This window comes from Hypomesus transpacificus, chromosome 16 (genome assembly GCF_021917145.1).
Source record: "Hypomesus transpacificus isolate Combined female chromosome 16, fHypTra1, whole genome shotgun sequence".
Classification (NCBI taxonomy): domain Eukaryota; kingdom Metazoa; phylum Chordata; class Actinopteri; order Osmeriformes; family Osmeridae; genus Hypomesus; species Hypomesus transpacificus.
The window spans coordinates 4,778,185-4,850,273 of record NC_061075.1 but is presented as its reverse complement, the minus strand read 5'-3'; the positions used below and the strand labels follow the sequence as shown (position 1 = coordinate 4,850,273).

At 40.7% G+C, this 72,089-nt stretch overlaps 3 protein-coding genes and 4 non-coding genes across 10 annotated transcripts; 6 read left to right on the top strand and 1 right to left on the bottom strand.

Moving 5' to 3' along the window:
- The first annotated feature begins 39,214 nt into the window (after positions 1–39,214).
- nppc (natriuretic peptide C) lies at positions 39,215–42,508 on the top strand. 4 transcript variants are annotated; one of them, XM_047036977.1, is made up of 3 exons: positions 39,215–39,422; positions 40,546–40,844; positions 42,053–42,508. In XM_047036977.1, the coding sequence occupies exons 1-2, from the start codon at positions 39,330–39,332 to the stop codon at positions 40,822–40,824; spliced, it is 372 nt and encodes a 123-aa protein (XP_046892933.1). In that variant the 5' UTR covers positions 39,215–39,329; the 3' UTR covers positions 40,825–40,844; positions 42,053–42,508. The 4 variants fall into 4 exon arrangements, with proteins under 4 accessions (XP_046892933.1, XP_046892931.1, XP_046892932.1 ...); XM_047036975.1 differs by having other exon boundaries at positions 42,049–42,508; XM_047036976.1 differs by having other exon boundaries at positions 40,546–40,848.
- An 11,968-nt stretch (positions 42,509–54,476) lies between these two features.
- On the top strand, positions 54,477–61,368 carry ncl (nucleolin). The gene is made up of 16 exons (XM_047037094.1): positions 54,477–54,606; positions 55,637–55,735; positions 55,880–56,006; positions 56,107–56,232; positions 56,562–56,678; positions 56,860–57,006; positions 57,479–57,559; positions 57,750–57,879; positions 58,184–58,320; positions 58,426–58,552; positions 58,694–58,833; positions 59,168–59,300; positions 59,607–59,752; positions 59,866–59,992; positions 60,286–60,569; positions 60,782–61,368. The coding sequence occupies exons 1-16, from the start codon at positions 54,589–54,591 to the stop codon at positions 60,847–60,849; spliced, it is 2,007 nt and encodes a 668-aa protein (XP_046893050.1). The 5' UTR covers positions 54,477–54,588; the 3' UTR covers positions 60,850–61,368.
- On the top strand, positions 56,303–56,440 carry LOC124478917. Its single transcript, XR_006957327.1, has one exon. It is a non-coding gene; the product is annotated as a small nucleolar RNA SNORA57 (small nucleolar RNA).
- On the top strand, positions 57,087–57,224 carry LOC124478919. The gene has a single exon (XR_006957329.1). It is a non-coding gene; the product is annotated as a small nucleolar RNA SNORA57 (small nucleolar RNA).
- Positions 57,981–58,118, top strand: LOC124478916. Its single transcript, XR_006957326.1, has one exon. It is a non-coding gene; the product is annotated as a small nucleolar RNA SNORA57 (small nucleolar RNA).
- Positions 60,036–60,164, top strand: LOC124478914. Its single transcript, XR_006957324.1, has one exon. It is a non-coding gene; the product is annotated as a small nucleolar RNA SNORA75 (small nucleolar RNA).
- A 4,603-nt stretch (positions 61,369–65,971) lies between the features above and the next one.
- b3gnt7 (UDP-GlcNAc:betaGal beta-1,3-N-acetylglucosaminyltransferase 7) lies at positions 65,972–69,934 on the bottom strand. The gene is made up of 2 exons (XM_047036902.1): positions 69,691–69,934; positions 65,972–68,280 (listed from the first exon to the last, which is right to left on the bottom strand). Exons 1-2 carry the CDS (start codon positions 69,696–69,698, stop codon positions 67,044–67,046), a joined length of 1,245 nt encoding a protein of 414 aa, XP_046892858.1. The 5' UTR covers positions 69,699–69,934; the 3' UTR covers positions 65,972–67,043.
- Between the last annotated feature and the right edge of the window lie 2,155 nt (positions 69,935–72,089).

Below are 72,089 nucleotides of genomic sequence, written 5' to 3'. Positions count from 1 at the left end.
AAACCCAGCTGATTTTACATTCACTGAAATATTAGTTCATCTGAACCTTTTTTTTCTCTCCCCCTTCTTCTCTTTTCTCCTCCCTTTCAATGAAAAATCAAATATAAACACTAGCTGGAGTCTGTATTTTTTCACTTGTGTATGACTCGGGGTAACATTTCCTTCTCTTGAAAGATCAAAGGCCCAAATATGGCTTGTAGGATGCCATATAAACCTTAACTGCTATACATTCCCTGGTAAAGGAGGCCGGAGAATTTGTGAAACAGCCATTGATCTTATAGCACTGACCCATGTTAATTTTTCCTCATCTGTTGTGATTGGTACTATTAGGAGTGCCAAGTCTGCCATGACTGAGGGTTAATCCACTGATTGCTTTATCCTAATGTAGTTTTCCCACAGTCTGTGGGCTCGCTTGGGAGCTTTGTTTCACTGTGTCAACGAAAATGCTATTAGGCGTAACACAAATTAGGAAAACATGCACATTCAAATATATCTATAAAAAAATATGAAACATTATAAATTCATTCTTTCCATTTGCACCCCACTCTCCAGTGTAAGAAAGCCAGGGAAGCAGACCACGGCTTAAGTGGAAGGGTATCGTATAGCGGTGCTGTCTGCTTCCTAAATGAGCTTGGTCTGTTTGCATGTTGCTCAGCTACAGAACAGGAGTGGCTAAATAGTTCTGTGCAGGACAGTTGGAATATGATTACATTCTCTCACTAAGAAAAAGAAACATTTTACAAATGCAGATCCAGTTTTGTGGAAAATGTGCAACGGCAGTCTCCATATCATATTCTAAGAATACATTTATGAAGCCCTGAAAATGTGACCACAGAACATTTTCTATTGCTTTGTAATGGAAGTTTTTTTGTCATATTGAGTGAAGGTTGTGGGGTTTACATTGTCACTTTATCCCCTTAAAACAGTAATAATATTATATTAAACTACAAAAAAACGTATTTATGTAATGTAAAGACTTGGATTGATATCAGACCATCTGTCATCCAAAATAACAGAAGCTTTATTAATGTGTTAATTTATGTATTGTATTAGTCTGAGATAAAGAGTAATTTGAATGTTGAAAGGTGAGTTGGAAGTCTTATTGATTATACAATAAAAACATTTAATTCACTTTGGGCACCAGTCCACCAGCCTATTTAACACCTGAGAAACGCATATACAATGCAACATTAGGATTACATTTTTCCAGGAGACATATTGTGTCATATATTCAAGAAAATATGCAAGTTAAGGACAGGGGATTTAGAATAATTTGGCTTCTCAACTACGAGTCCAACTTACAAAAACCTTTGGTCTTGTAAATCCTTTCCCTCTACTGATCCAATCCCAAACTCTACCAATTCACAGTTTGTTCTTACAGTATTACTCCAACATCTGCATGCCTAAGCTTAGCAGCATCTCAGTTAGAATGACACATTTCTAAGTTTGTTATTCTGTTACGATTCTTTTTCTTTCGTGTAGGGGACCACCTTCATGACAAAAATACATTAAATAGATAAGACACTACTTCAATGGAAATTTGTGAAGTCCTATTGGAATTAGAACATGTTCACCAGTCCCAAAAAGGACCAGCACTGAAGTCATTTTGAGGGAAGTGATCTCTATCATACAGGTAGATCCCTCCTTTCTCTCTCCTCCATTTCCCTTCCTCTCTCTCTCGTTCTCTAAAGTGATTGCCAGCTGTATGAATTCAGACTCTGCTATGGTTACAACCGGAATAAAGCTCAGTGTTAAAATCATTATGGCGCTGCTGATGAGGTACTTGACGTTACTGAGACTCAGAGAGACTCCAGGTGCTGTTCCCTTGGAAATGTTTCATTATGGATGCATCTCATTCTGTAATTTCATTTATTTGACGTTGCGTTTCCCAGAAAAATCTTCGAAATTGTTTGAGCATCACACTCTGGGCTACTTTATTCTTTTGCCGTTTTGAGTTCAATTACAGTCCACCAGGAGGATAAGCTATAATAAAGATGATTACTGGGTCATTAAAGTTGTTACTTTCAGGTTTCTTGAACAGTTTAGTCATACACTTGAAGCTATCTTTCTCCCTATTTGAATCTAATTACTACCACCATGAGTGGAATCAAATTTCACTTATTTCTTTTTATGGTAATTACTATCACGCATCATGTTTCTTCCTGCCAGTCCCAGTACTTAATCCTCAAATGTAAGAACAGCAGTATGGATGATTCATCCAGAGAACAACCAGTGGCACAAATCAAACTCATAAAGATTTGATAATAAAACAGAGGGAATTCCCCCCGATTGAAGGGCATGTAGCTCCAAAACTAGAGACGGCAGTCCAACCCCAATCTTACTTGACCTCCCGGTAGAAGGTGGATTCTCTTTGAGCAGGGCAGCCTTAATGGCGCCCGTCTACGGTGATCTCGTTACGTGCCATTGCAACCCCCTCTACCACCGGCAGCCAAAACAGTTTTGTGCCCCCCATAGCCGTCAGGCCATGACATCAGCATTGCTGAAGGTCATGCAAAACAAAGTGTGTCTGCCTGTGTGTGTGTGTGTGTGTTTGTTGCGCTGACTCAGGCTGACATCATGCCGCTCTTGCATCCGCCCGATCACAACCATCTCATTGCCTCCTCCTCCCCTTCAACCTGATTGCTTTCTTCTCGGGCTCTGGGGGCCCCATATGTCAACAATCATCGGCCCTTCAAGCCCCAGACCGGCCCATTGTTCACCAATTGGCTCCACCTGCCAGCAATCTTGCACACATTGCCACAGCAGTATTGGTTCAGCATCAGGTCCATCGTCCTTTGTCTCCCCCCCCCCCCGAACCCAACCACCCCCCCACCTCCAGTGATTCTAATCCCTTGTTTCTTGTAAGGGTGTAGGTGCTTGGTACATGTCATGGGTGCTGCCCTCCCCAGTACTGCCCTGGGTAGCTCTAACGGTAGTGGACTCGGATAAGAGCCTCTTATGAAGCAGGCCGGGACCTACGGGCTCAGGTCAGATATTTGAGATTAGATTCAACTTTATTGTCATTGCATAGAGTACAGTACTGAGGCAACAAAATGCAGTTTAGCATTTAACCAGAAGTGGAAAAACAGCAAAAAGTGCAGAGCATGGCATGTGTAAAGTGTAAAAGTCATATGGTCAGACCTCTTGAGGTTGTAGGTTGTAGGGCATGTTTTTTTTATTTGAGTTTGGCACCACTGACAAATGTTGACATCGTCTATGGATGGAGGTCCGAATCTTTTCGATTTTAAAAGGTAGAATCAAGATTAAAAGCTGTGTGGATGTGTTGGAGATTCTTGAATGTATTCTCTGCATCCAGATGGTCACCACTTAATATCAATTTACACCACTCATGCTAAGAAACGTAATTTATACAGGTGTTTCAATCTGAAGTTTTCCAAATATGGCAAAATATGAAAACTGAAAGGGTTACAGCTTTTCCTCTCTGAAAGTTTGTTTTATGCTTAGAAATTATTGCAAGGCATTTGGCATACCAGGAGTGAGTACGACGCTCACGCAAGGAAATATTTTGTCCCTGCCTCAAACTCACAGGTATTGGAGCGGATATACCCCTTGGATACAGAGAAACCAATCTCCATGTATTCACCAGCTTGTTGAAGTGCTGTGCCATGAGTTGAACATAAACTGAGGTGCAACTTGTGGCTGCCTATATCATGGTAGAGGCCAGCATTCACCATACGTGTGTGTGGTTGTTGGAGTGAGCTTTGTTAAATAGGAACTTGAGAGTTCTCATACCTAGCCTACAAAATATTTAACTGTTTCTGTGCAATGCTCAGAAAGGAACAGCATTATGGGTTGTGAGGAGTACGTAAAAATGTTGTGAATCCCCAAGATAAAGTTGTAGCATGAGTCTGTAGCCTAGCAATAAAGAAAAACAGAAATTGTCTTCCTTTCATTAAATCTTACTGACTTGATAGACATCCAACCACTAACATCCAATATTCAACTCGAGTTCATTAGAAGGGCTTTTTTAAGCCATTGTGACATCATTGTTCTGTCATTGTCAAAGAAGGAAACATGAGATGTTCTGGGTGCAACTGTTTTCTTTGGGTTCACTGGGATCAGTCATGTTACACGTGTTGTAATATGACATGGCTCTGCAAACAAAACCTCAAACCAGAGAGGCCATATCTAGAGCTGTTGACTTTCCCACATTTCATAATAGTAAACCATTTATTTCTATGCTTTGGAGAACATGGTCATCCCTGTGCCAAACAAGTAAAGCTCAAAATAATGAGGAAAACGTATTCATAAAACGCATCTGGGAGTGGTTGTGGAGGACAAGGCCTCGTCAAGGGTCCTTGGCAGGCGTAGGCTATCTTGGATACGCATTCTTTCCAACATCCCGAACGAAAACAAAACAAAACAAGTGTTTCGGCATTACCGCGGGTTCACTGGGAAACACCACTATAATCAGATGCCTTGAGGAATTCCAATGGAAAATTACACAGTCACCGCTGGAAAACTTGCAGAGGACTCCCTTATTCATGTGAATTACCAGGACCACCAGTGCATTGTTAAAACCATGACCAGAAAGGCCTAGAGTTTTACAGGTGCAATGGTTTTGATTAGGCAAGTACCGATAAGTAAAGGGGAAAGGAGGCTTTCGGGAGGAAATTAACCTTGATCAAGTTCAAATGTTTTGGTAAATTAATTTTAACTGCTTAATGCATGATTCGCCTTTTCTGTTGCCCAAATACAGAGGCATCTGGCTCGAAAGACCAAGAATGTGCTTCTGAATTTACAGTACCTGTGAAAATCCTCCCCTCAAGGAATGGAAAGGTTTACAATTTGTCAGAGTTTTTGATGATTAGAAGCATTTTTAGTTAGTCGGTTCCACTGGTGTGAAGTAATGATTTATTAATTACATTATAAATGGATCTCATCAGTGTGCATCTTCAGCATATGTAATGTAGTATGTAGCATTTAATTTAATAGAATAATTGCGAAGGGTCTTCTAGATGTAATCTCATTGGCGCTCATATCAATTTTAATGATAAAAATGTGTGTGATTTGTTTTCTTACATTTACCGCTGCAGCCACTTGTCTTTAAGCAAAATTAGCTTAAAGACAACATGATTTTGGACTGTGTCAGACCTTCTACGGAATTGTCCTGAAAACTTTACACAAACCCTCAGCCTACAAAGCTTGTTATTTTAACACCTGTATCAATTCCATAAACAGAAGTGAAACACAGATAATTATCAAACATGGACCACAGTAGCAAATACCTTACTATAAATGGCATACAATATGCTTATCATCCAGTCCAGTTTCCAATCTTGTAAACAACAGCAATTAACATCCAGTATGAGAATTGGGGCTTTACAAGAGCCTGTGGTGAACAAAAAAGGTTGACCACCAGATAACAGCTCAGTGTATAGCTATTGTATCTTTTGGCTTTGTTCTACATTCTCAGCCTATTTACTTCTGGTGGTTCTGGTGGTAAAGTGGTAAGATAATAAGTCTAAGGCTGGGTTAATATTTTCACTGTCTTTTTCTCGTCCTACCCTACCCATCTCATACTGTAGTTCTCAGTAGGCCTCAATGTCAGGATTGTTGTATGTTTTTTCTTTAATAAGATGATGTATGATTTAGCCCTTCTTTGCAGGGACCTGAATAATGCGGGGCAATATTTCTGTGTTGTCTCCGTTTGTAATGTCTCTTCTTTCATTGAGGTTGCACTCACCCTGAAAAAGGATTTGACTACTTCTTATGCCTTACGTGTTTAAGAGAACCTACTCTTATTGACAACAGGGTGTGGTGTATTTATAGACATTTAGTGTGTTTTGAGAGCCTCCATTGTTATTCTGTTACCTCCCATAGCCTCTTTTTTCCACAATTCTCAAATTTCCGGCAACTCTTTATTGTTTCCCTTTATACCCAACTATTTCTCTTTTCCTATCAAAAACAGATTTTAAACCCAAAAGGATTTTCTGTTAAAACTCTGGAGCAAATCCATTAAGCCTGCAACTAAGCTCTAATGTGTTACTTCAAAAAAGAGAGAGAGACTACTGGTAACAATTGAAAAGAATGACACCAAGGGGATTGTGGGTTCTCTTTCTCAAAATTTTACACAGGACACCTGTAGACAGGGAAGACCCTCTTAAAGTATACACCTTATAATAAGCTCAACCCCAAATATATATATACAATGCCCTAGGGCAAGTAGTATTAATACCCAAAAATGCAAAATCTCAGCATAAACATGGAGGACAGAGTGCATACCATATTGCTGGACTTACAGCAGCAGGATACAACTCTATTTCCTGATGCTGTAACCAATTAACCTGTAAAGAGCAAGCATTTTGTAAGCTCCTCCATAAAAGACATCAATTAAAATGGTGATTCATTATTTCCCTAATGCCACTGTTGCCCATTAAAGAGGACAAGACAAAGAGTTCTACACAGCTGGCATACAGCTAACTGATAAAAACCAACATGGCAGTCTTTTCCTGTAAGAAAACCGCCAGAACCCTCTCCACAATGCCTCCAGTCAAAGACTGCTTCAAAACCATATGAAAGCCTGCCAATGTCGATAGCCATTACATGTATATTATTCACTGTTGAAATAATACCATATTGACTGAAATACATTGACCCGACGTTTTGCTGAGAAGCAAACGTTATCAAAAAATAACATTTTACTTGTTATGGTAACTGTGAGGACAGCATTCAACACTCACACACACATTGGCTGGAGATCTGCGTCTTTTGATTCAAATGCAAATTTCATGGGCAACCCCGCTCTGTGCTCAATTAGGGACTGTTGTCCAAAGTGTAAACATACTTCAACAAAACTGCTTGCAGGGGGAAAACGGAATCCCCTGTTAGGAGCGAAGGAAACTGCTGGATTGGGATCATTGGTAAGTAAGGGGCATGCAGTGTGCGCAAGGAAAAACATTTAACAATTCACTGGTTTCGTCCAGTTCGTGTGCGTGCCACCAATACAAGTGAAAAGATGGAGCCAGTGCAACCTCTCCAATGCCATCAGGCCTTGGGAATGAGACACATTCTTCTAGATTTAAGAGGAGGGAAGCGAGGGGGGATGTTTTTCAACACTACAAGTGGAAATATCTCAATAGGGACCCCCCCTACACCCCTACTGAGCCCACAACAAAACAAGTTAGTTATGGATTCTCCTGGATTTTGAGGGAAAACGTCTTGAGTTTAGAGTAAAAGCCCTCCACAAAGATTCAAAGATTTACGACGTGTAAGAAAATAAACCTTGAGATAGATACCCAAGCCTATCAATTGATTAAAAAGCAACATCTGTTAAATCTCCCATTTACTTTTTCAAAGCATGCAAAACTCCAAATCTACCATAGATGTGGAGAACAAAAAAGCTATATAAATCTATGAGGAGTGAATGGGAGATGTTCAAAGTGGCCCAAAGACGGAATAAATTACTTATTCATACCCATAGAAAAGAACCACAGTCGCCTCAGTACATGGTTTAGGGCCAAATTCTGCACTGCACTTGGTGGTAACCTGATCTCTTCACAGCTCTCCTCATCATGTCATCACCTGTTACAGTCCACAGATATACAGTATACATTTGGTACAATTCATTATCTATTCCTCTTTTACAAAGCTAGGTCCCAAATTTGCCCTCATAACTACCTCTCTTGAGGCTGGTAATATTTGCAATATCGGACAGGGGAAGTTAATTTAAGAAAAACCTGGCTATGATTACAAGAGGCCTTAAATAGACTTGTCTCCAGAGAGTGAATGATATACAGTACCTGTTGAAAACATGCTAATGCCATATGCAAGAGAGATGGATTTAACATCTGTGCCGTATTAGCTTGCACCGTCTATTTCATTCATGAAAATCTGTACCTCAGGATCTACTGACATGTATCTCACCATCCAGATAGGATTGTGCCATACTGTACAGACAATGGTATCCTTTGAAAATGTATAAGAGGTCTGACATAAAGATAATTCGAAGCAAAAAAATATTGGACAGGAAGATCAATCAAAAATAGAAGTACGACTATTTATATTTAGTCATTCAGCAGTTGCTCTTATCCTGAGTGACTTACAGTAAGTACAGGGACATTTTCCCAGGGCAAGTAGGGTGAAGTGCCTTGCCCAAGGACACAACATCATCATTTTGTAATATAGTTATTGTGCTAGATTGTTGTTTGTTTCAGTCCATTTGTAATGAATTCGTAAAGATAATACAGTCAAGGTTGACATCTAAGTGATCAAGCATTTAATTGCGTTTAGCCATACAACACAGTTGCTTGCATATCACCTTCTAAGTTAATGTTCGTCTCACATTTTACAGAATTCACCTTAAAGCAAATTCTAACCTTACTGTTAAACTTACCCTTAACCCTTAACCTGTAAATTTTTTGATATCATAACTGTGTTAATTGCCATTCCTTCAAAGCCTTCACTGTTTTATTGCCTACGACAGATGCATTCGGTAAACAGAGAAACGCAGATATTAATAAAGCACAGAAAGACACCAAACTGTTCCATGATATTACAGTTTATTACTATAGTTAATAACACTTGTGGAAAGGAATGCAAAACAGCTTCATGTTAAGTGTTACTGGACTTTGAAGTGCTATGGAAAATACAGACGTCTCGGACTTGTTGGTCTTCCAACGTAAAGAGAACCAAAGCAAACCTCAAAGGGTCTTCTCAAGAGTGACTCATGGCTTTAAGGTCAGTGGGTATGAGGTTATGGTGTAATCCCTGATGCTGCTGGTCATCCTTAGAATCCTCACAATACACACATACACACACAGGCACGCACACCCACACAAACACATGCGCACACACACACACAGACCTGTGGCCTGTGAATTTCCAAGTAGATGCCAGCCATGAGGAGTCCTACCTGGGAATTAAGTGAAGGCAGATTGGGAGTCTGACGACAGATTTCCTACTTCGGAGGAGGTATGGAACAAATTACTGAGTACTTGTAAGGGTTGCAGATCCAGAAGATATTCTAAGACTCTTTTGCGTGATGAGTTGCTTGGATCAAATAGATTCACTTACCAGACAAGCATGACGATGGACTAATCGGCTCCACTCTTGTTCTCTGTGTGTCTGTGTTCTTTAGGTAATCCAACACACACATACACTCTCTCTCTCTCTCTTTCGGTCTCTCTCTCACTCTCTCTCATCGTTTACTCTGAGTCTGTAGGGAAATCTGGGTGAATCAGTGCTAATTTCCCTATCAGTGGTAAGTCCAGGTTCTCCACCAGCCCACTGTTGTTATTGATGTTCTCTAGGGTTAAGTGGCTCAACATGGCATTCAATGGGTTGGTCTCTGAGGTCACATCCTTACATGAATTAAAGGCAGGCTTATATTTCCCCCCACCTAATTTCATTGATCTGGTTTAGCCAGAAGCACATTTACAAGTAACCTCTCCTCTCCCCCCTTTTAAATCATAGAGGAAATGTATCAGTTCTCACTATCAACTGGATATGGTTTAAGGCGTCTTCCTTGAGCTTCAATTTGGTTAGTTACACACAATCACCTCCAATTCCTTTGACTGTTTGAGGGGTACTGAACCATTTCTGAATTACTTGGTAACTATCTATGGTACTACTGTCTCCAACAGCTGCATCTTGTTGTCACTCAAAGAGATCGACAGGTATTTTAAAGGGAATGGTTTTTCAAAGCACTTGATTTCAGCAATGAAGCACATTGTACCTGCTTGGCCACTGTAGTTGAGCATCATTATAAAACTCAAAAGCACCCTTTTAAGGATTATCGAGCTACTCTTTGATGGACCATCAACCTTTGCTTTCAGGCCAACAAATGAAGCTACACCAGCTGTTATACTTAAAAATATATATAAAAAACTGCCATAAATGTGGTGAGTTATTTTTTGCATTTGAGAATTTATGATGCACTTTAAAAAGTGAAGCTGATAGAATCCCAGAGGAATGAACAAGTAGACAAGCAGAGGGTTCTGTGATGTAGTTCAAACCCATTGCCGTGGTTCAGGCGACATCCCTTGGAGAACGGAGAGGAGGAGGAGAGGCAAATCTGGAGGATTACAGACATCCTGTCGCAAAAGATTGGCGCGGAATCCTGAACCCTTTTCGTTCCACCTCTGTATTCAGTGACAGAACTCACGAAAAAAAGTTTGAGACATGTTGACTGCAGGACAGCATCAGGTCTTTAGGTGTCAGAGAGGCAACAATAAAATATAAACATGGCATTCTGTTCAGGTCTCTGCTAGAGGTGCAGGTAGACATGTTTATTGTTCCAGGCCAAATGGAACAGGTTTGGGAAGGCTGGAGAGTTGGAGGAGTGGGGGGGTCAGGGTGTGGGTCCAGACCTTGACAGAGCCAGAGGTTGTGCTCGGCTGAAAACTGGGTGTAAACACTGCTTAATTTCCCAGTCACACTGTTATGGACCAGAGACCACAACCAGACTTTGTGCGTCACGTACGGCTGCAGCCTCACATGCCCTCCAGAAATGCCTTCCACCTATCGCTTGATGTTGCTGTCACTTTGAGTTTTTGATTTGAAACGTCGAAAACCACCCTCATGTAGCAGACTATTTTTCCATGGTGACTCATCCTTGTCCATTTAGGCAGTTCAATTATCCTGTGAACTGCTTTTTGGTCGAGATATTGGATGAGGCTTCCCTCTTCCTAGGTAACTTATTAATTCTTTAGAAACAAATGTTCAGTTCCGGCATTGTTCTGAATAAAATGTGTTGTATCAGAGGAAAGCAATGGGGACTACTTTGACCTTAGCAATGAATATAGCAATATGTTCTCCCTCCTAAATCTTTTAGTCTGGAAAGACCCTATTTAAATTTATGGTCACACAATGGACATTTTGTGACGGCCAGAACTCATAGGTAATCTTTTATCGTGCAAGAAGGTCTTGTCAATCAATCTAGTGGCAAAGGTACCCCTGCAAGATAGACCTATTTTCTAATCTCAGTGCTGATCCACTCTGAAGTCTCTGGGCTTGAGAACTGACCACTGGGTCCCCCATCGAAAACGGTAAAAACAGAAGGAGGATATGGAAGTAATTATGACCACTACTTTTTTCTCCAAATCCCATTATACCCTCACAGAGCTTTGATGGGCTTTATCAGACAAAGACTGGAGGTCAGCAGGTTAGGGATCTTATTTCTTAACCAGTTGTCTGGTTCATTGTGTGTTACCCCTCTTGTCCATGTGATGTGTGCCATCATAGGTACCTTGGCCTTTAAGAAGTTGATATTGCACTTCAAATGTGTTTTGTTTTTGCTCCACTGTGCTAGGCACTGCACTATACTGTTCTAGACACTACTATAACTGAGACCGAGTCATTGTTAGACTGTAGTTGGGGAATTTAAATGTTATTATTGCACAGTGATTTATTGTGATATTAATATTTTTCTCTGTAGATGCTTTTAACATCAAAGTTCATTTAATTAGTAATTTCTGAATTTTTACCAATGTTGACTTAGTTCTGACCAAATAATTTGATCGGGCAAGAAGTATGTGTGCTGAGGTAGACCATTACAGTACTTCATGCTGTACATATATCACTCCGCAGGTTCTAATAACCGTTAATTACATAACAATCATCTTACATTTCCTTTGCACTGCAAAGATGAATACATATCCAGTGGTTGCACAAAAAAATGGAAACATACAGATAAATGTACATGAGTGTACAAGTATTCGGCCAGTGATAAAATGTAGAAAAAAAAGATTATCTGTTGTTTGGCAACAGTCCAGTCCCAGTCCAGTTGCGGCACAATTTGTTTTGGTGGAGCCAAATAAATGATCAAGTAAAGAAACATCCTAAGCATGTGGAACTGTTCAAATTAGGCAATATTACACGAGAGGGAATGCTGTTATACTAAACAACAGCACGGCTGGGATTATCCTCAGCTCTCAACCTGTGGTCTCTAACCTATGACCAAATTATAAGTCAGTATCAGTATAACAGCCCTCCCTCTTGTATGACATTTCTTAATTAGCAATATGTTCGGAACTACATGACTATAACAAAAGATTTTGCAGCATCAAAGCATATCAGTTTATTTGGCACTGATTTGATTATCAAGACGATGAACCCAATGGCAATTCTACATTTTACTACATTTTTCACATGACATGAGAGTTACAATTTATGAATGATGAAATGCTAACAAGCATCAGAATTCTACATATTACAATGTTAGTTTGCAATTTTTTATAGCAATATTACATTTTTTTAACGGTATATCTTCATTGAAAGGTAAATGAACAAAAACTTCAGAATCCTAAACTGACTCATGTTAAAGTGAGGTAACAATTCCCAAAGGTTGCACTGCAGTATGTGCTGAAAGGTTGTCAAGAACATTATCTCACCGCTCACAACACTGCCAACCTTAGTAAATCGCCCATGTCTCAATTGAACTCCAGTAATGACTGGGAAATGGAGTCTTTGATGAGTGCAAGATCTTGAGACATGTGACCTCCCACAGGTCCAACCTACCGTCAACTAGATTTTACGCCCAATCCAATTTTCTCGATATCCTAACTCCTACATCTTCTTTTGGTAGGGTATTAATTTGTGTTTCTGACACACAATGTGTGTCAATAGATGAAATAAAACAGCAAAAACTAATGTATTCCTCCTTTCATGCTGTCATGAACTTTTGACATGAACATGTCATTATAGCTGAGGTAAGCTTAGGACTTTTGACTTGACAATTGAAGTTTGTTGGTTGCCTAGCAAGTTATACTGAGTTGCCATCTATATAGATGGCTTGTGCCAAAAGTTTACCACATAACTGTTGACGATGACCAATTTGTCATTATTATGACAACATCCTACACATTCTAAAACTACCTAATGCTTTGATATTCATTACTCTATTAGTGCCCATTTCAGACATTACACTTTGTGTGTTAAAGACCATCTTTGTGTAACACCCTTATGAAACATCTCTGTACACCCGGTTTACTAAGAATATCTAAATGACTTTAACCTTCGAAATTTTTACATTACACTAATTCACAATGACACTTTACAGAGTGACCAAGCTTCAGTGGACATTTAAATATCTGTTCATTTGTATGTCGCTAACATCTAAAGCATGTATCAAAATACATTTTAAGAGTGGCACATGTAGATCCTATGTAGTATTTATACCATTGCCACACATCTTTGTCACGTCAGTGGTTTTATTTGAATACTGTACACCTGTTGAAAAGGGCTTTTTCTGAATGAACACATTTACATTAACACCCACTTTGCTTGACTTTATTGCAACCAGATGATTGTTTTCCTTTCCCCTGTGTGAATTGTGAACAGAGTTAATACAAACACATATTCTTCTGAAAATGCTTAATATTTCTCTTCTCCCCGACTTGGCACTATAGATTACATGAATTGTTAATCTGGCACTTGCAACACAATCACCTCTTTCATCTTGAGTGCCCTCTACATTTCTTTAATGCTCTATGTCAGAGTTGACACTTTGGGATCAGTTTCAATATTGTGCTGGGCCTGTCATTAATGATAAATTTATCAACCAAAGCTATGAGGAGAGTTAGTTTGGTATTCAAGTTTTGACATCGTATTTCCCAGCTTGTTGGAACAATGAAGAATGTAGCACTTGTTAAAAATGTCGACCAGAGCTGATGTCATCATCTGGATATGGTACCTTTTCTAAATAAATGTCCGAGCATTGACACAAGGGCACTTTGCATTGTAAACCATCCAACAGCATGATGAATGGCTATACTCCGAAACTGTGGCCCATCACCTTGGGTGAGACTTGGCTGAGGTCACTTTTCGCTGTCATCATTTGCTAATACCATCACAGACTAAAGTCTGGTTCTAAACGTCATTGAATAAGAAATAACAAACACTTCCTTGAACACAGACACACTTCCTCTACTCAAAAGAGAGCAAGTGAGTAAAGATACTCCCTTCTTTACGCAAATCTCGAAGTAGAATAGCCCTGTAACAACTTGTCTGGGTTTGTTAGGAAGGAAAGGGGCAGTGCTCACTTTATGGCAAGCGTTGAATTGTCGTCATGGGACTAATAACAGGGGATCATGTCATGGGTCCCTTCCTGTCCATCGGGTCAGGCGTTTAACCCAAGATAAGAACTCTGCCCCAACTCTGCTTTACAGATGTAACTCTTTTTTTTTTTACTTTACACTCTTAAAAAAAAAGAAAACACGTTTTTTTGGTTCATGAAAGACATAAAAGCTTTCCATAACTTATCAACAACTTGAGACAGGAACGGAAGCTTGCGCGGTTATCCTGGAAACACAGAGAGAGCATGACTCTGGTTTAAATCACAGTGGGTGCGGCTAGTAAGACGACACAGATGACAATTGTTGATTCCAAAACATAGTGACGTGGTCACAGCCACACCTCCCTATTGATTGCTGAGGAACTTGGGGGCTGATTGTCTCATAAGTTTACTGAGGAAGCATAACCCACAACTGAGAAACATTAGTGAGTCATTCTCAGTGAGGGGATGGCAAGAATGGTAACCATAAACAGCACCACTGTTTTGGGCTAAACCATTGTTCTTTATTTATCAAAACTGTTTATCAAAACTGTTTGTAATATGCTCAGACATGGATAATATTGACTTTAAGCCATAAACAAGAGGATACATTTCTGGTACTGATCAAAATGGAAACAAAGATGGAGGTGGGGAACAATATTTGTAGGTCTTGTTCTGAAACAAGTTGCAACATATGGTTTGCTTTTTCTTCCAGTGGAAACCATAAACCTTGCCTACGGAGACCAAAAGAGGGGGGATTGATCTAAAGATTGGGGGTGCCACGTCAGGGCTGCATTTGATTGGCAGAGACTGGCATTGCTCGGGGAGCCTAACCCTGACCTACCTCCAGCCATGACGCTTGGGCCAATCTCACTGGAGAACCATATAGCAACAGACGCAGCGAATCTGGTCTCCAAAATGACATGGGTTAATGGCAATTAACTTTTCCTGTATCTGATGGAAATCTGGATTTCATATAACCATGGGAGTGTCCACTGGCGACACAAGTCTTATGTTTTAGTCCATGTCTTGAAATGACAAAGAGTCCAGAGCTGAAGCACACGTCTTCCAAAAGGAAAAATCTGATCAGACCCTAAAGTTTGATTGGTTGTGTAATAAGCATTAAAACATACGTGAACTTCTTTGCACAGGCTAGGAAGTTATGAGGTAACTCCAAGAGGCTCCGTAGCAGTACTGGACGATCCTGTAAACTGGCTTGTGGTTATTCAGACATCTTGGTACACCGTTGTCCTTTAGTGTTGATTGATTGGTTTTCAACTCTTTATCAGATGCAGATTTTTTAATATGGACTCGTTGAAGTGGCTGTTGTCTGTTGTGTTGCGCTACAGTAGGCGAAAGGTGTTCTGAACGCAGCTCTCCGAGGTCAAGAATGGCACACCTGGGATGAATTTCTCTGCCCAAGGAAATCGTTTCTCTGCCAAAATAAGCACAATAGATTTACAGCGCAGTCGCCCATCTGCAAAGATTCTCTAGAAGTCTGTTTGTAAATGTACAGTATATAACTCACACATGTGTCCCCCTTTTGTCCTTTTTGCATTCACGCATCCAAACCTAAAACTTGTTGCTGTACTACATTTGACTAATACCGAGCTGGGACAGTTTAGTTCCTCTTAGGAAACTGTTTGATATCATGTCGCAGGTGCTACAATGACCTGGTTATTGTCCAGAGTTCATTTGGATGTGATTGAATTGATTTTGAATGCAGACATTGACCTTGACAAGCCACAAATGGAAAAAAGTGAAGCATCGCTTGCAAGGTTGTCTCCTAAACAAATTTTTGTGGTCTCCCATACTAAATTGTGTTCTGGGCTTTACTGTGCTCTTCCAGGTTCAGTACATCTTGTTACTTCCAAAGACATCAAAACATTTTCTAACTTTATGAATATGTCTCCTTTTTGGTACATCAATCACTGAAATGGAATAAAACTTGATCAGTTTAGCACTCATATGAACTGCAGCATTGAAATCAACTGACAATGTGTGCGCAATGCTTGTCTTAATAGTTAAGCAATGAAAACTCTGATTTCTGCACAAGAGTGAAAACCAACTTGAAAGCATTTTTTTATCAAGCTGAATTGTATCATATTTTTTCATACACTACAAAACAGTTTATGTTCATGTTTGTAGAGAAATGTTAATCTTAATCAAGTTAATCTTGTGATCCTCTATTGAACCTTACACAGCCGACCAGTATAATCAGTATAATCTGCATAAATTAACATCTTAATTCTGAAGTAACCAATTCTTTGGATTATACTGGATCATACTGGATTTGAAGAAAAAGGGAATTGTGGACCTCTTTGAGAAATGAAGTGAAGTATTTTTACTGAAGTGAAATACTGTTGAGAACAGTGTTGCTTAACAAAGAAAGAGTCTGTGAGTTCATTCACTGTAAAAAATTAAGGTTAATTGAATGATGGAAATCTGGATGCAATCATTCTACTGATATAATATCAAACCATGACACAAAACAGACAGGAGTAAGTGTTACTATAACATACAGAAACGTTATTCCTCCCACAATTATACAACAGGAATTCGCCAAAAAGGAAAAGAACAGTCTGGTGAGATGAAGAGAAAGCTCAACACTTGAAGAGGTGATTGTTTGGCGTGGGTGGAAAAAGCAAGGCTCTTGTGCCACCATTCCTCCTAGCTCTTTTACAAGTTCCTTCTTTACTTTGTGTGTGTTCCTCCTTCACTTTGTTATCTTTTCACAGGGAAAGCTCTATGGAATGGCTCTCCTTGTTCTCACCAGGCAAACTTCCTGGAGAGAAGCTTAGACATGGCAGAGAAAGCTCCAGGTGGCTGGTCATTGGTTGGTTCAAACAAACAAACAAACTAGTGTATGTTCCATGAACGTGTGATCTATACCCAAGGAATAGTAAGGACTTAGGATGTTATATCCTCAAAGAAGCTGGCACCACATTGTGCTGTACCTTTGAAAATTATGCCTCAAAAGATGTCTCAAAAGTCAGGGCAAAATGTCTGTATTCATTCATCCCTTCATGTCTTTATATAGTTAAGTGTTTAAAGGGGTCATTGATTGCAAAACCGATTTTACCTTGTCATAGTTAAATAATGACTGTTCGGTGGGTAAAATGGACATACAGTGAACTTCAAAGTCCATTGACACCTCTTTCCTATCTAAATCTCACAACTTGAAACGTCAGCTGTAAAATGATCGGTTTTGAAAAAGCTGTATTTGTGACGTCACAAAAATAGCATCACCTTTGTCACACCCCAACATTTACATACAGACCAGCCCTCTGGTGTTCTGGCCCATGATCTCGAATACTAGTTTAGCTGCGCGCTGCTTTGTGTACTTTTGTTAGTTTGTTACTTTTAAAGTTTGAACATTTTTATAAAGTATATTGAAAATGGACCATCGTAAATGCAGTGTTCCAGGCTGTACTGGGAATGCTGACACTTTTCATAATCTTTCCAAAGAACCAGACACTCCACGGGCATGGCTGATGTTTTTCTATGAGAAGGTCCCTGTGAGTTCGGCACTCATTTATTGATTTGCTCGAACCATTTCACCAAGACAGTTTTGAATGAAAACCTTGGACAATTAACAGAAGGATTTGCTAAGTCACTGTTGCTGAAAAGAGGTGCTGTTCCAACCATATGCTCATCACAAACGCAAGCTGTAAGTATGATTTTGTCGCTAACAGTTAGCCTATTAACAATGCTAACGTCTCATTTATCTAGCATAGGTAGAATGCTAAATACGTTTCAAAACACATCAACATACCTTAATTAGCAAATGACTCTAGCTAGACTAGCTGTAGTGTAATGTGTAATTGAGGGTCGAACTGCACAGGGATCTTCTACACTACAGTATAGACAAACATCAGCCATGCCCGTCGAGTCAATGTTAGCTAGACACTACCTCATCTGCTTTTCATTAACGCTGATTTGCAAGGAATGCAAGAAACAGCTAGATAGCGAAAACACCTAGACTGTAGGCATGTAAACTAGTTTAGCTTGCTAACGCAAGAGCATAGGTAGAATGTGTGATGATTTAGTTTATTGGCAACGGGGCTAACGCGTTATTTCACGTTCCTGACTGTGTTTCATTAGAATAACGTTTGTCCAGATCTTTGTCAGGTTATTTTTCAGCAAGATATCTAGCTAACTGAATCACGATATAGTTTGGTTGTTAAACTGTAACGTTACCCACCTAAGTCCAAGGCCGTAATCATAATACATATTGGGGGGGACACATCCCCCCCAATATTCAAATCTGGTCAAAACGTCCCCACAAATATATTGATATAAAAATATAAATGTGCTACGTTACACAGGCAACCACGCACGCTGTCCGAAATTATCATTACAAAAAAAAAATCGGCCCCCCCAATGTTGACTCCATGGCTACGGCCTTGCCTAAGTCAATCACGTTTGCTTCGACAACAAAAGTGGAAACAACTAATGTTATAATTTCAAAAATATCTGGTCAATCTGTTGAAAACAGTGTTGTGTAGACACAATAGATTTATTTGCTCGTTTTTATTTAAAGTCTCCACCTTTGATGTTTCAGTGAGTGCTGTTGGCCGGGTTGCGTTTTTGCTCCTCAGCTTCACTCGTTGAAAACCAACCAATCAGCGCACAGCTCATCTATATATTCATGAGCATACTATAAAACGAGAAAACTGTGTTTTTTCCCGGGACAATGTCACAGGAAGCACCAGGGGGCATAGATCAGCACCCGGCCCATTTTCAGCCCAACCAATGTTACATACCCTATTCGGAGACCTTAAGGAACAGTGTGAAATACCCCCCAAAAAACAGTCAATGACCCCTTTAAAGATTTAGTCAACATTGCTGAGCCGGAAGTTGAAGGAATATATAGAGTTAAGGAGTACAAGGAAAAACTTTGACGAAGGCTAGACTTGATGGACCTTTTCCAAACACAAGTGTTATAATCAATTGCACAATGCTTTTCTCCTTAATGAAATGAAGCACCTCATTTTCCTCTAATTTCACATGCCACACACAAAGGAACGTATTGTAAAAAGTATGGGAGAATTCTGGTTATTAGTACTTTCAAGAGCCATCAAACCAAGCCTTCATTAGTTGTTGAATGCAGCCTGACAATCTTTTTCTTCAGTGATTATCTGTGCGTCATAACACATTCAGCTGGGTGCCAGGGATGAAACACTTGCCCGGAATCCTCTTCATACTCTGGGTTACATCATTCTCTAATCAAACCTTTTGACTGTACACATTCCAAGTTACTGGGGTTCTTTTATAATGGATTGAAATGAAGATGACCGTTCTTTTTCTCACATTTAAAGCAATTTCATTGTTATTTGGTTTTCAATGTTAGACCCCTTCATGTCTTTATTTTTCAGTTCCTTTCCCAAGTACTAACTTAGAATACAATTAAATTGTGTCAGCAAGATAGCTACTAAGTCCAAAAGGAAAATCAAGCAAATTCTGTTGTTAAATATGTATCGTTAGAATTGGTCCCAAAAGTGTTGTCCTCAGCCAAGAACGTTTTAAAGTTTTGACTTATACCACTGAAATAGAAATGTTTGCAATGCTCAACATTAAGGTTACATTAGTACTATCATCTAACTAGCAATACCTATTGTAAAAGCCTGTAGGCTTTGTATTTATATTTTAGTAAGTGCTAGCGGTCTAGGGTAATGCAGAAGTCTAACAAGGCACCTTATTTGGGTAGCAGTGTAAGGGATGAGTGAATATTCTGGGCAGTTGAAGGCTGTAATGCGAAAACGACCAATGCTAACATCCACTTACTATTGGAAAGCCCAATTTCCCCATACAGTTTTACTTATATAATAATAACAGTTCTAATATAAATATATTGTGAATGTTGTTACCAGTTATTGCTATGTAGGTACATGGCAGTTAATGTCAAATGTTGTCCTTAATTTAATTGAATCTCCTTTAACACCTTTAATACCTTTAACATAAACATTTAAGATATTTAAAATGCACCTCTCCACTCTAAACAGCTGAAACTAAATAAATAAAAGTTTTACATGTAAGAGTTGTTGGAAAGGTTCAGCACAGGAAGTGACTCTGGTGGCTTCTTGAAGCTGTCCCTCCCAGACGTTTGTGTCCCAAATCAGAGCCACACCACTCCCAAGCGGGAAATGACTCCCTTATCCAAGGTCAAGTCTGTGTATGTGTACACTTTCCCTGAGTGCTTACAGTACATGGCGCATTTGTCACTTCCTTTCAACTGAGGAAAATATCATCAGTTCACGTTTCACCTACCAAAAGCTCTTGTAGGCTCAGTCAACCTTGATATAGGTATGATAAAAACAAAATAAATGAAAACAAATAATGCACACTACACTACCCACTCCCCCCCCCCCCCCCAGAACAGATAACTTGTTCCACATGTGGGCTCAGTCACCAGTCAGACACCCTGTAAGGAGCCAAAGTGAAGGTCTCGTTTGTACCCTGGCAGGGTAACAGATGCCCCCCTCCTACACAGTGGCGACGGTTGGGGCGGGCACACAGAGCGAACTAAACGTAATTGGAGTTGATCACAGCACTTTGTAGTAGATTAACACACAGAGTGCACACTGTAACAGTCCGGGGAGGGCAACACAGCTGCACGTCAAGCAGGGCAAAAACAGGTACGTGGAAACAGGGCTGATGCAAAGCAGAGACGTCCTCGGAGAACAACAACTGGGGAAAAAATTGGTAGGTTCTCTCTCAAAACGGGGACCACCTTGAAATGGTCAGCAAAGAAAGGAGGAAAAGTTTCACTTCAGCCAAAGTGTTGAAGAGTTAGTTTTTTAACACATAAACATCAAACATTAACTTTACCATACACAGGTACATTTTCATAATAACGAAATACACTACTGATAAAGCACCTAAAGTTTATTGGAAAAAAGTCATCTTAGTTATGTATCTTGTGCATCACCTTATTGATGTATGTTGTTAGCTACTTATCACTCGAAGGAAATTGCAGTTGGGTCTAATCAGACTCCCCAGATTTGAGTGACCAAGCACTTGTTGAGTTTCTGTCCAATCAGATGTTTCAGATCACAGCATGACTGGATTAGTAAATAATACTGAAAGTAATACTGAAAGCTTATCGATTGACCTTCATTGTAAAGTTCAACAGTGTTCCGAACACGATCCCCGAACAGTCTAACCTCCCAACAAAACTGTCATGAAATCAGTTGCACAAATACGTTTGCTGATCACCAACAAAACCAGAAAATCATTCTTATGATTAACTTTAATAAAATATGTTATTATGCGTATTCATGTATAACACACAATAAATAATATATATATACCTACTTATATTAAGGATTTTAAAAAACTTGTTTGGTTAAATTGGTCAAATGACTTGACCTGTTAAGTCAGATGCAAAATGTATTGATTAAGCATTTCAAATAATCAAACATGAGTTATCAAATATGAAGATAAAACACAAAGATTAAAACGTGGATGTATAATTTACGATTAGAATGAAGATTGATTGGTATAAGTGATGTTAATAGCTTGCCAAACATATTCTCACACCATTGCAAATCCTGTCTAAGATGTCATTTTTGTAGGATGAGATTTGAACCGTGTATGTAACTTTTTACTTTTTATTTATAAATCAGTGCACAGCATTTGCACCCATTCAAATCTTGTGCATATCTGATCATGTCACAATATTTGTATTCCAGTTCTTTCCAAATAACATTTGTTGCTTGTTGAATTGTGTTATTTCAAATGTGCTAATGCCTATTATAATCATTATTAGCATTTCACTGTCATCTAAAGGTTGATTGATAAATGCCAATGAGGGTAAGCTCTTTAAATATTGAAAGTTGCAGTGCCAACGCCAACCATAATTAGTGACTTCACTAAGACTATTGTAAAAACTTGGGTCATGACTGTGCAGAATGACTGAATCATGATTGGTACATTATCTCTGACTAAGAAAATGTCTTGCAGGACTTCCTGCCATTCTTGGTGGTTTTCCTGAGTAAAGTTTGTAGTTAATCAAAAAGGGTGTTACTTTTAGGATCTACTTCCTCTCCTTGATAAAGACTGAGTCAGTTTGAATTGATACTTACCGCTCTGTGAGAAAGTTGTAGCCTATGGCATCGGATGTCTGATGAGTTTGTAATTGTTCATTTGTCATTTCTTGTTCACATAATTATAAGAAGCATCCTCATTGGTTCCATCTCCTCTGTCACAGCTTTAGGTTCATCAGTTATCACACAGACACGGAAAATCTATTATATTCGTAAAATATGTGCTGTGCAAAAATGTACAGGAAATTTGCCATTTCCCACTACTTAGGTTAACTATGACTATTATAACTTAAAAGTATTAAAAGTAGTAGGTTTTCTTGCTCTATAACTGATGCTGGCTTCATAAAATTGCTTTTTTCTTTTTGCAAATGTATAATAATATGTCTGCATTGGAATTATTTGGTACTTTTAAGTTTATGAGAAGTCTTAAACAGGCATAACATATTATGTTGAATACAAATGGAAGGGACTTGGACAATTTAAAGATAATTAAGACCTTGTAACTCACAGCAAACAGACCACTAGGAAGGAAGTATCCCTTTACGACTGCTACAGGGTATTTTTTCCAAAATCCAAATGTATCTTTCAACTCCCAACCAGTGCTAATCAGGATCAGCTGGTGAAATTGAGAGTTTGTTTTTGATGCTTGATCATCTGATTGCTCTTGTTGACTCACAATAATGACTTACGTCGGAAATCTGTCTACCTGGTCTTCACTCTGCATTTTGTTTTTGTGAAAAGTATTATTGATTACGTTTCCATTGTTGAGGAGGTCTGGTGACACACTTGGTAGAGCACAGCCATATGGGTTGAGGCCCAAATGCAGTGGCCTGGATTCGATTCTGGATTGGGCCATTTCTGAATGTCTTCTGCTCTCTCTCCAATAAATTACCTGTCTCTTTGTCCAAAAAGGCCCAAAAATCTTCTTTCAAGACTAAAGGTTTTCCCCTTTCAACCTCCAGATATGTATTTTTTTTCTTTCATTACTGGTGTAATTTGATGCAATTTGGCTAGGCAGGGTGGTGGCAATGGGCTGGGTGACGCTTTGGTAACAGTGTCATCGACCTGGAGAGTCATGGCTTCTCTAAGGCAACAGCAGAAAAAAAGGACAGAGGACAAAACCAACGTTCTTGAGTTGCACTGTGCTCATAACAATCCAAACCCTAGGAACACTCATTTTCGCTTCACACTGCTCCAAAGATTGCTGTTTATGTTAAGTTATCCAAAGACACACTGCTTAAACTGAAAGAGTCTCTTAATGACACTGAACCTTTTATTCCCTGCCAATATGCACTAGTCAGATGCCTGGGGCATTTCTTCCAACTAAACACGCTCAGTAGGGTTTCTAACCTTTACTTGGACCGAGCCGACAATCCCCATAACAAATACCTCCGATGACTCTCAAAACAGATCACCCAGGAGGAGATCAAATCTCCTGTAGTGTTTGTTTCCCCTTCATGACTTTTATTACTGAAAGCTTCCAGAGTATGGCCACAGTGTTGCACCTCAGAGTCAGATTGCATGGACCACCGAAAACCACAAAGTGAAAAGCAAAAACAGATTTGATGTGAAAGCGACAGCCATCTTCAACAGACACACGCCTATTTGGAGGCGTCGTGGATAAATGAGCTTTTCTGAGGGCGTAGGGGGGAGGTGGCTTGGCCATGTTTGAGCAGCTTTGACACTGAACAATGCTGACTGTGCAGAAATGAGCGGCCCTGAGGGTCTTTCAGTCAGAAGCAGAAAGGAGATCCCCGGGGAGGATACAGCGGGACAGGAGAGAACAGGGCGAAGACAGCAGGAGCCCCAGGCAACATGGCTGCCCGCCAAGAACACGTTGGCGGACCTCAGCTGACACAACGCTCCACTACTTGGCCACACAGGATTTCTTTAGTTAAGGCTTACCAAGTGCGTTCTGCCAGAGACAGATCTTGTGAATCCACACATACGCTAACTAATATGAAGCATTTAGTGACGTGCCGAGACCAACCAACATGAAGACACAAGTGTGGTTTGATTATCTGTGTAGTGCATATGGGGGGATTGAAAACGGGCCACTTAAAGTATACAAACACATATTGTCATGTAAATGCACCTTCCCCTTTCACCCCCCCCCCCCCCACACACACACACATGTGCACACACATGCTCAATGCTCATAGGGATGAAGCTGTAACTTGACAGGCATCCAATATATTGATTGTATATGTTACGTAAGGGCTAAGTTGGTTATGCTGGCTTATAGAAAACATATTTTGACATATTCTGATTTGGTTGATGCGCTTAATGACATTGCACTGGAACTGCTGCTACAATCCACTTCAAAACAACAAGAACTGTCAGCAAACCGCCCTTAGTACAGAAACATTTCATCAGTTCAAATGGTTATCGGCAGGCACTTTTATGTTGCCAAAATGATTGCTGACAGTGGTCTTGCTTGTTATAAGGTTGTGTTTTTACATGGTGTAAAGTTTTGAGAAAGCTTTTGACTTTGACTACCTTCAGTGAATGAAGCAATACCCTTAAGTGCCAGAGAAGATTTAATTGCCTGGCACTCCATATGTTTATCTTACAATTAATGCATTTTACAAATGAAAAAGAAACTGCTTGCACAAAACTGATTCTATATTAATATTCAACATACATGACTGAATCAACCTCTAAGTTAGGAAACTCTCCTATTGTAAACATTACCGTTTACATAAATTATCGTTGAGGCAACGACATTGACAGACATGTTAAATGGACTGCCAAAAACACATCCTGCTGTTCCAAATGAGTTGTCATTGGCCTTTGGCAAAACAATATTTATGTAACATACTCATTTTTTTCATTAATTCGTTTGCTGTATTTTTTTTCAAAGCTTAATTGGGACATTTATAGCTTCAGGGTGGAAGCAAGTAGATAATACAGTTTCCCAGCAGCAGGTTCTAGAGGGTGGGGCCAAGCACAGGAGCAGGAGCCAAAACTTATTGAGGGCTTGTCAATGAAGGCATCATGTTGTGGTGTGAGCGAGCTGTTTCGATATTAGGGTAGTAGTATACATTACTGGATAAAACTGTTGGGGATTCAATTCAAATCACTTATGAATCCAGAAGAAACTTCTGATATCTGTGCACAGTTACACATTCAGTAGAAAACAATGATATTTCAAAATAAATTAAGCTACTGACTCTGCTTTGGAATGTAAGTTAGAATTAGACTGTATAAACAAATAAATATGAAAATAAATGTGATGATAAATAAATAAAAACTGTCTGGTTGCATTGCTGTTTCCGAAGTGTAATAGAGATGTACAGTATTTAGAAGTATGCATATCGTTATAGTTATCCAGTTTTGGATTTTTTGTTTTTTTTATTTACAGTGACTGGTAAATACAAACAGTTTTGTGACGTATATTCGTGAAATATTTTCTACACATTATTTGTTTGTTGCTTTGGTAAATGAAAATTAATAAAATATAAATGTAACATGCATTATGCAGTCTTATAATCAAATGAATGTCATGGGGACGGAATTGGAAATGGTAAAAATTATATAGTGAGGTGCTTTGGGGCCGGCTAATATTAGCCTAGGGTGACAGTGTGAAAACATAGCCTCTCTCAAGCGCACACACGCCAAAAAGACCTGACTAGTACTGGCTGATCTCGCAGTACAGTTGGCATGCTGTTTTAGGAATCAACTGATGACTTCCCAGGCCCGCAGCCAGCCGCTAATGTGGTGACAAATGAAGGCAATAATTTGGGGGAAAACCCCTCCCAAAGTGATGCCGACGGTCTCACTTCTTGTAAAGAAAAAGGAGTCCCAGTTTCATGACCGCCCACTTGCCCGGTCATTGAAAGGTCTCCCTTCCGTTCCTCAAGTATTTACTGTGTTGGCAAACCTAATAACACACGTATTCAGGAGCCACAAGATTTTTTTCCCCTAAAATGTGGTTGCTGGGCTCTGAGTGTACAAGCTATTGTAGGACGGACAAGTAATGACTCATGGAACATATTGTGAAATAAAGTATTTATTGAATCACATGTGGTCATCGAAGATTAATTCCACAGCACATTAATGGGAAAGACACACGGGAATAAATCAGACGTTAAATTGGTGGAGGATTAAGAATAACAATATATCTTTATAGTAGTGTCCAGGGAAGTACTGTAATGTATTTTTAATCTTTGATATAGCTCAATGCCAACTTAAAAAATTTAAAAGGTAAGCTCGACACTCTATTGTCTTCCACTTTATGTACATGATTGCAGCATATGTGGGAAAACACAGTAAAACACTTTGTCAACTTCTGTCTGAGTCCTGTCCAAGCAAAGCCAAAATGATATTTGATTAGTTTATCCTGTCACTTTTTCCTCATGACTGATGACTTGATCCTTGTAATCAGGTACTTCCATCAGTATCACACAAATATGATAAAATATAACATTGACTTTCAGTGATCTAGGTCTGGTGTGATTTCCTTATTTCCAGTTTTTCTCAGTCAGGTTTGACTGGCAGGTGTAATTAAACTCTTATGTACTCACTGTCTAACTGGCAGCATTCAAAAGTATACTTTTCACCATTTATGTTTTAAGAGTCATGACAATACCTTTCAATATTGCCATATTAATCTGCCGATAATCCTCTTAAAGTAGGAATTAACTACGAAGCAAAACCTACTTGAAAAAAAGTTTGTAAATACTGACTCAGCTGTGGCAAAACAAACAAAGATTCTGTCAGTTTACATAATTCCATATGCCAAGTGAATTCTGCAAGTCACAATATGTGAGACCAGAAAACCTGCTTGCTCAGTGTTGAGCAATGAATTAATCATTACAGAGATGCTTTTCAACACATCAAAAGATTTGGCTGGATTGTGATATATGCTTTCAGACAAGACAAGATTGATAACTCCCTGCTTGTGCCAGGTAAAGCCACAATCTAATATCTAAGCCTAAGGGGTCTCAGGGAAAAGGGGAAAAAAAGTTTTCAATTCATTTCACAAGTAATAGTCTGGGAGATGTTTTAAATGGGTGCTGACTCCTTTATTAAAATAGTTCAAAGTTAACAATGATTTAGTGTTTTAAAAGGGTAAATGAGGACAAAACAAACCAAACAAAGGCCACAATCAGCACTGGAAAAGCCAGTGTTTGGTTGCTACTGTTTACACATTCAGCGTGTGTAATGATGCCAGATTGTGATAAAGATCATCTGTCAAGTGGTTCTGACCACAGTTATTATAAGAAAGGCTCTCAAACAAATGCAGAGAACACTGTTTTTAGTTACAGATGCTTTGATGTGGTTAAATCCCATCTTCAGTTCCCGTATCTCACATTAAAAAAAGAAGAAGGAATTGTTGGCCTGTGTGAGAATCAGGTAGATCTTCTTGAAGAACCACACTGAAGCGTTGTTGGTGGGACAGCTAAAAGACGGTGGAGTACATTGATTATGGGCACTTTGTCAGTCAAATATCCCTTTCTTCCATCAGTTTGTCCTTTGGTCTGTTTGCTTTTTCAGTGACAAATCCCTAGATTAGGTGGTAATGAATAAAAGCTGAAAATCTCATTCTGAAATGAGGACGAGGAAAAGCGGATGGGAAAAGTGAGTGTAAGCCTACACCCTGCAGCCTAATGCCTCAGACATGGACTCTACGGCCATTACCAGACACTAATTTGATTCCGTCGTATGATTCCGGAACAATCAGCACCGGGCCGTCTTTAAGGACGACTGGCAAAGCCCAGGGAATGGAAGAAGTTTGTTTGCATGGCAACATGGAGACGACACAAAAACAACAAGTGAGAACCTTGGCAGAACTTTGATAAGTCAACGCAAAAGGATTGGAAAAACCTGCCGTGGACACTCGCACCTGTAGTAGTTTGAAGAAATACTGGATTTCAACTTTGAACGGTTATGCTACCACATCTTATGGAATGTCTATTTGGCAAGGAAGTATGCAAGCCTCCATGTTGTCAGGGGAGACCTGATGGAAACTTGTCCCTCATCCTCATTGCCACAGCCAGTTTAACAGCTTTTCCATGGGACTGCTCCCGGTACCCCAACAGGCCCACCCAGCCAAGAGATGCAGGGTTTGATTGGTGTCCCGGGCGAGCCTCCATAAAACTGGTGATCCCAGCATGGTGGTTAACCTCCAGATACTTCACTCCTTCCTACTGTAAAAGCATGTCTGAGGCGTCAGGCCCCACTAAGCTGAGCAGTGCTTCTCCCAATCTTTTGCCCCTTCCTTCACCAGAATGCTAACGCTAACCTTAGCTGTCCGTGTCAATCGAACTGTGCAATGGGAGTTGGAGATGACCTCAAGCACAGGTTCAGAGCACGTTCTGGTTTATTAGCTTATAATGGTTAAGGTTACGATTAGGGTAAAGGAAACTAATTCTCAACCTTCAATTAGAGGGAACTGTTTAGAGCCTGTGGCAGCCATGGGCCTTAGTCTGTGCCATGTAATTCTATTACCCAGTACCTTTGGGAAAATGGAATGGTATACATTACCATGCATGTGTATCCCAACTGGGGAAAAGGCCACCAGGAGGTTACTAACCCATGAATCAAAATCCATACAGAAACGTCCTCCATAGGTGACATGAAAGCTAGGTAGTGATGGTGGCAAGAGATCCTAATTGACCTATCATGTTGCAACTAGAGTGCTTTCTCAGAGCAGGGTGGAACTGTCACTTGAAAGGATGGAGAGAGTGACACTGAATTTTATTTATGGCAGTATCAAAGAGTTTCCAGTGAAAACAGAGCATAATTGAATCAACTATATACCACAAATACATTGCTATCTAGCAGATTGCTTCAGCTGAGATTTGAGGGGGCAAAGTGATGAAAGGGGTGAATGAACTTTATTGTTTGCCTGCTCTTACATTCACCCAGCCTTGTCATTGCCCACACATGTTGTATATCATTGAATTTAAGTCAAATTAGGAATTTACTGAAAGTGCAATAAAATATTATGTTCATGCATAAACAAAGCAAAACATCAAACCCATTGGATTCAAACAAGTTGAATCCAGACTCTAAACATTTCATGTGACGCACTTACAGTACACCAGAACACGTACACATTTTTTGTAAGAATTGTGGGAAGTGTAAAGAAAACAATTCTGTTTCCCTCCACAAACAGTCATTACACACCTGTGTGGTCTGTGCGCAGGTCTACCTAGCTTGACGTCACAGACCCTCACCCAAACTCACGGCACATGATGTTTAGCAATATTGTGTACCTCCACAGTCTGTCTGTTATTTTTGTAGATTTGATCTACAACGAGGACTTCATAGTTAGCACGTAACCCATGTCCAGCCTTTTAGCTGGTTACAGGACTGAAAAGATGTAGAATTAAGTATACTGTACTCATATGTTTATTGTGAAGTTAATTTAATTTATTTGGAGTTACTTCAATTGTACAGAATACTGTACATTAAATTATATTATACAATTACAATGATAAATCAGAATCAGAAAGGGATTTATTCACCATGAAAGTTTGCACAGACAAGGAATTTGCTTTGGCAGGAAGGTGCATACAATAAATATATAGGAATCTTAAATTTAGATATATGGTCTAACTATACTAAGGATACATAAACTAGCAATACTAAGTGGAATACAATTTTTTTTTAAAGTAATATAAATCCAAGCTATACTTTATTCTTCTCCATAGATTTTTCCATCTCCAGAGATGTGAAATATTGAAACTTAATCTCGTCAAAGGAGTAATATTAAGGTGAGCAAATTGGTCTGTCATCTCAGTAAAATGTTGACTTAGTCTATAGTCCCTGTCACAGGGTAAGGGTGGATTTATAGTTGTGTCATACAAGTCTTTCACGAAAATGACAACTTTGAGGTCACAAGACCTCATAGTTGCACAGTATGATTTTACTTTACTAAATCAGAGCTTTTCCTGCATGCAGGCTTTTGAAACTGTTGCACTATACGTCAACTGACTAGGTTGGTGCAGAGTTAATGTGCAGTGTCTGGCTGACAATAAATGCAGAAATAGTGCTATGGAAATTGCTCTAATGTATATTGGACATTTCATGACATCAAACTTATGAAGCGAGCCTTTGTTCGTCTTATTGTCTCTTTACACAGTTGTTGTTGTGAGCATGGACTAGACTGCAACTCACCAAACGCATCTGCGCCTGTGGATTCGTAGCTCACAGAGGAGGCTGGGAGCTATTGCATCATTTTCTATGAGCAATGAACATCCTATGAAAATTCTCAGACATTACAAGCAAATGTATTATTTAATTTGTGAATCGTGAATCGACAGACTGATGTATTTTTGCCTTGAATCATACCTTTATAACATGTTGACCATGAATCTTGTTTGTTTGAGAACATACTGTATAATTGGATTTTACATTGTGTAAGGTTACATACTGTAATTACATCCATTATTCTGTTCTGTGTGAGCTGATTTTGAACTACATGACTGGACTGGAGAGCGGAGATTGTTAATATGGGCTACAAGCCATGATTGATTTGCTAGTAAAAGTTTTTCAGAACTGCTGCATTATGACTTAAAATAGGACACTTTTATTCCAGTGAAACACTTGTTGGTATCGTCATCCAAGGTTTCATATTGGTGATAAATAAATAAATAAAACAGTGTGGTTTTAGCACAGCTAGTGACACCCAAATAATAAAACATGTGTTTCTCCACATTTCAAAGGCACAAGTGACACATTTTCTGGACTGTATAAAATAAATTGGCGGCTTGTCTTTGTGAAACTGTAGCAAACACTGGAATGCATGGTTGTAAATTGTTTGGTATAATGATTAATTTAACAGGCCTTATCGTGCTGACAACAATAATGGTGACAATGATGGGGATGATACAGTAATGTTTTATAAACTTTTACATTTAATTCTCATCATGATCATCTAAATTGCATCACATGACACTTAATGCAGTTTTTAGTATTATTACAAGACATGAAAATGAAGAACATAATCATTGACAACACTGGTAACTTGTCACATGTGAAGTTACAGTAGCAAAACTACCAGACACAATCTACGGTAAGATTAAAACCAGTCTTTGTCTCATGTCATTTAGAAAACTATTTCAAACTGGAAACACAATATCGTTTTTGACCTAAGAAGTGCCTGTTCTTTCATTTGTGTGTGTTGAATGGATATTCTAACCAAAGTAATATCTAACAAAAACAAAGCATGGGAACAGCAAATACTATTGAGTGTGTTAAGCAAGACAGCCAAGATAGAGAGAGGATTATTGTACACTAATGCAAGAATGATACATGTAATGGAAAAAATACAAAGATCCCAAATATGTTACGTTGATTACATTTTGTGTCTCATTTGCTCAAATCACACTGCGAATACTAACGAAAGCTTGTTCGTTTTGAGGTTCAGGCAGGAGAGTCAGTAAAGTATTTACTTGACACTTTATTTCACACTGTACAATACATGATTGTAATACTTGAATTTGGCATAATGGTTATGCTCGCTTTAAATGAACATTTTACATTTTGTAAAAAAAAAAGCATTCCACTTCCCTTCCATTCCCCAAACATAGAGCAACGATCTGTTAATGGTAAAACCATAATGTACAACCCTAGATAGTTAACTCAGAGATAGTTCAGTTTACTTGTTCAACTCTGAGAATGGAATGAAATTGGCTGGAGTTGTACTTGGTCACAGCATGTATTGATGATAACAATCTATGATCATATAGGTTAATTACAAATTTACGGTCCTTCCATAACATTAGTTTGACATGTGGTGCCTCCATCACTGAACACTTCCTTACCACAAGGGCACAGGGTAATCATTCAGTCCTACAATCAGTCAGTTAATTAGACCTACAGTGCCCTCCAAAAGTATTGGAACAGTGAGGCCAATTCCTTTATTTTTGCTGTAGACTGAAAACATTTGGGCTTGACATCAAACGATGAATGTGAAACCAGAGATCAACGTTTCAGCTTTTATTTCCAGGTATTTACATCAGGATCTGATGCACAAATTAGAAAATATCACCTTTTTGTTCGAACCCACCCATTTGTCACGTGAGCAAAAGTATTGGAACATATGACTGACAGGTGTGTTTTGTTGCCCAGGTGTGTCCTATTACATACATTATTCAATCAATAAATACCACTGAATGTCTACACTCAGGTTCAGATTGGGTAAGATAGGTTTTGTCTATGCAGACTGTATTCAGAGGTGAAAACAACATAAAAACCGGAGCGCTGTCTTTGGGTGAAAAACAAGCAATTGTGAGTCTTAGAGAAGATGGAAAATCAATCAGAGCCATTGCAGAAACATTGGCCATAGCCAGTACAACCATTTGGAATGTCCTGAAGAAGAAGAAAACTACTGGTGTACTAAGTAACAGACGTCGAACAGGTAGACCAAGGAAAACATCAGCAGTTGATGACAGAAACATTGTGAGAGCTGTAAAGAAAGACCCTAAAACAACTGTTAGTGAGATCAGCAACAACCTCCAGATGGCAGGAGTGAAGGTATCACTATCTACTGTTCGCAGAAGACTTCATGAACAAAAGTACAAGGGCTACACCAGAAGATGCAAACCACTCATTAGCAAGAAGAATAGGAAGGCCAGGCTGGAATTTGCCAAAAAGTACAGAGATGAACCTCAAAAATTCTGGGACAAAGTTTTATGGACTGATGAGACAAAGATTAACTTTTACCAAAGTGATGGAAAGGCTAAAGTTTGGAGAAAGAAAGGAACTGCTCATGATCCCAAACACACAAGCTCATCTGTGAAACACGGTGGAGGTAATGTCATGGCTTGGGCTTGCATGGCTTCTTCTAGGACGGACTCATTAATCTTCATTGAGGATGTAACACATGATGGCAGCAGCAAAATGAACTCGGAAGTCTACAGAAACATTTTGTCTGCCAATTTAAGGAAAGATGCAACCAAACTGATTGGCAGAGCCTTCATCATGCAGCAAGATAACGACCCAAAACACACTGCCAAAACAACAAAGGAGTTCATCAGGGGCAAGAAATGGAAGGTATTAGACTGGCCAAGTCAATCTCCAGACTTAAACCCTATAGAGCATGCATTTTACCTGCTTAAGAGGAGACTGAAGGGAGGAACTCCACAAAACAAACAACAACTGAAAGAGGCTGCAGTGAAAGCCTGGGAAAGCATCAAAAAGGAAGAATGCAAAAGTTTGGTGACGTCAATGGGTCACAGACTTGCTGCAGTTATTGAAAGCAAAGGATTTGCAACTAAATATTAAGTCTTATTCACTTAAATATGTTTTAAGTATATCTGTTCCAATACTTTTGCTCACATGACAAATGGGTGGATTCAAACAAAATGTGATATTTTCTTAGTTGTGCATCAGATCCTGATGTAAATACCTGGAAATAAAAGCTGAAACGTTGATCTCTGGTCTCACATTCATTATTTGATGTCAAGCCCAAATGTTTTCAGTCTACAGCAAAAATAAAGGAATTCGCCTCACGGTTCCAATACTTTTGGAGGGCACTGTATATCGGATCAGGTCTTTAATATGTCACCCAAAATAAGGAGACCCATAAACTCATGGGACGTGGTTGTCTCACCGGGATTAGTTTGGGTATATCTCAGTGTTGGCATCATGAAAGCAGCAATATCAGGGTTCTCACTCTACATGCTTGCACCAACTGAAATATTCGTTTTGCCCCAAAACGTCACCATCTTTGCCAAAACAACATAATAGCAGTCTCTGTCTTCTTCTCAAACACACATTCTTTTTCTCTCTCACACACACACACACACACACACACACACACACACACACACCCTGACCACTGGCATTGGCCTCCCTCACACCGGACCATCGCATCTGCGGCTGTCATTGGCACATGCGAAAACCTTCAGCGCAGCACTGTGCAAAAAGCATTAAATAAGCCTGTGTAATAAAACGGTTATTTATAGGACCATAACAGCCTTGTAGTTTGTCTTGCACAAACCCCAGAGGAGGAACTGAGACACTCAATCCTTCCTTAGACACTTACTGAGACTGCAGCGGAGACTACTGCACACTCATCGCCCCTCCCCTGCCTGCCTATGCATAGATTTCTGATGTAAACCAGTTAGGTTCCTCCATTTTTTAGGCCACATGAAAGCTGAAAAACGTATTAAAAATTAAGCGGATAACAATTTGTGGTGAAGACTGAGCACAAAAAAAAAAGAAAAAAAAAAGCTAAGGCAAATCTTGTGCTCTCTCAGTATTCCTTATGATGTCATTGGGAAAAATCTGTAACATCATTAAATATACGAAAAAGAAAAGGAGAAAAACTTGTGACACCGCACTTGCGGCATGGTGAAAAAATGTGTCCCTCAGTTGTTAAAATTCTAAATGAAATAGGGCCGGGGATGAAATGTTTTGTCAAAAAGATTTGGCTTACCATGAGGTACGTGGAGTTTTGACAAGTGCCTCTGGCTTGCCTCGACTCAGCTGGGGGTATACTGTTGACGATCTTGATGAAACGGGTCTCCCATGAGAACTGATATGTTCCTTAGGTTCTCACACCAGGATCCGGCATGTGAGTGGTATTTTCCAGTTGGTGCCACTGAAATGGGTAAACCCTCCATTAGTTCATAGGAAGACTGTATGTGGCCTCCATCCATCCGAAGCGTGGGAAACAAAAACATCCTTCCTACAGCTAGCTTCCTCTGTGGCAGCCATGGCATTAAAAACTGCAAAGGAGCATGGAATATGTAGTTGCACAACAAGCACCCATCTGGAAACTTGTGCGTAGGCCATTAGGATTTTTTATGTTAGCTTATTTCTTGATATTTTCATTCCCAAATATTACAGCATTTTGGTATTTAAAAAATTCACAGATTATAAATGGGATGGACATGATTAATTGAGTAGTAAATGTTGCATTTAAGATATGTTGTTTCTTCTGCTCTGTACTAAGCACTGCACATTACAAGGCACTACTGTAATTGAGACATCATTGCCAGACTTTTGTTAAAGAATTGAGATGTAATCGTTGCACTGTAGTATTATCCTTTTGTTACCCATTTATTAACAGTGAGATAGAATTGAGTTGTTAACGTAGCTACATACCTGAGCAATACAGTTCTTATTGTTGAACTGTAGTTGCGCTGTAGTATTATTGTAGTATTGTAGTGTACTGTAGTATTATTTTTGTTCATCGTGCCTGAGATAACTTTGCGATGCGGCTAGTGAATGCGAACTGTTTTTGACTCTTGACAATAGAAATACTGTAGAACTATACATTTCCGATACTTTACATTCTGCTGTGCTTTCTATTTGCACTATTTGTATGTCGCTTTGGATAAAAACAACAGCAAAATGAAGTAAATGTAAATATACATAGAAATCTGCTGCAAACTACTCATAGCACAAATTCAACAGTCCACTGTTCCCAAGAATGGAAAAACAATGGTTAATAAAGTCACACAGTTAAATATCAGATCTAGTTACCCAACCTCTCATCAATATGCCATGATAAGAGAAAAAAAAATCACTCCTAAATGGAGCCCTGAAGTCCAAGACAGGAAGCAGTGTGATCCTACTATTGAGAAATGTATCATTCTGAAATGTTCATTCCCACTGGGGGTGGGAATGTCAACAAGGTTTGTGCTTCGGACGTCTACAGTGAACGTGACTCTGCTGCTGCTTGGCCAGAAGGTGTCATCGAGTTGCGCAGCTCTCTGTAGCTTGCATTGGAGAGAAGCAGCAGACTTTCATGTCGTTCTCGATGTGGTGGGGTGTCAGGCCTCAGATTTCTTTTAGCAAACCTCACATTTCTGGGCATACATTGTAGGCTTGCACTTGATGTAAGGGGTCTTCCCATCTGAATACTTGTCACAAACCCCCATCTTATACAGTAATTGAGACATCAACAGCTTTGCCACACAGTAAAAGCCAAGCTGATGTATTCTATGCCCTGACCTCTATAGAAGGGTGTGTGGTTTTTTTTTTTTTTGGGGGGGGGGGGGGGGGGGGGGGGGGGTGAGTGTTGCTTGTCTGTGCAGGGGATTGAAGGGGTGATGTGGCTCGTTCCAACATTGCCTCAAGTATGGGTTATTGGTTCTCTTGTACCTGTGGAAGTAATTCCGTTGTACAGTAGTCAGAACTCTAAAGCAACAGCTGTCTTGTGAGCAAGTTCTGACAGGAGTTTGATAATCTCCTCAGTTTGCTTGGTCTAGTGGTGTTTTAGCGCTGGACTACGCAGTAGTGGTTCCATTGAAGGGACTCAGGTCTGGGGTTAGACTGAAGACCTGAGCTTTGTTAGTTGAGTCTTATCATTCTTCAACGTTCCTGAACTTTAAGCTGCAGAGAGAGTTTCAGTCCGACCAACAGTTTCCTGAAGGTTCGCAGCTCGTGGCTTTCAATCCGTAGTTCGGAAAAGCTTCCTTCACGGTAAAGAGTTTCAAAAGCTTGTCCAGCTTGTGGGGACATGGAGTGGTTTGGGGTCTGCAAGGTTGTCGAGGTGCCCGTTAGAGAACTTTTCCCAGTTGAGAAGCAGATCGGGATCAGCATTGTAGAAGGTAAAAATGTGGCTTGTTTTATTGTTGATGAGGACACATTAGCCACTGCCACTACTAAGCATTTTGTTCATGTACAATAAAGGTCAAGCATCAATGGCATGTTGCATGCCAGGCTATTGCTAACACTTCAGCCACTTGCTAAGAGAGCCACGTTACTGGTTAGGCCTGTCGATGTTTTGTCAAGACTGCTGCTAGCTAGTTGGTTGTATTTCGTGATTAAAGAAATCATAGCATGTGACGAAGTCTGTATTCCAAACACAGCTTCTAACAGAATGTAACACACAAGTTGATCACTGGAACATTTACATTTAGTCATTTAGCAGACGCTCTTATCCAGAGCGACTTACAGTAAGTACAGGGACATTCCCCCCGAGGCAAGTAGGGTGAAGTGCCTTGCCCAAGGACACAACGTCATTTGGCACGGCGGGGAAACAATCCGGCAACCTTCTGATTACTAGCCCGACTCCCTCACCGCTCAGCCATCCGACTCCCTGAACATCTCAAAAATGTCTTGAGTCTCACTACCACTGTATCAACATGATCGAACAGCTAACAATAAGAACTGCGTTATCTTTTCTGTGCTAAAGACCGAGTCTGAGATGTCTTCTTACATTTTCTCGATGCCACAACCATAAGAACACAACCCACTCAGGTTGGATGGGAGCTGTTGGCAAAATCATTATTGTGGACCATGTCGAGTGTTTCCACAGTGACAAAGATGCTTTCACACCTGATTTAGTGTTTCCGAACAGACCGATTACACATTTGCACAATGAAACCTTGTCTAGCAGGTTTGGGGTATTCAGGTGCAGTGGTATACTATCCATCGCCATACAGTGCCATCCATAATCATTCCAGAGCACTGTCTAAAGACATCAACATCCACTTCTAGAGGCAATGTATGTTGATTCTTGTCAAGAATGAGAGTAATTCTTAGGCCTTAGGTGTTATCGGTGAGAGGTTTTCCTCATCAAGCGAAAGGATGAAGTTCCGGTCTCCATTATAAAAACGTCTCCTTGTGTTGGGTATGTGAGTTTGAGTGTACGAGAGAGTAAGAATTAGGGAGAGGATGAGTTACTAAATTAGGTGAAGACAGACGGAGAGAGAAAGAGAGTACTGGGAAAGGTTGTAACCCTTTCTGTAGATATAATTGAGTGTTTATCAAAATGAATGCTTATGTCAATAGATGTTTTGATCTATTCTTGTCAAACGTAACAATATCACACAGTAAAGAAAATCCTATCATATGGATAATATGTATTTATTTCTGCAGAGGACGACACGAGGAGACAGGAAATACTGCCACTCTGTGTTCCAAAACAGACAGTGCTACAGTAGAATGCGTCTTACTGGAGCGCACCTTACCAAATTATCACATACCTCATGAATACCCTCTGGATCAACGGTAGTGTAGGGTGACATCAACACAACTTGTGAAAGATATTTATAAGCAGACAAAAATACAATTAACATATAATCAATATCTAATGTCAAGCGGGCATTTGTTTTACCTAAGTAAAACCCACGCTACAAGTTATTATAAAGAGAGAGGCATCACCAGTATTTTGACATGATGACAGTTAAAATGTAGCTATTTTCACAGGCTATTGTTTTTTCATGAGGTGTTGCTTCGCGTTAGTATACCGGACCCAGTATTAAGTGTCACGTCCATCACAGTTGAGATGGAGAGTTTGCGTCGGACAACTCTAATGAGCCAAGATCTTATTTGCGTGTTTACAACCTTTTAGAGGCACACACACCAATCAAATGGTTGGAACTTGCTTGTGAGAAAATAAACAAATCTATCTCATTCCCCTGTGAATGCAGAAGCAAGTAGCCTAACATCATCGCAAGAAACATAATTACGAAGCCAGACAAATTATCGAAAATATATACGTTAACATGATAAATGATATCCCCAAAATAATATAATGCAGCCAATTGATGAGTTCTGAGCAGGAGAAATATTCAATAAGAGCATATCTTGGATTGACAATACCGGAGAGAAAAAGGGGGTGATGTAATGTATTACCATATTGAGAGATTTTACGGTTATAGACTATTTGGAAGAAAAAAAAAATATATAAATTGACATGACATACACGCTTAACATGCTTATCATCGCGCACTATCATGGTGCAATAGTAGTTCCAGTTATTTAATTGGCCTACCCATAATAATAAAAAGAGTTGTCCATATTTAAAGATTTTTTCCTGTACAGTCCTACAGAGTCTTCAACAATTGCTTTAGAATCCAAGATTACATCTTTTTTATTTGGTCTTATTGGCTCCAGAGCTGTATAATCACATATTGAGCCTATTCCTGACGATTCGTTTTAGTGGCATCTCAAAGTACACTCAAAGCACATTTAGTGCAATCGTTTCGCAGCACTCAAGGGTCCGGTGGTTTGATTTTTTGGTCTGATTCGAATTTTTTGATCAAAAATGAACAGAACTAGAATGATTTAATTATACATGTGTATGACGCGCTCCTCAAGACGCAGGTACAATGGGGGTGTGAGGGGGGGCACATTTGGCAAGGTTTACAAGTAAGAGGTTGGGCCATTACTCAGGTTATCATGACATCACCAGTAGTGAGCTATAAAGCCGTGAGTAGTAATTCACAGAGTTAGAGAAGCACTTGAGAAGCTTGGAGTAAGGAGCAGCCGGGGCAAATAAAGTTTATCAGCCGATAAGGTTTAATTTTGAACTTTACCACAGAGGACTCACATAGGCTACCAAGCTTGTCAGGATGAACTTCTTGCATTTGGTGGCTTGTGGACTTATTATCACCTTGCTGTCAGTTAAGACTGGGGCAAAACCTTTAACACAGGCGCAACAGAAGGTGAGACTATTTTACTGATTTAAACGATATATCGAAACCAAAAACGTTTTTTTTAAGGATTGCCAGTGTTATCAATCTATCAGACGACTATTGTTGTTAAGGTTTGTGATGGCCATTATGTCATCCAAGCAAAGTATGTTGAATGAACAGATGTGTTTGGACATAGATGGAATTGGTCATCCTTACACAATTAGATGTAATGTTTTGTACAGTTTAACTATAGGCCAGTGTAGAAACATAAAATGATGAAGGTTTGTTAAGCAGATGTGCTTCCAGAAAGGTCGCGTATTGAAATTATCCAAGAGTTTCCTACGCAACATGTTGACCCTGTCTTAGCGCGGGTAGGCTACCCAAGCGCGCATGCAGTCCACGGCAGATGCGCGCAGGCAAGAAGGATGAAACAAGGGGCATCGATTAAATCCATATTATACTGGAATCTGCGTTGCTTTAATGAAAGAAAACTAAGACATCAATAAGTACAAACTGTTTTCGCTGCAAGTTGCATTGAAAATGTTTTGCTTCGTCTGATAAGTGTGCAAAAGCGCATCGACATAACAGGTGAAACGCCGACTGAATGCTTCACTATTTCAGCACCAATTTGCGCCTTCAAGCAGTCACTAAATTAAGACGGATTAAAAAACTATTTACGACAACATATTTCTTGAAAGCGTAGGTTTCTGCACGAGAACATCTCTATTGCATTGTGCACCTGTTTTGCTTTCTGACGCAATTTCAAAAGAACAGTTTTCTATATCGAAAATAGGTGTAGCTACACAGTTCCGAGGTGGACCTCTATGAAGGTTAGCTTATTAAATAGCCTACTGCCTTTTCAGTATCTTCACGTTCTAACATTTGGATAAAGTGTAGACAGTACTCATATTTTAACTATTGTGCGTCCATGATAGGCTTAAGGAAAATGCTTTATGTGGATAGCCTGTATTTAGATTTCGGGAACACTGGAACGTGATGTAAAATATTCCTTTTGTAGTTTGCGAGTGCAGGCTCTTTTTTCTTCGCATCTCAATTTAGCCTATATATTTTCAATCAGGTAACAACAAATTGCGTGTCGTTTATTTAAGGAAGTGGGTTTTGCATAACTGGAATATCATGTATTTGTATCCAGTCTCTTAGAAGTTTGCTGGGGGAAGAGTTGGCGGAGTTTCTGGAGTCGGATGAACAGGAGAGGAGGCTGGAGACTGTCCGTTCTCGAGTACGCTTGCTTCGAGATCTGCGCATGGACACTCGCGCCAAGGGGATGTGGGCGCGCCTGCTGAACGACCAGCCAAGCGGGCGGAGACACAAACAGAGCACCAAGAAAGGAGGGGCCGGGTCCCGGAACGGGAGTGGATGCTTCGGACACAAGATGGACAGAATAGGCACCATTAGCGGCATGGGCTGTTAGGAGATGGAGCAATCAATAGTGTGGGTATGTGTCCCTTCCTCGCAAATCACCTAAATGAACAATAGATAGAAAACAACATCAAACGGTATCGCAGTTTGAAGTGACTATCTGATACGTGATTACTAATTATTCATTCATCATTTACGATGAGTTATAGTGTAATGGTGCTATTAGACAATACCTATCTGATGAAATGCAGTTAATAAATGACAAACGAAAGCAGACAGGAGGAAGGACATGACAAATGCCTATACCAATTGGATGACCATGAACAGAATTTATCTATAATCTAATTTAATTTTTCTGTGGAGACAATGAGGTCACATGAACATGCAGTGAGGCAAAATGTCACTTTCTCTTTCATACCGTGTTGCAACTACTTTGCAACTAGTAACTTCTTCCTTATATGTTGTCTAAAAGCCCCATTGCTTTCCTGAACTGAACAGTGTGTCCCAAACTAACTGAAGTGACAGAACCAGCTGTTTTTAAAGAGACAAATCCCATAGATTTAGTGCACGGAACCTTCCTGGAGATGTATGATTGCTGTAAGAATTGTAAAAGCCAACATGAGGTCAGGACGTCTATCCACGTCATCATAAATGATCAAATCTGCTAGATGAACCTCTGGTGTTATTATAGATAGGGGCAAAAGTTCATGTTATGAAACTGCATAGATAGCCTACAAAGTCATTGCCCAGTGATTTTCATTACAGACCTATATTTCTTGGTGGAAGATGAGTAGATTTCCCAGACTTAAAAGCTGACATGCACACACACACAGACTAAGCGCAGTCAAGACAACTGTTGTGTGTTCATGTTGTGAGAATGTTACAAGGTCACATTAAAGGGGAGGTAGAAAGGATGAAGTACCGAGGAGGCCAGGTGACACACAGTAGCCAGAGGCTTTGGGGCCTTCTTGTGGTCATGTAATAGTGAAATCCTTGTAAGGGGATGACGTTTGTGGCGCCTGCAAACGTTGTGACTCACTGAGTGTTTGTAACTCACTGTTTCACAACCTCTGACAACACATTGGCTAGTATAAGGGTTTGGTGCTAGAGGCACAGACTGTGGACGTGTGGTAGAGCAGATATCATTTGTACAGAGACTATGAATGCACACACCATATTACTACAATTTATGGAAGGGTGACTAAGGACTATTTTAAAGGCACAAATAAATGCTCTCTTGGTGTAACCATACATCTCCTCTCTCTTTTCTCTCCAGACAGTTCTGACGATGGGTTAGGACAACTTGGATTCAGTTTGTCCTCACCTGAGGGAAAGTGATGGATTTTTTGGTACGAAAAGCCACCATGACCAGCATTGACGAGGACTGAGACAACAGCGCTAGAAAACCCATATGTACAACATAAAAAGACCAACACACACACATACACCCACACACTACAAGATGGAGGACAATGGTGTAAAAAACACAAACTGCAAAGCTGTATATTGTTGCTGCTGCTGTACATTCATGTACTTCATTCCTGCATAAATGTATTTATGTTAAAAAACAAACAACTATTTATATGTTTATAAAAGAGATATTTATAAATATGAGTTTTATTTATGTAACATTTGGAAAATGGATGAAAACTGCAGGTCAATCCGTTTGTAACTTTTTTTTTTGTCTTAAATAGTTGTAAATGTTTTCAAAATGATAAAAAAAAACATTCCATGTGCACTTATGGACCTCCTCCCAGTTCTTATTTATTGGGACAGATATGCAATGATTAAGAATAAAATATGGAAGGACAGAACAACTGTGGTAGGCTTATAGTCTCTGGTAGTAGGTGCTAATACAATTGCCTTCTAGCCACTTACGTGAAGACTACTAAATTATAGTGCAGTACAATATAAAGTTCAGGCATCTGGAAGGTTTCTAACCTTGGCTATCATACAGAAATGTATCATAAAAGAACCTGTCCATGTTCATTAGTACTCCTGGGACTCAGTCAAACACCTGTCCGTCAAAATGTCCGTCGACATTTTTGGATATCACAAGACTGAGAGTCACACTTTGAGATAAGGTCTAATAAGTCCTGGATATATTAGAAATCAACAGCAAACCTCTACCGTTGAAGACCAGCAATGTGTCCCTGAAACACAAGAGGGCAGCAAATGTGCTAGGAAACACTTGCAGCCCAACAGACATAATGGAAATGGCAACTGAGGGCTCATGCTTGTCAAGGAGGGTAGTCTATTCCAAGTGGCATGTCAGCTCTTTATAAGCCTGTCAATATACTGAGCTCTTAAGTTCATCACCACAGTCAGCCCCATAATTACAGCAAATACAATTACTTGGGGTCAAATGTTTAACAGCCCGTATGTAGAAAATGACCTTTGTGACACTGGCAGGTTAGGTCCTCCATAGAAAGGCGAATTCCAAAAGTTAATATTGACCGTCTGATTCTATATTTTTTGTTAATGTGTAGACTAAAAGGCAATGATGATAAAGTATGAATGGCCCAACCCTATGTATGTATGGAGTTGTTGGAGAAATTGTGTAAATGGCAGACACTCTGGATTACGCCTAAATAATTCATTGAAATTGCGCTCGTTCTTAAACTGTGCTCTATACTGTTCACTTCACTGACAGTATTATATTGATCTCGATGTTGCCGAGAATATGGCAGACAGTATCAGTCATTGGTAGGAAAGAGTAGGGAGGACAATGCCCCTAGTGGGCCAAAATTCGACAATACTCTTCTTTGCCTCACTTTTGAAGCCGTGCCAAATGTTTTTATCGTCAAAGGTGCGCACCTCTGCAATTACAGCATTTACTGCAGCCATAACATTTATGAATTCCAATAGAGCAGCTTAGAGTAAATGTCTTTGAAAAACAGATTAATGGACCTCGTGGTAAATTATGGGAGCTTGTTCACGTATGCACACATTACAAGACAATGATTCATTGGACATACGTCTACATCTACACCATTCGCGGCCTTCTTTATATATTTTAAGAAAATATAGAATAATGTTATCCAGACATATTTTCTTATGGATGAATTAACAGTTTTTAAAACATGTGCCGCCTGCAATTGGTTATATAAGCCTTCGTCATATAGTGATAGCCTACACCAGGTTGCAGTAGCCAACTTTTTTAAGAACACCATTCTTAGAGGCCACATCACAGAACATTAGTGAATAATCAGTATAAGACATGGGACTAAGAAACAATAATACAATAAACACATTGCAGTGCAAAATAGCAAACGACTAGTGTATGTACAAACATTGAGCATTTTTAGAGATATTTACATTTTAACGATATATAATTCACGTCAGTTTACAAAAATATACCCTAACTTTTTAACTTTATTATGACAATAGATGTACCCTAACAAAAAGCATTTCATTATTTTGAACTCTGAACAGCAAAGAACTCAATAAAACAGATTATGGTCATCATTTCATATCTCTTACATATGTAGGGAGAGATGTACAGTGTAGGCTATGTCCTATCTGCAGAAATGTCGCCGCCCTGGTCTAATGGGGTAATGGAGGTAGTTGAGATTACTAGTAAGACCCAACTCAGTCAATAATGTGCTGTAATTGTGCTGAAGGGTGCTTGATGTAACAAACCCCTTCTCAAAATTCACCTGAATCAAAAATACAATTTAAGGTTTATGATCTCATGCAAGAGATTGGTAAGCTACATTTTTTAAATGGTCAAGCGCGAAGCAAGAATGCAAACATTCTCTAGTCTAAAATCCTCTTTTTTTTTTCTTGTGGGTTGCCACAAGGTCCTGTTAACCCACTTCTGTTTTCACACAGGGCCAAGCAGAGTGAAGAATGCAATCCTGTCACTACTGCCTGATGCTTGTCCTAACATCTAGCCATGACAGGTGCCTTTTATACAGATATTGTCTGCATATCTGACTGTAAAACTATATTGAACCCTGCATCTCTGGGCTGCTGCATTTAAGCATTTTATTAGTAATGCTGTCTGGACCACAAGCTTTCCTTGACTTGAGAGATTTTGTTTGGTAGATCAATTCTTCCCAAGTAATTGGGAGATCAATGGGGTTTTGGTTGTCTTTGATTGTTTCTTACTAATGTTTGGAGTTTTCCTTTTATAACACATTGATCTGAATTCATTTGATTGATTGATATGTCTTTGTACAGATTTTCAAATTGTGCTCTCCAGTATGGAACGCCGAGTAAGTCACAATTAAATAAATAAGTAGATCGGTAAATAGATAAATAGATAAATACATATGGCTGTGTAAACCCTGAAATTAAAAACGATGGCAATAAATATATAAATATAGCATAATATAATTATATTGCTGAATCCATTTACCTACATCAATCAATAAATACATATATTTGTTTTTGAAAAAAAAATGTTTTTATTTATTTCATGGGACTTTTATTTCCTAATGCCACATATATTTCCAAGCACCTCATTTATTTCTGTGCTGTATTTATTTCCAGTCTCGCATGCAAATGAGAGGGGCGTGATCTTCAGACCAACGCAGCTGCACAAGATTGAAGGCAGATAGGGACACCCAGGGGCGAATCTAGGTTCCCACTTTTGCGGGGGCTAAGCCCCTAGATAAAACTAGGGGGATCTGGGGGCATTTTCCCCCAAAATACATTTTTGAAAATGGGACAATTTCATAAAGGGACAAATGGGACAAAAATCCTCTAGTGGGTTTTAGGAAGATAAATTAACAAATTTAGATTTTAAGGTCACATGATAAGCTGTTTTTGGATGCTTTTATATAGGCCTTTGTGGTTCCCTATTACTGTATCTGAAGTATCTTTCCCGAAATTCAGCCTTGGTGCATAATTACAGCCACTACGAGCAGTTCCACAATGAGCTTTCCTCAAAACGCGCTGTTTCTGTGTCTGTAGCATTAAATACTAATGAGGAGGAGAGGGGCGGCAACATGCGCACATTTTTACAACGGATGTATCGCAATGGCTCTTAGCCCCCGTTGCTGTAAGATGCCTCGAATTTAGCCATTCTCATCAGATCACCCTGTTTTGCAGAGGTGCACACTCATAGTCATTTCAATGAGGAGAAAGGCGGATATCGCGCGCCATAACACCAACAGCAGAACGGTTATCCAAATAACAAAGAAATGTACAACACTCGCATTACAGCGTTTGTATTCACACACACACTTGATGCCATCTACCTTTAAATTAGCGACAGTAACTCAGCTGTTAGCTGCAGAGCTAATGTTACAGCCACAAGCTAGGTAACCATATAGAGTAAAGCAACAAAATGATATAGCGTTAGTTAACTTACTTGTCCAGGTTTGTATCTTGACCAAGGAGAGTTAGTAATGATCCAGAATTTAATTTCAGCAAGGCCAGCTTTGTATTGGCTCAAGTTGAGGAAACAGTAGTGGCTGAAATGTTTGGCGCAGACATACAAAACTTTGGGAAGTGTCGGCGCTTTTCCAGTTAAAATAAAATTAAGATACTGGTTGTGCAGAGGCTTGGATGAAGGAACTAGAAAAATACTTTTGTTTTGATTTGTACATCCAAACACTGAGCAACTGTTATGTTCGTTCGTTCGTTTGCTAGCCATGATGTCTCTCCAGCAAAAAACGATATCACACTTGCCTTTACACGATCGTAGCTCTGTTTTTCATGGGCGGGCCAGATTATCTGGGCGGGCAAAGCAGAGAGAAGGGCGGTAGCCTGGCTCCTTGCGACGTCACAAGGAGGAGAATTTCAAACCGAGCGTTTGAGCCTTCATTTTCTCAAAGGCGGAGAAGAACACCCAGGGCTTGGTTTACACCTATCGAAAATTCTAGCCACTGGGGGACCCAAGAAAGGCTAGGGGAACTCATATTAATGTTAAATAACCTCCTCATGTGACCTTTAAAATATGAAAGGGCTTCAGCCCCCAAAATAGGACTAGATACGCCCATGGGGGACACCTAGATTCGATAGATGATGGAAGACATTAGTAGTGTCAGCGATCGCATGCTGACCTTATTATAGATCAAACTGATCAGCATGGCTTGTCAGGATATATTATTTTGGACATTGTAGATGTTGTTGTTGGGCGGATAAGTGCTCTACAGAACATACACATTGACCACGAAGCAGGGGCGGATCTACCGAGATGGCATGGGGTGGCAACTGCCACCCTAAAAATAGCCTTGCCACCCCAGCTGCCACCCCAGTTGGCAGCTTTGAAAACAAAGAAAGGTTGTGGCTCATCTGACATTTGCGAGAGCGAATTTCTAATATCCGACTAAACTAATGCAGCACAAGACGACTCCACCCCCCTCCACACTCCGCCGAGTTGGACATTTGCCAGAACGACTTTTTCTAATATCCCATTGCAAGTGAATGCAGTACTAGACAACTCCAACCCCCCTACTCACTCCGCCGAGTCATACATTTGCAATGGCGGTCAAAGGATTCTGTTTTACTTGTTGCTCATGGTAACCCTGCGCACAGTTATGGGTAATACCTGCCACCATTGAGACAGCAAGGCAACTCATATGCCATTTTGAAAAAAAATTAAGACATTTCGAACAGAGCCCGTGAGCAACAAGTTAAACAGAATCCTTTGACCGCCATTGCTCTAAGTTTTTACAATTCATATTTCAGCTAAATGGTACTTGTAAATCAGCATCTGAATTCAAATGTAACGAGAAGTGGGCAGTGTAGTTACTGAAAATGTACTTATTTTATTGATGAAACTCATATCTGTAAATTTGCTCCGACTTTTCGATAACGTAGCTAGCATTGCATTGCAGGGCAGACACTAGCTAGTTGCTGCGTTTTATCATAATCCTATCAAATGAGTGAAATACAAACACAAATGTTATGAGCCTATATTAAACACAAGTTTAAATACAGTTTAACTTGACTTAGTGTGACAATAAACTTGCATGACAATAAACTCAATGCAATTGACTGCCGTCTGACAGAGCAAGCTAGTGTGAGCATATAAGTACACGCAGCGCGATGACGTACATCCTGTCCTAATAGACTGTTCGAAATCAACGGTTTTGGAGATACCTCGAAAGGACCTGTCTAGTTAGACACCTGTCTAGTAAGAGATCAAGGATTAAGACAGTGTTCGAAACCTTAGATAGCTATCTGCCTTCGATCTTGTGCAGCTGCATTGGTCTGAAGATAACCACGCCCCTCTCGTTTGCATGTGAAACTGTAAATAAAAACAGCACAGAAATAAATGTGGTGCTCGGAAATATATGTGGCATTAGGAAATAAAAGTCTCAAAAAATAAATACAAGTGGCATTAGGAAATAAAGTCCCATTAAATAAATAAATTTAGTTTTTTCAAAAACATCATTTTGAAATAAATGTATTTATTTATTGATGTAGGTAAATGGATTCAGCTATATAATTATATGATGTTATATTTATTGGCATCGTTTTTAATTTCAGGGTTTATTTCATAGCCATATTTATTCATGTATTTATCTATTTACCGATCTATTTATTTATTTAATTGTGAGTAACTCGGCGTTCCATATTCCAGATGTCACCATTTTGGATGGGTAATGCTCAAGTTTTTTTTGCGTTGAAATTGTTCCACATTTCCCGTAATTGATTTTGATTAATTGCGTTCTAAATATCTTCAAGTTTCATCTGGGCATAGTTTTGGTTTTTGTTCCTAATTGTATGTTTATATTTGTTTAAAATGTCATTGTATCTACTGTGTAGGGTTGGGTTTTGTGTTTGGCAATGTTTTTCATTAGCTAGTTTATTTAGGTCTTTTCTGATGGTTTTACATTCTTGATCAAACCATTTTTCAGTATTTTGCCTTTTAATTGGTTTCCCTTTGTGTTTGATAAGGTCTGCTTTGACAGCTGCTTTGTGAAATATCATATTGATATTATCAATTGCCTTGTTTACACCATCTCTGGTTGAGGCGTATTGATTTTGGTCATATTTTGATGTCATGTATCAGATCAGGTGAGTTCAAGGCCATGATGAATTTGTCTCCACTGTCAGGGGCCCATCTTTATGTAGGATGTAATTTATTCCGTTTATTGGGTTCCTTTTTTGTTTCACTCAGTTGACCCTGAGAGTTTAAAAAAAGACTTTTATTTGTTTGTGGTCTGTGAGGAGGGATTGCTGCCTGACAGTGAATGCACTGATAGTGGAGGGGTCCATGTAAGTGATTGCATAGTCTACCACACTAGACCCAAGAGCTGATGTGTACGTGAATCTCCCTAAAGAGTCCCCTGTGAACCTCCCATTAACTATGTACAGGCATAAGGCCAACAGAGGTGCACTACCTCCTTGCCACTTTGATTTATTACAGAGTCAAGGTTGTTCCGGTGGATGATAGTAGGTGTGGTAAACAGGGAAGACTGACCAAACACATGGTTGTTGTCCCGTGGGTCGATTATGTCAGGTTCGATTCCTGTCCGTCCATTCAGATCTTCAATTAGGAGCACGTTTCCCTGGGTCTGGAAATATGTGATTTCAGAATGGAGAGTTTAAAAAATGTCTTCTTCAAAGTAAGGAGAATCTATTGGGGTATATAAATAGCACAGAGATATAGATCTCTATCAGTGATGCCCGGGGTTTGATCTAACCTTAACCTGTTAATTTCTTCTAGGATCACAATGACTGTTATTGAGAGACTTGTTGCTTTTGTTGGTTGGTTGTAATAGATTTAAATTATTGTACTCGCTGTGAAATATTTTTACTTTTGCTTGTTTTTCTACAGGTAGACTTGCACTTTTTGAGTTTCAAGTTGTTTAATTGCAACTTGGTTAACTGCATGCTCTTATCAGGGTTCGACATAAGCGATGGCCCGATGGCCTGGGGCCAGTAAAAAGTAACGTTGGGACAGTTAAATAGCAACTCACTGGCCCGATCGGGCCACTGCAAATTATTGATTGAAAAAAGAAATTCGCATCGTAAAAGTTAACATCCTTCATGTTTTACTATCTGCTAAATGCATAAATAACTTTGCAGCTCGTGGGGCGCACATTTGGCAAATCAAGAGTTGAGTAGTAGGCCTAAGTGACGAGTGGTTGTCAAATTGTAATTCTCTAATTTCGAACTGGCGCGAGACAAAAGTGAAGATGACAGCAAAGTAGAGCTATGAGTTCAAACGGAAGCAACTTTTTTTATGGAGCTAAGATGCACTGGGTGGTCTGTCGTATGATCCCGTCTAAAGCAGACAAAGGTGGATATTTTTTACACAGGTACCGACAATTTTCGACAATCCCTGACCAGCCATGCTAGCGGACAGCACCTGGTTTGCGTGACAGTTAAGCGTAGCCTATGTTTGACAATCCGTCTTCCAGGCCGTTGACCATGCTGGTTAGGAATTTAAATGCAGATGCCCATCATGTTATTGCACGACTTATAACAACGGCATATCACGTAATTAAGACGGACAGACGTTCGCCTTGTTCCCCCGAGCTGTAGACCAATTATTTGTTTGTAAACAATCGGGATGCGCGCGCAACGTGGCTGCAGAAAACCGGGATAGGATAGCATTTTAAATGGCAAAAGGACCACACGGATAATACAAATAGTTAGGTTTAAAAAGAGCAAAAGCGTCGAGGATGACATGCCTCTAGGAGAGAAAGCGATTACCCAATGATCTGTCGCATCAGAATTTTGATTTGGGTCACAAAAATCTTGAAATTTGAGTGAGAATGTCGCCCGGTACAGACCGCATAGTCGAGCGGCAACCATGTCTTTACGTCATGTCTCAAAGTTCATAAATTTACACTTTTACAGTCAATTCTACATTTAAAAAGTCTTTCAAGAGATATGGGAATTCTGCTTTTAGTCAGCTGGTCCGATTATTTTTCTGATTTGTTTAAACTGGCAATCTGAGTGAGACTACTCAGTCTCACTCAGGTGAAGATAGCCAGAATCTCGGATTTCTTTAACCTGTCTGTTTCATTCGTCATTTGCCTGAGAAAGCGACCTCCGTTAGCCAGGCTAGTTTTGCCCGATCACTTGGACAGGCTATTTAAGGGTATCGGGGTCAAGTGACTTTTGTGCATAGACAAGTGAACGTAAATGTATTTGTCAAAAGGCCAAGAGCCTCAAAAATTTAATATCAAGCACTGCAATCCAGTGGCCAGAGATTTATGATGACCTGAACGACACTTCAAGAGTAATAGAACGGGGAGAAGTTCGTCTTTTGCAACCCACATGCGCAGTTGAGACTGCTTCACAGTTGTGTGACGTAGGGTGATAATTGGTCTATTGAACTGCAGCAGAAGAATGGTGTCGACTTGGGTACTTAGTATCATACTGATGAAATGCAATGGAAGCTTTTATAAATTAGCATTGAGGGACCAGAGGTTTCAGTTTCAGCCAGACAGAGTTGTGCAGAGATGGCTGTCAGCAGGGAAGAGAGCACATCATTTTTTAGGTTAAAAGTCAATTGTTTTGCTGACTATTACCTTATAATTTTTTATCACTAGAAATGTGAATTCATTTTTGTTCTTTTTATATCCAGGATGGGTTTAATAAATGGTTTAACATGTTAACAGAATAACATAACTTATAAGTCTTTGGTTTTGTTGTAACAATGATAAATTACAACTTTTGGAGGGGGGGTCAGTAAAAATGGCCTTGGGGCCAGTAAGTTTCAAACCCACTGGCCCGTGGGGCCAGTCGCATTTTTTTTTAATGTTGAACCCTGCTCTTATGGTTCTTCCCTTTGGCATTTATTTGGTTTTCACAATGTATGCTTCATGTTTTGGCTGCTCGCAATGTTCGGGGCTATCTCGTTGTTTTGATAAGTGACCTATGCACTTTTGTAAAGATGTCTCTTGGAAGTCACTTTGGATGAAAGCGTCTGCTAAATGCATAAATGTAAATGTAACCAGATATAGGATTTACCCTGTTTAACTGGTGAAATATGATGGCAAAGACCTTCTTTATACCACACCAAGATCCCCCCCCCCCCCCGATGTTCTGCCCTTGCGTATGTTAGTTAGTTTTATAGAGGGCACCTTGACTTCATTGTATCCTGGGGGACAGTGAGTGAGCAGATTATTTTGACACCATGTTTCTGTCAGCACGATTATATCATCGTCTTTGATAGAGTTAATGAATTCAGGGTTTCCACTCTTCAGCTCAGAGGTTGAGGAGTAAAGAACCTGTATATTCCAGCAACTTACCTGAAATGAATGCATTTGAAAACAATAAAAATGAATATGGATAGTGAGACAAAAATTCAAACACAATAATTTCTCTATTAACAACACTATATAATAAATCTATATGTATTTTATGGAGGCGTGTTTTCGCAAATATTACCGCTGTATGGGTTACTACTATTTCTATTAGTGCTACTACAAACAGTATAGTTCCATGTTGTTCTGTTTCTCAAGTGGGCAGGTGTACAGTACAACTTAGCTGGATAGAAACCTGGTGCACAGGGTGTGCAGCATCTCCCTGATGTCCCCAAGCTCAGAGGTAGCAGGGGAAGGGGCTGTGGCAGCAGCCTGGACTAACAAGCTGCTGTGGGTGTGGAGGGGGACAAGGGGCTGCAGCATAGCTCTGTTGCTGTGGAGGGGGTTGGTGGGCAGATTTGGGGATATTAAATATCTAATAAATGTATTTATGAAAAGAATCAACCAGAGGCAACCAGACAGCATACATCTTCTGGGTCACATTTCTGGGACAGATATAGGAAATGTACATTTACATTTAGTCATTTAGCAGACCACATTACCACAGAGGTCAGGGCGACGGGTCTGTAGTCATTATGTCCAGTTGGTCTGGGCCTTTTGGGCACAGGGATGATGGTGGAGGACTTGAGACAGGCTGGCACATGGCATGTCTCCAGGGAGGTGTTGAAGATGTAGGTAAACACCGGAGACAGCTGGTCAGCGCAGTTCTTGAGGGTGGCTGGAGAGACAGAGTCCAACCCAACTGCTTTGCGGGGGTTCTCTCTTGAACAGTTTGTTCACTTCTCTCTCCTGAATGGAGAGGGTCGTCACTGTAGACGGGGGGAGGGGGGAGGCCTCAGGGGTGGAAAGGGGTTGTTCAGGACTGTCCAATTGTATTTCAAATCTACAGTAGAACTCATTCAGGTCGTTGGCCAGGTGGGAGTCGTTAGTGGAGTGGGGGGCTCTGGGCTTGAAGTTGGTGATCTGCCTGAGGCCTCTCCAGACAGAAGCAGAGTCGTTAGCAGAGAATTGATGTTCTAGTTGTTAGCAGAGAATTGATGTTCTAGTCTCTGCGAGTACAGTCGTTTAGCCTCTCTCTCCGCTTTGCTAAACCTGTTCTTCGACTCCTTGAATCTGTCCCTGTCCCCACTCCTAAACGCGGCCTCTTTGTCCAGCCTCAGCCTTCTGAGTTTAGCTGTAAACCAGGGTTTGTCGTGGTTGTAGCTCACCCTGGTGCATGTTGGTATACAGCAGTCCTCACAGAAGCTGATGTATGATGTTACAGCCTCCGTGAGCTCATCCAGACTATTGGATGACAATAGTCTGGTAAACAATGTACCAAATTAAGCCCTGTATTGTAAGAGGTCAGTTATATTTACTGTAACTATGGTATTTGTTTCCTAATTGGCTTGTATGAGGTGGAATACAGACATAGGAAAAGTTACATTTGTATATGTACCTTTGTATCTCAATGGCTGTGGGTAATCTGAGAGCATTGTTGGCTCCAATATTATCTGTGAGTGAATGCTGCCCTCATGGGGCCACATTAGTTGCCTTTTAGTTATATTAATTATGCTGATTTGTTGATAGTACAAGATGCTAAAGTTAAGTATTCTCAACTACAGCATGCTGTTTTGTAACAGTATGTGATAACAGCTGTGCATTGAAAAGTGATCAGACAGCTAATCTAGGTATAATTCCAGGAATTACACCATTCAGGTCATTGTTATTTTCTTATGAATGAATGAACAAGATAAAGCTAAATTTGTCTGTTGAACTCGAAGAACTAGCAACCAGTCAGTCAGAAATATAGGTAACACCATGGGCATTGCACTTACCTAATTCATCAACAGTCTTATTATCAGCACCCCCCCCCCCCCCCCCCAATAATGTGATGCGATCATATCTAATCTATGACATTCTACCACAATATCGATAGATAGGACAAAAAAAAACATGACTTTGGAAAGTTTGGACCCAAGTTGAAGCACCTCCGTCAATTTAACACGTGGTGGTATAAACACGCAGCTGAACTGTACCACGTGGATAAAATAACAGCTGCGCACAGCGCATCATGGAAATGACAAAGTTTCAAATAGGTGTGATCAAGAAGCTGGATCATGCGAGAATATGGTTGAATACAACGGAACGATTTTAATATTAGAACAGTTCAACACTGAAAACAGTTAGATATTCCAAGTGTATTCTATAGCTATAATCACTTTCAGTGTGTTTATACACATCCCCATTCTCATATCACCCTCACATCAATGATTTAGTCAGTGCAGTAAACATCCCTTCGGAATACAGCGGTAAAACACAAAATATACAACACTAATGTAGTTACCAAGCTAACTACTACTAATATGTATAGTTGTACACAGGATAAATACATCCAGTCGGTATATATCCTCCTCGTGCACCTGCCGGAAACCAATGCGCGGGTACGATGTGATAATTCAAGTGTCGTGAATGGAGGAGCATGATTGTGGGCGGGGAACCGTGAACGCGCAGGATAGCAAAGTAACCCGCGCGTCTCCTACGTATCTGTCTTTCTTTCTCAGTGTCCCACGGAGTAGACTGGGCCACGTGCAGATCCCTGTTGTATAATTTTTTTACCCTATTCTACTCGTCCAACGCCACACAGAAAAATCATGGTTAAATTAGCGAAGGTAAGAATTGTATTTGATTGCGTTGTCTTTGTTCTGTTGTTTTTACAATGCTGTCTTTTTCATCTGAAGTTCACGTTAAGTTCGTCCATTGCGCATGCTAGGAGCAAAATACGGATCAAAGCGCTGAAAAATACATTTGTGCCTGGTATAATTATTTCAAATTATGAGTTGAGACTGTACGGATTAGTTTCCCACGGTATTGTGACAATTTTGAGGTGAAAATGTTACAATGTTCTGTAGGAAATGCACGCAATCGTTTCTTCTCGACCCAGATTTGATCAGCCATGTTTCCTCCTTTAGCAATCCTGTTCGGACCAAAATGGCCATGCTGCGCCTTCGCAAATCAAGCATGTTCTTGGTCGGCTAGCCACCTATCTAATCCCGTTAGGGTTACGTAGTTCTTATGTACTGTATCTATGCAACATTTTAACAAGGTGTTTTGGTTACCCTGTTAACTGTCTTTACTGTATATGTAGTTTAGTATGTTAATTATATTTTGAACCTAAATTGCGTAATGATGCTAGTGAAGGATTTGCTTCCCCAGCAAGCTAACCAGCTTCAATGCAAGCTTAATCCGGTTAGCATGTTAGCAATTAGGTTGTTGTCTAGTGTATATTCGCCTTTGATTATTTTGTCCTTAAATTGGTTTTTCCTATGGATTTTCGTGCTAACTGTATCAGTATGTTGGCTAACGTCGTTATTCAGACAGAAAGCTAGCTAGCAAACAAGGCCCAATATGATCTCCACGTGGGTTGTGCGCCTGCTCCGTGCCCCACACGAGGTGCAGCGATGAGTCTTTGATTCGTAATTATTCATACAGTATCTGATTATAGGGAAACGTGTAAGAACTACTGCTAAATGATTTACACACAATAAATGAATTTAACTTATGAAAAACTTTAATGAAAGACTTTGATGAATAACTTGGCGTTATCATGAACTCCTCCATTTAAGGCCTTGGGTTTTTAGCACTGTAAGCCTTTTGAATTCACATGGATCATTTTACATGTCTTTTTTCTGTACTTCACAGGCAGCGAAGAAACAGGCAAATCCCAAAAAGAAGGCCCCACCGCCACCAAAGGAAGTTGAAGAGGACTCAAGCGAAGAGGAGAGTGAGGAGGAGGAAGTGGTAAGACGCAACATGTTAACAGGCATCAACAGAATGAAGCCATGCTCACTAAGCAACAACATGCATATCACATTATTTAAATGGTGTTGACTCAAGCATAGACTTGTATGAATAAATGGCGTTTTCGCACTTGTCGCCGTATAGGCCCCTCCTCCCAAGGCAGTCAAGAAGGCGGCAGCTAAAGCCAAGCCCACCCCTGTCAAAGCTGCCAAAAACGGAAAAGCCGCAAAGAAAGCGGAGAGCGAAGATGATGAAAGCGATGGCGATTCAGGTAAGACGGACAACACGTGCGCTCGCACTTAGGCTGCGTTGTCATTTCCCCACTGTGCATTCAATGGCGTTTAATCATCCCCCACGCAACCTTTTTTTAGAGGAAGAATCCGAAGAGGAAGCTCCCCCTGCCAAAAAGACCCCCGCCAAGGCAACCCCTGCTAAGGCAGCACCCGCCAAAGCCGCGGAAGAGTCCGACGATGAAGAGGAGGACGACGATGAAGACGGTAAGTGAAGAACGCAGCCGTCGCATAATCCGTTGCGCGTATCGAGTCACCCATATGCCCAACAGGGGTGCCTCCATTTCTTGGCATACGTGCAGTTGCTCAGTACTCATGTGTGGAATGTACGGAGGTAGAACAAAGCCAATGCTATGTCTTCGGTACCAGTGTGTGTTATCGTCTGCTGGTTCTATCCTCAATCGCTGGCACATCTAAACGTTTGGTGGTGTAAATCGGATCATGTGTTTTATTGTAGCCAGCTACACATACTCAAATGTATACTTCAGTGGCCACACCAAGCCTGATTTGACCTTTTCATCTTTGTTCACATGCAGATGAATCAGAAGAGGAGGAGAAGGCCCCCGCTCCTAAAAAAGCCACTCCTGCTAAACCTGCTGTGAAAGTAACTCCCGCCAAGGAGGAGTCCGACGACGAAGAGGACGACGATGAGGGTAATCATCGCTTTTCATTGAAATGGTGTCAGCGGTCTGGTTTTAAGTGTGTGTGATGACCAGAAAGGGACTTAATACTGAATTTATTTGATGTCATTGTATTGGTCTGATGCCTGGCCCGGAAAACGGAATGATGCAGCGATCTGGTTTGTAGTTTGACCTTCTGGTGTCTCCCTTCTAGATTCCGAAGAAGAGATGGACACTGCCCCTGCTCCGCCAGCTGCAAAGGCCAAGAAGGCTGGCATGGTGAAAGCTAAGGAGGAGTCAGAGGAGGACGATGAGGATGACGACGAAGAGGATGATGAGGATGACGACGAGGAGGAAGAGGGTGAGTTTCATAATCGGGACTTGACCTACTCCGTGTCAGGTGGTCTGCGAATGAGAAATGTATACAGTATGTTGCAAAACCCTCCATTTCTTGCCATACATGCAGTTGCTCAGTACTTTTGTGTGGAATGTACGGAGGTAGAACAAAGCCAATGCTATGTCTTCGGTACCAGTGTGTGTTATCGTCTGCTGGTTCTATCCTCAATCGCTGGCACACTTACAATTTGTTTACACAATGTTTCTGCCTAGGCTGTAGGTTACACCATTTAAAATGCAATGTGCATGTAGTATATTTTGAATAATCAAGGATTAGTGTCCTAAGTAGACTAGTGGTTAATGCCAAGGAACCATCTGTTTCTAGACTGTGGAACACCAGTATCTCTCAATTTAAAACTCATCAAAACCTATTTGAGACCATGACCAGCCATGTACGGTTAAGTGCTGTTCTGAAACATTAGTATTTGTCTCATCAGATGCCCCAGTCACCCCTGCAAAGAGGAAGGCCGAGAACAAGGAGACCCCACCCGCAAAAAAGGCCAAATCTGATGGCGAAGGTAAGCCTGGAATTTCAACTTTTCAAAGCCCGTAGCCAGCACTGCAGTATTTATGATGAACACAAAGGGACTTAATACTGATTTCATGTGATGTCACCTTTGAATACAATCTGACACTGTCAAGATTCCATGAGCGCTCGCTGGTCATGTACATCCCATAAAACTCAACCCGCAAAACAAATCTTCACAGGGGGCTTCTGTCTGTTCGTCGGAAACTTGAATGGCGAAAGCAAAGATTTCGACGAGATCAAAGAGGCCCTCGGTGCCTTCTTCTCCAAGAAGAACCTGGATGTTCAGGAGGTCCGTCTGGGAGCGTCAAGGTTAGTCAGCCACATGTGCAACACCAGGAGAGGTGTTGCGTCTACCTCGTGCTGTAGTAATTCGACCTACCTGAGCCCCCCCCCCCCCCCCCCCCCCCCCGCCTCCATTTCTTGGCATACATGCAGTTGCTCAGTACTCATGTGTGGTATGTACGGAGGTAGAACAAAGCCAATGCTATGTCTTCGGTACCAGTGTGTGTTATCGTCTGCTGGTTCTATCCTCAATCGCTGGCACAACTATCAAACCCATCGTCTTTTCTTAAAAACTGCAATCCTTCGTTCCTGACTCGGCTTTCTCCAATAGGAAATTTGGATATGTCGACTTTGCCACTGAAGAGGACCTGCAGAAAGCCATTGAGTTGAGCGGCAAGAAATTCATGGGGCAGGAGCTGAAACTGGACAGGGCCCGCAGCAAAGAGAGCTCCCAGGAGGGGAAAAAAGGTGAGTGGTCTGGACAAAGGCACCGAGACCGGTCCCCTTTGTCCTCCCAACGTGCCTCGGAACAGCAGTGGCCGTCTGTGCTCACAAACGTTCTCCTCCCAACAGAGAGGGATGCGCGGACGCTGTTCGTCAAAAACCTCCCGTTTTCAGCTACGGCCGACGACCTCAAAGAAGTGTTTGAAAACGCAGTGGATATCAGATTACCTCCTGGACAGAATGGCTCCAACAGAGGGTATGCAGTTCTTTTTTTTTCTTTTCCTTTTTTTTTAAAATCATAAACGGTGCACCGCTTACGTGTGTATATTTCTTAAAATTCAGCGTCAAGTTCCTCTACTGTATATTGAGTGGGCTCCGTGTGTGTTTGTTTGGACAGCATTGCCTACGTGGAGTTCAAGACGGAAGCCGTTGCCGACAAGATGCTTGAGGAGGCCCAGGGAGCGGAAGTGCAGGGGCGCTCCATCATCGTGGACTACACAGGAGACAAGAGCCAGAAGGGGGGAGGCAGACCTGCGGGTAAACCTCCTTCATCACTCTTTTGAAATCCCCAGTTTCATTCGGTTTTCCAAGCACCTTTTGACGCCGGTCGATTTCAGAAAAGGATGTGTGCTTACACCTCACTGGGTTATCTTGGTTACCCAAGTAAGAGTTGTGGAAGCGTCAAAGGGTCTTGGAACCGAAATTGAGTCTGGCCCACTTGGCAGGACCAGAAATGATGCAAACACGTTACTCCCTGAACCTCTGTGAGGAATCTCAGATAGTCAAGTACTGAACTGGCCCTGACCCTCAATAACCAAGTTGTGGATGTAACTCAGAAAACGCCTAACTCCTCTTTTCCTCCCATTTCTAGCTGCTCCAGGAGCTGCCAGCAAGACCCTGGTGGTGAACAACCTGTCCTACAACGCAACAGAAGACTCCCTCCAAAGTCTGTTTGAGAAGGCAGTTGCCGTCAGAGTACCACAGAACAACGGCAGGCCCAAAGGGTGAGTGGTCCAGTGGCTTTCCTCGCTGCCCGTCATGGTTCCCGAGCATTTGGATTGGTTGTTTCATCGTCGGTTGACTATCAACATGCCTCCACCAAAAGGCCTTCTCATGAGCTCCTCTCTGTCCCCATCAGTGGCGTTGTACGGATTCGCACGAGAAGCAGTCACAATCATAGTAGAACAGGCACGCCCACTCGTTTGGATGATGCCCATGTCTGCTGTGGAACAAGTCCTTCCATGGCCCCTTGAGACATCCCTTTCTAACGGCTTTTGTTCTAAATTCCTGGTGTTTGTTCTTCTGTGCAGGTTTGCCTTTGTGGAGTTTGAAAGCGCAGAGGAAGCCAAGGAGGCCATGGACACTCTGAACGGCTCTGAGATCGAAGGCAGGGCAATCCGGCTGGAGTACAGCCAGAACAGCGGAGGCAAGCAGGACGGAGGCAGGGGGGGCTCAGGTACAGGCAGTTTGTCTTTTTTGTGGTTGTTAGTACACAGCAAATGATTTCTTACTCTTTGCTGTTGCACTTTTCCGCCATGTTGTTGACACATTGACCTCTTCCCTCGTCAGGCCCCACAAAAACACTGTTTGTCCGAGGCCTCAACGAGGACACCACAGACGGCACACTCAGGGACTCGTTCGACGGTGCAGTCGCCGCCAGGATAGTCACAGACCGCGACACAGGCTCGTCTAAAGGGTAGGCCTCGGTGGTTTCCTCTCCTGGTGTGCGCGGGTCCCCCAGCTTCTCATGAGCTCCTCTCTGTCCAAACAGTGACGTTGTATGGATTCGCACGAGAAGCAGAGTCACGTTCACAGTCAAACCGGCACCTGCATCTGTGGGAGTTGCCTATGTCTGCTGTGATACATAAATGCCTTGCTAATTGTCTTAGTTTTTCCAGTAGCCTTCACATGCATTTCATCACGGATCTCCGGTTCTTTGTCCCTGCTGAGTGACCTCTTCCTCACTGTGTGCCCTCTCCCGCCCTCCAGCTTTGGCTTTGTGGACTTCGACAACGAGCAGGACTGCAAGACCGCCAAAGAAGCCATGGAGGACGGTGAGATCGACGGCAACAAGGTGACCCTGGACTACGCCAAGCCCAAGGGCGAGGGAGGCTTCCGAGGAGGCCGCGGAGGTGGTGGTTTCGGCGGCGGCGGTTTCGGCGGCCGCGGGGGAGGAAGAGGCGGCCGGGGCGGGTTTGGCCGGGGCGGCGGCGGTGGTGGAGGATTCAGGGGCGGAAGAGGCGGCAACCGAGGGGGTGGACGCGGCTTTGGCGGTAAGAATGAAATCTGAACGAAAACCCTGACTCCATAAATGGTGATCAGCGACCATATGATGCAAACAATATTGTTCATACCCCATGACGATCAAGGACAGTCAAGTCCTGAGGTCAAAAACGGGTGACTTGGCAGTACAGTAGCCTGCCTGTGGGGTTTTTAACCAAACTACTAATTTGATCCTAACAACTCATTCTGCTCTTAATTCTAGGTGGCCGAGGTGGTGGTGGTGGTTTCGGAGGAAAGCCCCAGGGCAAGAAAATCAAGTTTGATGACTAAAACCTCAAGTCTATTTTTGTTCCTTTTATTTTTTGAACGGACTCTGGTTTCATCGCTTTTCAGAGCCTTTTTGGACATTCCAGAAAGCGTCATTGATAAATAATGGGCATTTTAGTCCCGTCACCCTCTTAAACCTATCCCTTTTATCATATTCCCTCGTCTTCACCCCCCTCATCTTGTGGGCTGCCTACAAGATGTCCTAGCCGCCCACACATATCCATATTGAGTCAATTTCTCTCGTTTTTCTTTTTTCCAGAGGCGTAAAACAATGTCTAGCAACCCTGCCTGTTTGCTGTGAATAGAAGAAATGTCCCTGTTGGTTCAGATACACATTGTACATTGAACAATTTGTATTATTTCATTTTACCTTTTGTAAAAAGTGCTGTATCCTTAATATCCATATGCATTTTGTTTGTTTAGTTTGGCTTGGGTATAAATGTTTTACAGTTTAATGAAATTGTGAATGGATGGCGATATTAAATCTGGGCCCTGAGCTGTTGGGCGTGTAGAATCTGGTAACATTTGTGTACTGTCATGTTTTTGGGTGGGGCAAAGTCGATGTTAGAAGCCACATAAGAGCTCAAGGCCTGTATAACTCTTAACGTGCAAAATGTAACTAAATAATATTTGTAGTGCATTGACTAATTTTCCCATCTGAGAATCTAAGGTTTTCCTGAATGTGCTGATTGAATAAACTATTGTGATTTTTAATGTGTTGGCTTTCCATACATATAAAATGGTGTGACCTAATTAATGGTCAGTTGAGTGGAGAGGCAGAACAATTATATCTGTAATTCCTGATGCCCGCCACAAGGTGGACGTATTAAGACGCGTTAGAAATAACGCAAGAGGTATCCTTTCAGACACTGCCCTAACTACCTGTTGGATGACATTTCCAGTAGATGGTGCTAGTGTTCACCTGAATTGGTTAGTCATCACCTGTTTAACCAGAGCCTGAAACCTACATTGTGTAGGTAATGTTGAGAAGTAAATCACCTTAACATCTCGATAGCAACCAATACATCTAAGTGTTTGGCAGGAATATGAAATCCAACATATGTAGCAGTCACAGGATTAATAAACATGGCAAACCAAGCCCGTTCCAAGACTTATTGGACGGGTTACCTGTCTACCCACCTGTACAAACTCTGCCCCTGCACTCAATGTGCCCAACGTGAGGGAGTCAGGTGGCTGAGCGGTTAGGGAATCGGGCTACTAATCTGAAGGTCGCTAGTTCGATTCCCGGCTGAGCCAAATTACGTGTCCTTGGGCAAGGCACTTCACCCTACTTGCCTCGGGGGAATGCCCCTGTACTTACTGTAAATCGCTCTGGATTAGAGCGTCTGCTAAATAACAATGTAAATGTGACTAGTTTTCAACCAGGCTAGGCAGACTTAATTCGTGAAAAAAATTATGCTTATCAAAAGCGCTCTTTCGTACTCCAACTAGACTAGTCTCCTGGAAGTTCTGTAGTCAGGAAGTGTGTTCTTTTGTTTTGTGGGAATGGCTTTGAAGGGGGGGGTGGGATATTATGGTTTGAATCGTTCAAAGATAAAATAGCTAGTCTCACAAAACTTGCCTACACCAGCTTTAAGGACCGGTGTGCTAGTGTTGAGCCACTAAACATCCCTTTAATTAGCAACATAATGCTTTCTGTTCTCTTCAGTATATTGAGTAGAAACAATTTGCATCTATTGCTTTTCCTTCAAGGTTAGAGATGTGATTGGTTGATGACATTGAAGGGACAAGCAGACAGTCGCATGACCCTGCACCTGAACAAAGGGCTCTGTTCCTCTGGGTGTCCCGGCAGGAGGCTCCATTGACAGGCTGCAGACAGCCGTCTGAATGCCCCCCATTTAAGTATCTTTGGGCCCCTAGCTTGTCAGGTTGTGACAGGAGTTTTACTGGACTCTCACGCCAGTGTCACGTCTAAAATTCTCAAATGTCTTTCAGACTGTAGAACTCGGCTATTTCACTTCCAGTGGAGATTTCTTTTAACCACCTGGACCACAGAACCACTTGGAAACAGAGCAGATAAAGAAGCATTGTATATAGAGGAGAGGGTGACACTCACTTTGAGTCATTTGTTCTGAGACTGGTCTAAATGGCTTCTTCTAAATGGAAGTATACTGTGCCGAGGCTGCAGTACAATGAGTCTTTGTCTGGGGACATGGCGCTCCAGAGCCGAGTGCCATGAAGACAGGAAGGCCACGACATTCCTACATCATTCCTAGCATGGTGTAACTGACACTATTGGAGCTCTGTGCTGACTTTGCAAAAGGCAATTTTCCAAATCATTTACTTGATTTGGATGCTGTTTGTTTTCAGTAACTCATGAAACACTTATTTTATCCAACACGAAGAAGGGTTTTTTCTTTGAACATTGACTTTCGTTCAACCATAGCTAGTGTTAATGTTTTGGTCTACAGGTGAATAAAGGTCACAGTGACGATGAAGCGTTTATTTTAGCCCTGGTGTGCACATGCACCCCACAGCAGATTTGGCTAACTTGTTTTACGGAAGCATAATCTTTCACTGAGGCATGCAATCTTGGTAGGCTGAAACATGGAAGCGATGTCAGTGCCTGTTGCCAGTGTGCTCTCTACTTACTCCCGTCTTCCTCTATCAATAAGCAAAACATATTCAGAACTACACCACTGCTAGGGCTATATAGGCTTAATGGTTATATAACCATTTGAATAAATGTTCAAAAAAATGTTTCTAGCTGGATTTGAATGTAAATAGCGAGTTTAAATGTCTGGAGCACAATGTATGACTGTTTTGCGCAAGGGAAATGTTTTGCCTTCAGTATTCGCCATTGTTTGTCCAGTTATATATAGAATGGTGCATAGGATGAAAGTGTGGCGGGGGAGTCTCAAGATGGCAACCTTCCCCCTCCAAGCCGAGTAAAACACGACACTCGTGTCTAGAGGGCTGGTGTGAAGGAGTGGGTGTCGACCTCTCTACCCTTTGCACCAAGCAGAGATGAAACGCTTTCCAATTAGTGACTGCAAACACCCAACTAACTGTTATTGGGCCATGTACACAGAGGGTGAAGCCATTCAGAGCCAACCCAACAAACACACCATCCTCAGATTCCTCTTTCCTCCGACTATCTTTGTGAACGGGTTTGTGTTTGTATTGCCGTGCATCATACGCCATGCTTTCAGGAAGTAAGCATGTGCCCTTGTCTTTCCCGTGGAACGTAACATAGATAGATAGATAACATAGATTAAAAGGTGCTGCCATAGTGTCAGTAGAAATAGAAGAATGTCAAAAATCCCATACTCTGTGGCTCTGTTCTCTAGTTGATTCCCACCAAGTTCTGTAAGACTTGGTGGCCTCAAGTTCCTCAGGTGTATGTATATACTGTATAAACCTCTGGACCATTTTGGAACATGTAAAGTGCCTCACCCATTATCATCTGAGCATCTTGAGAAAGAATCCAGTCGCAAGTATCTTATGCTTCGTTGAGGCTGTGGTCCACTGGGAGGTTCTGTTAGCATTAAGGACTAAAGACACTAGTCTCTGATTCCCATTTTTGCCATACAGTGTCTAATTTGACCTCAGGAGACGGAAGACAACAATGGGGACTGGATTGGATGACTTTGCTGCTTACTTGATTTTGAGTGAAAAGGACTGAACATGAGAATGAAGCGCAAGGGGCGATCGTTTTTGCATGAAAATGTGCTGTCTCATTTTTTATTATCTCGACTGGAAATATGAGTATGGCACTTTGTTTTAGGGCAATTGTGCTGTATACAGTATTTCTATGCTGTAACAAAACAACTGTTGTTCGTGTCTGCGTTGTCTTATACACATTGTAAGTAGGAAGAGGGTTCATGTTTGAGACATCCCTTTGCAGATCTTGGTCCCTTTACCACATATAATACCTTTACATGTGCTTCCTTGAAACAGTATACAACCAATATTCTGTTTCTCCATAGCTTATCTTTGGAGTGGAAAAGTTTATGGACAATAACAAGAATGTCATTGTGTTTTATTCATGGATCCATGGTTCCATGGTTGTCTTTTTGGCCCAACGTGCATGAGAGGACATCTCTATTGACTGGCAGTATCACTGTCAGCTGTTATGCTAGACTGAAGGATGCATGATTTTTGTATACCCCTGCCACCTGACAACGGAGCTCTTGTTCATCAATGTACAAATATGTAAAAAGTGTACTTTAACTTCCACTTATGTATTCATATTTGTTCTTGTCAGGTTGGAATAAAGAGCATAGTCGTGACATTTCTATTTGACATTATACTTCAGTTTGAACAACAATGCTAAGTGTTTGCTCTGGATAACTGGATTGTTATTTTTAGCTATGTTAACAGATGCTAATGAGTCATATAGGGTCGGACTTGAAAGCCAATGTCATTCTTGCTGAAAAGGAAATAACTCTTATTCCTCTATATATGTATGGATTTCTTTATTAACTTTTTATTGATAGAAATGTTTATGATACAGCATCTCAAATAGGTCAGGTGATTGAAAGGCTATAGGAGACAATGTTACCTTTACTGGTTGCTCATTTGTGCTATAGAAATGTAAAACCATGTACTATCCTATCTTGACAAGCTTAATAATCCTGTAAATGTTCACCTTCCTGTGCTGTACCTTAAGCATCTTAGATGAATGAAAGGGGACTTGCTTGTTTTGGTTACAGACATTATTTGCACATTTAAGTACAACTATACAAAGCTAACAAAAGGTTCCATTATATTAACCGTCAAATAAAGAATTGTAGAGAGACCAAATACTTTGGACAATTTCAACAACAAAAAATATCAGTTAGGGACCATTCAACCTTTAAAATACTCACAATGAAAAACATTGATGCATATATGAATACTCTTGATACTTGCTATTGGGCCTTGACGATCCCAACATATTTTAGGGTGATACTATTTCAATCAGCACTTTCTCATTGCTTAAGAAACTTAAAACTCTCCTGTGTTTGACACTCCTGGCAGCTTATCAACATTAATATTCCTTAATAATATCATGTCAAGTAAGCTTTGTCAGGTCACTTGATGGGGATGTTTATGTTAGTTGCCAATGAACTCTAGAAAACAAATCTAGGAAAGTCTGTTCAAAGAAGATGGAAGGCTTGTAGAGGATTTTAGATATTTATTTACAAATATGATTCTGTTTGCATCTTGATTTTTACATTTATACATAATAATAATAATGATAATAATAATAAAACACTACAAAATAAAAATCTACGACCCTCTACACCCCTCAACATTCAGCAGTATAATTGTTGCACATTCACAATTAATTCCAAATAAATCCACATAACTTAAATATCGACACCCTTTTCTAAATCAACACATCTTCTACAAGTACCAGCAGTAGTTTATTTATTTCACAGTTTCAATGTAAACCCCGCTACCATTTCATGTCAAGTATATCAGCACATTCAAATCTATGGACACACAGATATGACTGAGTTAAGAAATTGTTTTAGTTGCCAGTAGTACACTGGTAGTACACACATCAGATATCAGAAGTCCAGATCAAATCTTGTTCTAATATGTACAGCCTCAATTAAGTGCAGGATCCCCAAGGCAATGGAGTTCTCTAAAAAGTGTATGTGAAATTGAAATAATAATAACAATAATATTAAACAACACTTATAAGTCACTAATGTCTTTATCAAAAAAGAGAGTTGAAGAAATCATCAGAATGTCTACCCATTTTGGACTATGGTGAGGTAGAGGAATTGTTCTTTCACCCTATCGTTAACAGACATATTACACTCCTAACTACAGAGGCATTGTAAGGCTTGGTCCAAATCAAAGTGTGCAATAATGCAGTCAAAGGATTTCTGGCAATGTGGAGAAATTGGCTGTCCTTTGTGCAGCCGTTACTGCTAGTCCCCATTCCCTTTGGCTGCTGTCACTGAATTTACCTGCTAACAGTGAGAATCCTTCAAAATGCCAAAAGAATATGAATCATTCTAAAGCATCACCCTAAGAAATCCAGGTAATTCCTTCATCATACGCAAGCGATGCAGTCCATAAATACCATTTACACATATAGTCCTTGTCCTTCTCCGAAAAAAGGAGAACTTCACTTTTTAGTTTACCTCTTCGGCAGCCCTGACACATGCACTCTGCTCCATCAACCGCAAGCACATAGCTCAAGTTCTCCTATTTCCTCTTCCAGCTAACGATCCTAGCTATAAGATCTCCACTTTCTGTGAGCACACCAGTTCACTGTTTACCAGTTTCCACATGTTCATAAGGTCGGGTGGGAGCAGTTTGTGCACTACGATCATGCTCTTGAAGAAGCAGGGCTCCCTGTTTAGCTTGCTGTTCTTGTTCTTCACCAGGCCGAATGTCTTAAAAGCGTTGTGTTTGATAGGGGTGACCTGCAACACCTCCAGACACATGCCCAGATACACGTCGTCAATGGGGTACAGCTCCAGTGTATCGGAAGCCCAGTAGAGCCTCCTGGCTAGTGGGCCGTCCATAAGGAAGCCCCCTCCGCCAGCGTATGGAGGGTAGTGGGTCTTGTTGTACAGTGCCTGTGGGATGTAGTACTTGTTATCCTTTTTGCGAATGGGCTTGGCCTTGAAGAGCACGTCTCCTACAAACAAGTTCTTGACATCGCCGCTGCTCTCCAGGAACTCCAAAATGTTTTCCATGCTGACAAAGACGTCGTCGTCCCCCTTGAAGATGTAGCGCACGTTGGGGCAGTAGGTGTTGAACCACTTGAGGAAGTGGGTCTCCTTGAGAGTCAGGTTGAAAAAGCTGTCCATGAAGTCCCACTGGAGGATGTCTCCGTATATGTAGTCCTCGTACTCCACCAGCTTCTGGTGGTTTGCCTTCTCCACCTCGTTGGAGGGAGTTCCCAGGAGGAAGAGTGTCTTCACGCGCTTACCGTCTACAGTTCGCTCCTTGCCCCACGTCTTTCGGATGACCTCACGGCGGTCATGCTGGGTGGCAATTGACTTAATGACCATGAGGATGAAGGTCTCTCCCCCGGCACACTTCTCCGGGTGGTTGATAAGTATGGGGAAGAAGCGGCAGTGTCGGTATAACATGAACTGCTTGAAGTTGTCTTCGAGGCCCGTGAACCACTCCTGGTTTGAGAAGTTGAGGTTGGCGCTGCAGTTGGCACTGAACACATCCCAGGTTCTGGTACTATGGTCCTGGATTGTGTTGGGTTCCCTTGTGGTGGTGTGGGCTTGAGGCTTAGGCTGAGATTTGTTAGTCCTCCAGAAGTTGAAGCCCTGTTTTCGCTGCAGAACTCCTTCTTCTCCACTGGAGGCCTCCATGCGAGTCTGCCTCTCTATTTGAAAGGGAGCCCCAGAGCCAACGCTCCCTCTCTGGACCACTGTGAGTGTCACCCCAGCTAGGAAGAACATCACAAATACCCTCTTGTACACCCTCCATCTGTTTTTGGAGTTCATCCTAAAAAGATATTAAAGAAAGATGGTTAAAGATCTGCCACCCCTTTCCTCCATTCTTGTAGTTAAAACATAAGCTTGCAGAGCACAGAACACCTTATTTGGATATACTGCATATTATAATACTCTACTGGATAGTAGACCACATTGAGTGCAAAACAAATTTCCAGAGGATGAACCAAACAGATAAAAGATTTGAGTTACCTAGAAGTGCAAAATTAAGAGCTGAAAATCAAAGTAATAATGCAATGTGGTTTCCCAAAATCGCCCAAAATCAAATTTGTTATACTCAAGTTATACTGTTGGGTCTCCACCAATTGTCGGTTTTTCACAAAGACTTGTTTGGAAATGTACTCTTACTTTTTGCTACAGAATATTGCCTCCTACTTGAGCTTTGTTATTGTCATTGGATAATTATTTGTTTTTATGTATAGCCTCAAACCATAGTTTGTTGAGATATGACCATGTATTTTACATTCCTTTGAATATCACTACAATGATGATACCATTAGCACAAATATCACACTTTAGATTTTAGTCGAGCTAACATAGCCTTCTCTACCAAATTTCCACTCTATAGATTTATGATCTGAGCAGTAATGTTGGTGATGATAAGATAATGATCTTGGCGAGCTGCATCAAAGTCATCTCAGGAAGTAATTTCCTCATTAACTTATGCAAAGTTGGCTCATTTCAGCTGTGAATAGAAGTGCTGAAAGTACTTCTTTCTGAAGAGGTAAACATTTTGTGTCACTTGTGAGTAAAATCGTAATTCTCGACAAGACGGTTCTCTACATTTGGTGTGAACTAAAGGATGGGACATGCGGTTTATATATCTTTTATGTGTAGCATAAATTATTGTTGAAAAAAAAAAAACCTAACAATTTTGATTATGCAATTAAGGCATATTTCCTATTGCTATGGCCCATACAGGCATTAGCATTTTTTATTTCATTTCGCGGTAAGTGATGAGGGTAATCTGTCTTGAGACACTCCCAAGGAGTTGAAGCATTGAAGCATCCATACAAAAATAACTTAGTTGATGCCTAATTCGTCTTTAAAGTTTAACAAGTCATTGGCCCCACTTAAGATAATATACGCTTCGCACTTTGGCACCTGACATCGAATGATTTTGAAAGGGTTTTATTTAACGAACCTTTATACTAATAGGATTTAGCATACATAAAGTGTAAAGACGACCCTATTCTAATGCAGACCACATTGGTTGAATGTTTATCCTACAAAAGTTGTATTTGTTTCGTATAGGCTATGATTCCTAGTCCTTCCCTGACAGCCTTTACGTGCGTAATTGCCCATATTCAACAGAACAGATGATATTTGTCAATACATCAAGTTGTTTTACTAAAATATAGCCAATTTCCCAAATAATTAACGTAAAAAATACATGACTTACATTTTCATAAACTGATTATACCGATTTAGGTTGTTAATGAGATGGAACAGAGTTGTAGTTGGTTCCAACTATGAAAATCGATACGTGGTGTGTGATCTCCTCAAATGCTTGTTAAATGAGTCCACTTGGTCAATGCAGCCGCTTCTTGAAACAAAGCAAGTAATTCAAATTCTAAATGTTACTTTGACTCCGCTGAGATGCACAAGGTTAGGATCGAAATGCCCCCAAGTGGTGGTTCTAGACTCTCTCGGGCTTTTTAAGGTATGTGCAATGTTACGTAGGTATATGCAAATTGCCCTTCTTCCGCCCATATACTCGCGAGTGGTGCATCATCTCTCTTGACTCTTTTCATTTATTCAGGGTAATCAATACTACAGCATGAAATAAAATAAATGAAATATTTCATGGAACTGGTCTGTGTCATAAGGATAGCTACATGTAACAATATATATAGTTTGTGTTGAAGACAGCTTGTTTGTAAACGAAATTTGTTTTTGCCCTGGTGGATTTTAAGCATTCTTTTCATTTTATTTTTATCTAGTTCGTATCACTCTCCTTGCTCAGTTTTTATTTTCTCCTGACAAGACAGGGTGACTACAACGCCCTGGTGACGGAGAACACCTCTTCAATTGTATTAATATTTAAATCCCTGTTCAACCAGGATATGTGCGGCTCACTGCCCGTATTGGGTAACTAGCTTCTGTCAGCATACACCGTGGTAGCTAATGAGCTGTCAAGTTCAATTTCTGATTATACACTCACACAGTCACTGTGTGATCATAGATCTTTAGTATTTGCTCAGAATTGGAGTCAGTCAGCTAGCTGTTGTGCAGCGAAATACTCTCAATAAGTAACTTAAATACATTTCTATAGTTTGTCAGAACAGTGTTTTTCATTGTGGCTTCAAAGGCATGGCAAACATCCTTCTTTTAGGTGTCAAAATCCTGGATAAAGATTAAGCATGTCTTGATCTTAAATGACAACGTCTATTGAGAGGAATTCTGCATAAAGGTTCTCTGGAAAGAAAATAGCTTTTACCACAGAGCAATCTGTGTCTTTGGAAAAGTTTTGATACCTTAAAAAATTGTACATTACAAACCACCAGGAGTGGTGACAGTCAACATGCTGACTGCACAATCACAGATGACACTGCAACCGCACTTAACCCCCAGCGAGGCAGAACTTTTCCGTTCTCGCATGCCCAGAGAGAAAGAAAACATAACAGCTTTGCTTTAAAAACAGGAATTTTTCTATCTGTAACCAGCTGCGATTCAAAATCCCCTCTTCCTCTCCTCTCTCCATTTCCTGGATCCAACCAGTCGTCCTTTCGGAGGCCATGTGCATCCTGTCGTTTGCTGTGTGTGTGTGTGTGTGTGTGTAGAGGGGTAATTTTCCCATTGTCCCCCCTTCTGTGTATCAGTGGTTGTTGTGAGGTTGCTTAACTGGTCCTGGATTTCACATGCACTGGTTGTCTCCTCAAATCCATTTATGACAAACATGCATCTTTCTCTCACGCTAGCAGGCACATGACCCTTTACTTTCAGGAAGTGCCTCAAGCCTGGATCCCTATAATTTGTAATGTTACTCTATTCAGAATCCTCTAGAAAATGTCGGTTTCTGGTAGCTTTATAGTGGAGCCAGATGTGTAGGGCGTGATAACGGTTTTGATAGTGGTATTTTGAACTAGTTATCAAAAAAAGAGTGTTTTGATGTTTGCCTTTGATGATGTGTGGGCTCCACTATAGAGGAAAGGGACTTCATTACCTTATATTATTTTCCAATCTTTAGTGGAAGTTGGGACCTTCACCTAAATATGAGTCACACATATCTGTTATGCTTACTGTAAAGCCTCTGCTCAGACATAGCCAACTAACTCTCTAAGCCTTGTTTCACCTTTAGCTTCTCCTGTTACAAGAATGAGGAAGTAGAGGAGAGCTGGAGGGCTTAGGACATTGTTTTGTAAAAAAAAAAGAAGAAATAAGTGGGAGACCTTACAAACCTTCAAGGAAGCCTGCGCTAATCCCGTGTTGAATTTAACACACCTAGGGAATGAGGGAAATTGTGATGGTTTCCATTTGACTGTCAACTCTCCATCCTCAACTTCGGCTCGAGTGGAAAAACCCCAGGGGATACCTTTGTCTCACCCTCTGGATAAGTGAGGGGCCTTAGCAATGCGGCAGCTCATATCGACTGTGAAAGAATTCCCTGCCGAGAAACAGTGACCCGAGGGCACCTTTTCTTTTTACTCAATATCTGTCTCTCTCTTTCTCCTCCGTGTGTTACAAGGTTATCCCAGTGTGCACAGACAGCTGGGACAAAAGACTTGTACAGGCTGTGCTGTGAAACCCTTGTCAGCTGTGACCTTAGATAAACACCTGCCTCCTTCTAGTTTGATGTCC

What these genes read in the sequence shown, in the direction of transcription:
- ncl (XM_047037094.1), top strand. An exon ending in GGGGGGAGGCAGACCTGCGG is followed by an intron (nt 58,834 to 59,167) that starts GTAAACCTCCTT and finishes TCCCATTTCTAG; the next exon opens with CTGCTCCAGGAGCTGCCAGC. An exon ending in GACACAGGCTCGTCTAAAGG is followed by an intron (nt 59,993 to 60,285) that starts GTAGGCCTCGGT and finishes CCCGCCCTCCAG; the next exon opens with CTTTGGCTTTGTGGACTTCG.
- nppc (XM_047036977.1), top strand. Translation starts at nt 39,330, where the DNA reads ATGAACTTCTTGCATTTGGTGGCTTGTGGACTTATTATCACCTTGCTG. An exon ending in TAACACAGGCGCAACAGAAG is followed by an intron (nt 39,423 to 40,545) that starts GTGAGACTATTT and finishes ATTTGTATCCAG; the next exon opens with TCTCTTAGAAGTTTGCTGGG.